The sequence below is a fragment of the Rhinatrema bivittatum genome, chromosome 3 (genome assembly GCF_901001135.1).
Source record: "Rhinatrema bivittatum chromosome 3, aRhiBiv1.1, whole genome shotgun sequence".
Taxonomy (NCBI): domain Eukaryota; kingdom Metazoa; phylum Chordata; class Amphibia; order Gymnophiona; family Rhinatrematidae; genus Rhinatrema; species Rhinatrema bivittatum.
The window spans coordinates 510,581,804-510,653,892 of NC_042617.1; the positions used below are offsets into that span (position 1 = coordinate 510,581,804).

Here is a 72,089-nt window from a genome sequence, read left to right on the forward strand (position 1 = left end):
AGCTGTCCAAACCTTTTGTAAACCCGGCTACACTACAGCTTTCACTACATCCTCCAGCACTAATTCCAAAGTTTAATTATATGTTGAGTAAAAAAAAGTATTTTCTCCTATGTTTCTTAAATATATTACCTAGTAATTTGTGTGTCCTCTAGTTTTTGTACATTTTGAAAGAGTAAACAACCGATTCATGTTTACCCATTCCATTCATTATTTTATAGACATCTATCATATCTCCTCTCAGCTGTCTCTTCTTCAAGCTGAAGAGCCCTAACCTCTTTAGCCTTTCTTAATAAAGGAATCATTTCATACCCTTTATCATTTTGGTCACCCTTCTCTGTACCTTTTCTGGGCTTCCAGGATAGTATTTTTAAACAATGTCCATGCCTAATGGTAACTCATAACCTTTGCAGCTGCTCCTTTCATTTTTTTCCTAACCATTTTTCTCATTTTCTCATAGTCTCCCTTTTGAAAGTTAAAAGCTATTGCAGTGGATTTGCTTGGTGTTCTCCCTCTGGTTATTGAGTCAAATTTGATCATGTTATGATCATCCATGCCAAGTGGCCCCCACCACTGTTAACTCTCACATCAAATCATGCATGCCACTAAGGATTAGTTCCAAAATAGCATCCCCTCTTGTCAGTTCTTGTACCAGCTGCTCCATGAAATAGTCATTTATTTTATCAGGAAATTTTACCTCCTTAGCACGTCCTGATATGACATTTACGCAGTACCAGGGTAATTAAAATCACCCATTATTACTGTGTTGTTAATTTTTAGGTGGATTTACTAAGCCGCAATAAAGTGATATTGTGAGTTAAACAGCATGTAACGTGTTTAATGCAGTTCATTGTGTGATAGAACACAAGATTTCCTCCTCTAATGGAAATTAAACTGCTTTGCTTGCATTTTCAAAGCAGCTTATGCATAGGCAATCCTATGGTAATAAAAAAAAAGTCAGACCTATTATTTTAGAACATTTGAGGGAGGTGTAGTTCTTTTCCTAAGGGAGCATCAGCCTTTTAACACAGATGCCCAATAGTCCCACAGGAAAATTAAAGGGCCACAGTGCCTGCAAAACACCCCCCCCCCCCCAAAGCTGCAAAAATCACCCCAGGGATCTTCAAAGACCCCTGCCTGGCCCCCTGCCACCTTCCAAAGCTGCACTGCCCCCCCTAAAAAACAAAAAAAAATTTAGAATGTGTCCAACTGTGTGGCAATGGCCCCAGACATTGCCCCTGTCATGTGATATGTCAGGTCAGTGCTCCGGGTCCACAATGATCTTAAATGATTGCAATTTGAGGTATGGAGGGTTAGGTGTATGGGGGTCCAGAAGTCCCCTCTAGACCACCAAGCAACTATTTGTGGTTTGGGGGGTGGGGTAAACTCCAGACACCAGGGATTGTATTTTATTTGGATGGTGGAGGAAGAAGATCTTGAGACTAAGGGGAACTTTTTTCACTATTAAGGGAAAGGGCAGGGCTATCACCACGTGGTTGGACAAATTCTCATTTTTTTTTTTTTTTTATATTAGGGGCAGTACTGCCTCTTTTAGAATTTCATCATCTGTCTGTTCATTTTGAAATAGTGTATGGTAGTAAACCCCAATACTATTCTATTCCCCTTTTCACATGCAATTTCTATCGATAAAAGATTCTAGAGTGTATTTTGTTTCCTTCAGCAAGGTTCATATTCAAAAGCATTTAGTAGGCTAATGCACAAGTTAGCTAGCTCGTTGAATATTTGGGCACAGACCTGGCTAAATTCTAGCTGGCTAATAATTTAAGGGCATTGTGGGGGGTATAACTGGGAGGAGTTAAGTGAGCCAGCTAAGTTAACCGATATTCAGATTGAGCCAGATGACTTAGCCAGGCAAGTTTGGTCAGGCCAAAGAGCTATCCTAAAGTTAGCCAGCTATAGCTTTAAGATAGGCAGCTATATTCAATAGTCTGGCTGCACTACTGAATATACCTCCAAAGTTAGCTAGATAAGTTTATTCTACTAACTTTGCTCTCCGGACTGTATCTGAATATGGATCTCAGAACTTTTATCCTCTTTGACTCTAAGCCCTCTTTAACATATAGCACTACTTCTCCACCAATTTGATCCATTCTGTCACTACGATATAATTTGTACCATAGTATCACATTCTTCTACCAGGTCTCTGAGATGTCAATTATATCTACCTCTTCATTCATTGCTAAATTTTCTAACTCTCCCCTTTTATTTTTTAGACTTCTAGCATTTGTTTACAGACATTGCAAAGTATGTGTTTTGTTAGTATTAACAACCTGCTTTTCAGCTGACAGGAGTAATTTGGACTCTTTCTGCTCTTTACTTGAAGGCACCTAGTCTGTTTTAGCATTTATTGTAATTGCTCTACTGGGGATGCCATAACTTCCTTGTTTTGTTAGCATCCTTCAAAGATACAGTACATCATTCTGAACCATGTACTTCTAAGCAAATGTCGGCTTTCCCACCCATCATCTCGTTTAAAAACTGCTCTCCCCCCTTTTTAATAGGTTAGTGCCAACAGCCTGGTTCCACTCTGGTTAAAATGGAGCATGCCCTTCTGCAGAATATTTCCCAGCAAATCTTAAATCTTCCCTACATCATCATCTCATCCATGCATTGAGACTCTGGAGCTCAGCCTGCACAGGGAATTGGGAGCATTTCTGAGGATGAAACGCTGGAGGTTCTGGATTTTAGTTTTCTACCTAAGAGCCTAAATGTATCCTCCAGAATCTCCCTCCTGAATCTTCCTCTATCATTGGTACCCACATGTACCATGACAGCTGGTGCCTCCCAGTGCCCTCTAAAATTTTATTTAGGTGGCACATGAGGTCTTCTACCTTCACACCAGGCAGGCAAGTTACCAGGTGATCCTCATGATTGAATCACTCACTTTAAAATGGCCTTCCTAAACCTTCCCTCCTGGGCACATGGCCCTGGCTACACATCCTTGGAGCAAGAGGCTAAGGCATCACTTGGAGGACAAGTCATAGCTATAGGATCACTTCCTACCACACCAAGGTGATGGTCTCCTGCCAGGTGACCTTGCTACTCCAAGCACAAGGACTGCTAGACTGGAGTTAGGCCCGCTCTACTATGTCCCTGAAGGTCTCCTCCATATACCTCTCTGTCTGCCTCAGCTCCTCTAGGTCTGCCACTCTGGGATCCAGAGATTGAGCCAGGAGCTCTTTGCACCAGGTGCACATGCATAACACTTCACCAACAGGTAGATAATCCTAGATGTGGCACTCAGGGCCCCCAGCTCACTGCTGGACTTCTGTCTACATCTCCATTTTATAAAGTTGCAAATGTTTTAAAGCTGATTATGGAGTAGGTATGTCTCATAGTTTAAGGGACCCAGGAATCTGTTCTACCTTGCTTGTTTAAATAAACATTACTATTTGATTGTCTATTTGCATTAGAATATCCTTGCCCTACAGCAGGTGAGTAAATGCTCATAGTGTGAAATGAATTGCTGAGTTCCAAGAGTTTATCCGATAGTGGTGCTCCATCAAGATCATATCCCATGATTTGATGGAGCCCTGTGTGCACCCCTCAGCCCATGGTGGAGATGACCATTGCCAGTGTTACTTGATGGAGAAGAATTCTCAGAGGGAATCCTATGGTAAGGACTTCCAGCCCTAGCCACCATCAAAAGAATGACTTCAAACCTGTTGGTACCTCGCTGACAAGCATTGCTGTAGTTAGTTCCACAGTGACTGAAGTGGCCACTGGTGAACTCTCATGAAGATAAGCAAATTGTTCCACATGGACAGTAGCTGCCATGTGACCAAGGATGACTAGCATTGACCAAGCTGTTAATCAATTCTGGTGTATGAAGCTTTGCACCATCTTATATAGGCAGATTATCATGTCTTCCAGAAGTAGATTCGGTCAGGGAAAGGGAATTATCTAGTCCCTATGAACTGGATTCTCTGAGTTGGAACTAGTTTTGATTTGATGAAGTCTATGACAAACCCCAGAGACAATAGAAGCTCTATTGTATGACCTAGCAACATCAAGACTACTGTCCTTGAGGGACCTATCTCTAGCTAGTCAAGCAGGAAGAGGAAAACGAATATGCACTGATGTTGAAAATATGCTGCTATCACTGTCAGACATTTTGTGAACACTCTTGGAGCTGCTGATAGGCCAAAGGGCAGAACCTTATATTGATAGTCTACACAGAATCTGAGGTATCACCAGTAAAACAGGTGAATTTAACAGTATGGAGGGAATCCATCTTGAATTTTTCTTTCTTCAGGTACATGCTCCACTGTCAAATCCAGGTTGGGTTTCAACACCCCTCCCTTCCCCCAATCTCTGGGTGATAAGGAAGTATTGGGAACAAATTCCCTTGCTATGGTCCAAGGAGGAAACCATCCCTATTGCCTTTTGGCGAAATAGTATGTCCACCTCTGAACAAGGTTGAGTCTAGTAAGATGGATCTGGATTGAAGAAACAACAATGCTGTCCTGGAAGATGGGAGAAAAACAAGCGATACCCACGCTCCACAATCCTGAGCACTCAGCAGTCCCTGCTGATCTTTCATTCTTGGAGAAACAGTTGAATTCTCTCTCTTACTGGAGGAGACGGAGAGAAAGGCTTTAGCCCCCTCAAGAACTGGATCCTGCTTTCACTTGAGACTGCTGGGTCATCTACAGCTGGCATTGCTCCCGCAGTCATCCTCTGGGTGGAAGTTGTTGTACTTGAGGGGCCCTCTGGCACTGGAAGTATGCCCATTTATATGAGAAATACGAGTATCTGCATTGAGGACTGATCAGTGGCAGTCGCTAAAGACTGGAGGACCACATGCTCTCTATCGATTTGTGACATGGCCTCCCTGACCATTTTCACCAAAGACGTCATCTCCCAAGCCTCGAACATTCACCAGCTTATCATGGATGTCCTCTCATAACCCGCTAACTCACAGCCATGCCACAATTCAGGCTGCAATAGCAGCAGCTGAACACCTAGCTGCTGAAATCAAAAGACTCAGACAGAGCAAATGCAATGTTGACATACCTCTGCTTCCAGGAGCACCTGGTGACAGGTCCCATGTTCTTTGTCCAGGGAGTCCATGACTGGTCTTATTATGTTGATGCAATCAATCATATAAAGATGATAGTTGGCTGCCAAAGCATTGAACTTTGGAAAAATGTTTTCTCAAGCAAACCAAGTAGCCTTAAAGTCCTTTTGTGGAGGGACCTTCAAGTTATGAAAGAAGTCAGACTTTCCTACATTCTAGACTAGAGATCTTGGAAGAATTTTATGGCAAGACCACAGGCTCAGAAGGAATTTTCAGTACATATAGGATATCAAACATATCCTTGCAAGGATCTTTATCCTTCTGTACATGAACGCCGAGGGTTTTCCCTAATTGGTCCAGAATTTGTGAGTATTATGTATTTCTGGGAGGTAAGAAATGCTCTTGTAAAAGGTCCCAAGGTATGCCTGTTGAGCCTTCTGAGTCAGATAAGGGTGGGCTGTTCATCCATAATCCCAAGGACAACTAAGGAAAGAACCTTGATAGTGCTGGGGGTGAAAAGTCTTGTGGACCCTGGGAGCCAAGTCTTCTGTATTCTTCCTTCTCTGATTGGTAACCTCTGAGGCACTGCCTAAGGAGCTGATCCTCGAGCACTAATTCCCAGGATAGTTATTTGCTGCATTGGGGTGCATACAGCTGGGGCTCCCTCTTGAAGGAATGGACTGGTTATCTTTGATAATTCTGGACATAGAATCACCTGGATACCAATGGTAGCTAGCAATGTGAAGAAGGATCTAAACTCCATTATCTGGTTTGCTGGTTGGGTCACCTGAGCTTCATGGAAGGGCCCCTGACTGGAGCTCTTGAGCCTGCCCCTATACTACAACTACCAGCAAAACTGTGCAGATGGGATTCAGGGTTTCCAATCGTGTTCTGGTCTGCAAGTCCCTTCCTGATGTCACAAAAGTGGAATACACCATGTCAGATTGGGAAAGGAGGAGATAAGAAAGAACCATAGGAATTTTCCTGACCAAAAAGAAAGAGGGGACTTGCACAGTCAATCCTTGGATCTCACCAATACCACTGGTCTCAGCTCCAATAGGTCCTACGTTGACTGCATCGAGCTCTTCAATGCCTGGCACCTCAAGTGCTTTGCCAATGTTAAAATGCGTTGGTGGCAACACTTGCCCCTTCTGCAATGAATGCACCAATTGCACTGGGGCCTCATGCTTTAATGGCACCAGCTGTGCTGATCTCTGATGCTTTGACAGCACCAAAACTTCCTGTTCTGATTTCCTTGGCCTAGCAGCAGAAGATGCCTGTCCTTCATTAGGGTATCAGGCCCCTGAGTAGTGGCACTGAGCCCATTTCACATGCCCTGACGAGGGCAATATGGTACTTTTTGGAGCCCTTGCTTGACTCACCGTGCATGGAACTCACTGATAGGGAGGAGTTGCAATGGTCATAGAGTTTGGTCATTTTATAGCAGTTAGAATCATGATATGGCCCTGCGCAACAGTAATACAGATCATGTTCATTGGTAATGAAAATCTTTTGCCTCCAGAGTCCTTGAAACTGCTGATTGCAGGCTTCTTGAACATGGGCATTTTCCTCTTATGTTTCTTTCTGATAGTGCTGTTGTGGGAGCTGCTATGGCAGAGAGGCAGAAAAATTGAGAAAAACCCCCCAAAAAAACCCCATTAACAAGAGAGGTGAATGTCTGGCAATAGTACAGGCAAAAAAAAAAAAAAATTTGAGAGGTGCTCATGAGGCAGTGCTAATATGAGAAATTCGGCACATGCTCAGTAGAGCAAAGCTGTACTGAGTTCAAAGAGTTCTCTGCTCAGCACCAGCCAAAGATGTAACCCATGTATCGTGGCTAATGCAGCCTTGCATGTCAACAAAAAAAGAGAGATATGTAAATGTGTGAGAGGAAAAAATAAATGGGAACAAAGACTGGCAACATCACTCACTGCTGAGCAAAGTGAAAAGGCTTTATAAAGGAGGATATGTTGTCTGATGTGAGGTAGAGGTATTACAATCATTCCAAAATAAATACAAAACTGACAATCTGGCAAAAAAAAACCAAAAAAACAAAAAACAAACACTTCATTTATTTTTTATAAAATATATTTCATATTGCTGCTGTAAAAACATACAATTCACATTTTTGTACAATAAAAATAATACTTGGAAGACAGCTGAAAAAAAGCTCCAGCAAGACAGTAATGTATGGGTATGACATGCTTGTACAACAGAGTTTGCAATTCCATTATCATTTTTACATGTTTCCAATTTTAATTTTTTTTTTTTTTTACAAAAGCAAAAAAAAAAAATTAACAGAAATTCAGCTAGCAAAAAAAGATATTTACAATATTGTGGAGGTTTCTCATTACATAACTCCTCAAGGTCAAAGACTGCAACTTCCCAGTTTTAAGTGCAGATGCTACAATATGTTCAATCATTTCCAAAACTGCAGTCTGGATTCACCTGTGTAAAAGCTGAATCCTGAGATAAGTAAGGAGTTACTCTCTGGTGCTTGGGGAAAAAAAAAATAAAAATAAAAAATTGACATCATGCTTTACTGTAGGCCCATGTTTTTCTAAGCTACCTGCTGCCAGTTGAGCCTCAGAAATCTTCAGACTACCTTAGTGCAGGGTGGTTTCCAGCCCAAAACCCTGTAGCGCATTTGATGCACTTTTTCCTTCTTAGAGATGCAAGGAGTGAAACATTTAGCCTGGCCCACAACCTTTAACTGTAGCTAGGAAAACTTCTACATATGTAAAACATTTTTCTCAACCAGCTACAAGTGAATTGGTATTCACAGTGTAAGCCCAAGGTTACAAGGAACCTCCCGCATCATCCAACTAACCACACCACACTGAAGCAATGCAAGATTGTGTAGCAAGTCTCTGAAAAACACCTGGCTCAGAGAGGGCAAAAGCAACAATCATTCCTCTTCAATCTCATTACAAGGTGATGCAGTCATTAATGGTTTTTAAAAAAAAAAAAACAAAAACAAACCACCCAGCTTTTATACTGTGTCAATGTGTTAAAACTAGTGTGCCTCTAAGAGCCCATTAACTAAATCCCTGGATAAGGAACCTAGGATTCAGTATACTGAGAAGAAATATGCTACGAAGCCAGTGCTACTTCACCAAACTGCACAGGTACCAACTCTAAAGCTCGAGCAAACAGGACATCTTAGTCTCTTTCCCTCAGCACACACACTCAACGGGGAAACTCCACGCTATCTTCTTGCTTACACGAGCCAGTTTGGCATACACTGCAAGTCTTGAGATTTAAAAAATCATATATATATTTACAAAAAAAAAATGTTCAAAATCAAAAGCACCAATCCTGTATTCAGATATTGGTTTCTCCCAATTTCTCATTGAATTAAGTTTCATGTTCACTCACTAGAAGTTCAACTTGGGTGAAAGCATCCTTACACTGGGGAAACTGATGTGCAAATGACCAAGTTTCCCAGCTTGACCAGAACCTCCACTTAAATCTATAATTACAGAAGTCTGCAACTATCGAAGGGCATTTTTATTACTAAAAATTTCAAAACTGCTGTATTTGGCTCTGTTTGCTGGTCTTTAAAATAACCTCAGCTGCCTAGGCAAAATAAAGACAACAAAACATTGCTGGTGGCAATACCCGTCTCAAGACTACCACTCTGTACAATATCTACATGCAAGTACTTGGCATCTTTGAAGGTGGCTTTGAGAGATGTTTCAGGGTTGTGGGGCTGGGGGCAGGGGAGGGTGGACAGCAAGAGTCACAGGATAGCAAATGGTAAGTCTCCAAGAAGAGAGCAGCCACTGCCGATCAATTCAGAGTGAAAAGGTGGCCAACAAACGTCTATGGCTTCTCATGTACTAGGAGTGCATAGAGTAGTAAAATACCAATTGTCAGAAGCCAGCACTGCATGCCATGCTGCAAGAATGAAGTTGCATGCATTTATTATCCTCCACCGTATTTTAAATTTTAATGAGTCAACATGCTCACAGCAGCAACAGGCTCTCCCACCCAATGGGCATGTGAAGTAAAGAGAGCACCCTGCCCTCTCGCCACCAAAGAAGCCAAGCAGCCCCACACACACATCTCGATCGAAGTCCAAGGAGAACAACAGCGCTGGCGGATGCTCACACTGCACGGTCCGCCTTTAACTTCCCTCACAAGTACATTCAAACCCAGATCAGGATTTAAAATAACCTCTACAAAATCATAAAGGACTATATTCATTAGGTTTAAACCAGCTTTGGTGAAGGTGGTTAGAACGAGGACTGGAGCATAGCTGCCATGTGGAGTCTAAAAGGTCAGCAGCCCTTCAGCATGTCAGAGTGCGTACATGCTGAAAAAGGTGCAGAGGCTCCAGAAGTTACTCCCCTCCCCACCACTGCAGGGCTCAGTGTAGAAAGACTATTGGTGGGAATTCTTTTATGTTAAAAAAAAAAAAAAAAAAAGAATCTGCAAGCAATTTCTCATCTCCTTTATTAGGAGTAATGCTGCAAAGTCTGCAGCTACGTTTTGCTCACAATTTTTGCAGTCATTTTCAAAAAGGAAAGAAGGCATGTACACATTATCTGTGGACATACGCAGCCATTTTTTCTGCAGGTACTTGGTTCAATGAAAAAAAAAAAAAAAATGTGCATAGATTTGAAAATGCAATCTACATGCATTTTTTCTTCTAACTCCCTCCTGGGAACGCCTCTTCTTAAAGCAGCTAAAGTTACATGCATTGTGGAACCCTGCGCATACTCTCGACTGGGTCAAGAAAGGGCAATTTTAAGACCACCCCTTTTTCCTGGGTAAAATTCAGTACTGACCTGGGTAAATGATTTTTGAAAACTGCCCTCCCCTTGTACATATGCTTACGCAAACCCCCACACATATGGCTGCAAAATCATATCTGCCTTTCGGAATAACTAATAAAAGCTGCCTCGGCAAGCCCCAGTTACCCAAAAGAGAAATATGTGGCATATGAATGACTATTTGCAATCTAGGAAAACCAAACGGATGTTAGCACCAATTAAAATAGTCTGACCAGTTCTTGATGGTTTTCCAGGACATCCCAAAGAATTTGGTTCCTCCAGATGCTGGGTCACGCACACACACACACATTAAAGAAAAGCTCCCCCGTGAGCTTCTAAGACCCCCACATTTACAAAAAGGATCACCACAAGGCAATTTTTTCTTTGCAGCATAGTCTGCAAGCTACATTGGTGCAAATGAGCACAATACAGGCACTCAAATGAATAGGTACTGGATATTTCTTCAGGGGAAAGATACGTGGTGGGTCATGGTATATGTGTTTCTTCAGGGAATTTGGCTGGCTGGGGGGGTCCTGAATTACCGAAGAGGTTTTCACCGGTTGCAGTTTAGTATACCATGTTCTGGCATCTCACACTGCCATCAGAAATAAGTACTCATTGCATAAAAAGGGAGTGGTACCCACTGTACGGAAGCAGAGATGAACGCTGCAGATTGCCATCTTGTAAAAAGGAATTTTAGCACTTTGGGATCCAAACACTTCTGGATTTGTATTTTTAGCCTGCCTTTCCAAATTCAAGATGGCCGACAGCATTATTAGTATTCTGGAACAATAAGTCCCTTCTCCAATGAGCTTACAATCTAAGTGGGTACCTGAGGCAGCAGGAGATAAAGTGACTTGCCGAAAGTAACAAGGAGCGATAGTGGAGAAATGGGATACGAATCCTAAATTTCCCCCAAGTCTCAGCCCATTGCTCTGTCCACTAGTCCACTCCTTAACTACTTTTTTTTACCAGCAAGGACTGCATCACACTGTGCAAGTCTGACCTTCACCACCATCGAGACGCCCTGGGAATGACAGAGCAATGGCCTCTTCTCCTCCAGAGGTCTCTCTCTGTTTCTCCCACTGAATTTGCAGCTCAGTAATGAACCTCCTAATGGTCCATAAAACTGCAGTTACTGATAAAAATTCCAATTTACACTTTGGTCCCTGCACCTTCATGTAAATTCTTAAAAAAAAAAAAAAAGTTACCAAGTTATAAGCTTTTTCATCTCTTTTCAGACTATTAAAAAATGTTTCATTTGTTAAAAAAGGAAAGCTGAGCAACATATGACATATTATACATCTTGGAATTTACACTTGCACAAAGTCTTTAAACTCTCCAGTCATTTCTTGGAAGCCCAACCAATGAAGACCTGGAGCCTTGGACGTGGTAAGCGCTGTTTTGATGCCCTCCACGGGAGGAGGGAGGAACAAGAGAATTTGCACCGTGCTCCGACTCAGTCCAAGAACCTCTGGCAGGCCTTCTTCCACCGGCAGGCCGTACACCACTGGTCCCTGTGCTCGATACCATAAACCTTACGGCACTTTTTAGCCTCGCCGCGAACTTTCCTGCAAGAGAACAAGAGGGGTAGAGAGTCACCCGCTCTCCTGAAAAGGCAAAAACCATTTTAAACCTCCTATTCCGTCATTCCCATCTATGTGAATTTAAGCAAATTTGAGTGCTGCTGTGCTGGTCCTGATCCAGAAATCGGAAAGGGGCTCACACGGGTTTATATAAACAACGTAGAGATAAGAGGGGGCACAGGGAACACAGTAATTTTAAAAAGATGCACGCCTTTCATTTAAAAAAAAAAAAAAAAAAAGCACAATTTATAATGCACTGTAACAAAAAGGAAGTAAATGAAATAAGAGCCTCTTCCCTCTTCAAAAAACGAAAAATGTTCATTTTGCCATTAAGTAGCAATGTAAGAGCAACAAAGTACCACACTGCAAAGTTTCAAATCATGATGCAGCAGTGAAGACATGCAACAGATTCTGTAACTGCAGTTCATCAGGAAGTTGTGGAGCAGTAGTATGCAGTAGGGGTGTGCATTCGTTTGCAACGTATATGCCATATTTGTTGTATTCGGGGGGGGGGGGGGGGCGAAACATATGGTGAACCCCCACGAATACAACGTATCACTAACGAATAAACCCCCACCCTCCTGACCCCCCCAAGACTTGCCAAAAGTCCCTGGTGGTCCAGCGGGGGTCCTGGAGCGATCTCCTGCACTCGGGCTGTCGGCTGCCGGTATTCAAAATGGCGCCAATAGGCTTTGCCCTTACTATGTCACAGGGGCTACTGGTGCCATTGGTCGGCCCCTGTCATATGGTAGGAGCTGCTAATGAACGGATCTGGGTCCCCCTGAGAACGAATGCAACGGATTTGGGTTCCGATGAATACGAATACCGAATGGGACGAATCCGTCCCTGCTGCACATCCCTAGTATGCAGCGGCCCTGATGCTTCACGGCTCTGGTTTACAGCTCTGGTGCAGCAGCAATGTTCAAATTTACCAAGCCTGAGAAAGCATGCATTCTTTTATATAAGCACCGTGTAGCTATCAGACAATAACACAGGACAATAATGTGTCAGCCACCCCCCCCCTCCCACCCATGGAAGGGTATCACTAAATTAATCAGTATTTAGAGAACACTACCGGTATAATTAAACTAGGAAGAATGGGGGGAGGAGGGAAGACGAGGGAAATGATGCACCTAACTTTGTGGCGAACAGTAAAATTTTAGGACCTAAACTCATTGCTAGTGTTGGAATACATTACCATATTCTAAGAGAATGTTTTATGTGTTTCAAAATACTGAAAATCAAAGCAAATGTGGATAAGACAGTCCATCTGCCCACCAATTCACAGTCACACTAATGCTTTGGTTCACTGTGGAACTTCAGTAACTCAAGAACAAAAAAAAAAAAAAAGCTGTGGCTGGTCTGAGGATTTATACCTTACACGGGAATGAGCAGTCCAGTCATTATTTTGGTTTATCCTGTGGGACCACTGCCCATTTAGCATGATATATTTAAAAAAAAAAAAGAGGGGGAACCCAGCTAGCTTCTGATCACCATGCTACACAGTATGGATGTCTGCCTCACACCTAGCTGCCAGCAGATTTCCACATACACATCTGAAAAATCTTCTTGCTGTCCATGCCCGCTAAAGATTGGGATTTGTAAACAGAATTGGTATTTGTATACAGAATTTTTTTTTAACTCTCTCCCCCCCTCGTCCCAAATACACACACTTTTGCCCAGAGATGGATTCTCACCTGGTGCCGCTGTGTGCCCTGGGAGGAGAAGTCACAATCAGGTGTGATTTAACTGCTGATGGCTGCTGATCACTGAAACTGAGGGATCGGCTGCGAATCTGAGAGAAAGAACACACAACATTTAAAAGCTGTTCTGAATCTGACTCTGCACAGCAATATTCAGTTCAAATGCAGGTTTCAGTTCACACATACCCACACCTGCCCCCTCCCTAAAGTCCACTCTGTGACACTAAATCTTAGGATTTATTTTAAACTATATATCAAAAATAATGAGGCCTTATGGTAAGTTTGGGCAGAAATCAAATATCAAAAAGTATAAACTCAGCTGCAAAGTATCTAATTTAGCAAAATATATGGACCTTCTGTTAGTTTAGTGGAAAATAAGAAAACAATAATAGTCACAAGTAAACCTTAGGAAATATATACTCCAATAGAAAGTACAGAAATAATCATGAAATAATGAATGTGATGACAAAATGGAATAAAAAGAAAAAAAAGCTTCAAAAAGGAGAGAAAGCAGGAGAAAGGACATCAACAAATCTGCCAACATCTGGGAGTTAGAACGGAGGGAAGATCTGCATGGTCTCTGCTGCCATTTGAATTAAGGACTTGGTAAGAGGTGGTTAATTTTCCCTTTAATGGTTCTGAGGGCTACTTTGGTTTAAAGTTTATGAATATATGGACTAATTGTGCACACATTGGTTATTGTACTTATTGATTTATTGTCTGGAAGCAATCGGCTAGTGGGATATTTGTCAAGATCCTTAAGCTGCACCAGTAACAGAATTTGGAGGAGAATGCTGGGTACCTGCAAGCAGGATGCTACACTTAACAGTTTGTATTTTCTTAGGATGAAGAAAAAAACCCCCAAGTAGCTAAATCTGCGAAGGACCCAGTCAATACAATTCAATCAGGGTACAATCCCCTTTACCTCATGTGAAAGGCTGCACTCAGAAAGATTTTTTTTTTTTAAACCAGGATCCCTATGTGAAAGGTTTACATGCCTGATAACAGACTTTAAGAGATCTCTCTGTGCTTTTCTGTTAAAGAATACATGCTAAGCAAGGGGCCCCTATGTGAAAGGGTTGCATGCCTGGTAAAGTCTCACATGTCAAGAGGGACCCTCTAAGTTTGGATGGAATCCCTAGGAGACAGTCTCAAGACCTGGGCACAGGGACAGCATCACATTCTAAGTTTGTGTTATGATCAGTTCTAATTCAGGTACTTTCATCCCGAGCCCCACACCCTCCACAGACAGACTACCCTGAAAAAATAAAATAAAATAGTTAGCCCTATCCAGTATCTCCACTTTTAGGGATTCAGTGAAAAGAGAAAGACAGTAGGGGAGCCATGCAATGGAAATCCAAGAAAAGAGAAGGGGGAAAAAAAAAATTCACATGTAAAACTGATGAGGCCATGTATGTTATAAAGATGGTTGCAATGAATTAGAGCACCTACTGCTGATTCAGTAATTCTACATTTTTTTTAAAACTGAATTTTATAGATGTGTGTTTGGTTTTAGGTGGTTGATTTTAGCCTACTGTGACAGAGATTACAGTGGGATGGAGGCAGTCTAACTGAGATTATCCTCTGTTCATGTCATGCAGTGTAAGTGCAAAAATGAATTTACTTATTCAGTATGTTGAAAAGCAATGCAGAAAGGCGAGTTTTATTGTGCAGGACCATGTATCTTCTGTGTCACGAAATTCAAGACCCTAATGATGAGGAAAGCGCACACACTGAAAGCTATTCAGACATCTGTCCAAAGATAGATTAACAGATTTATGCTGAGTGGAGGCAGAGCACTGGGTTGCTAAACTGCAGGGCCAGATATCGGAAGGTAAAAGCTCCTTTCTCAGTTAGAATAAGGAGAAAGAAGCAAAAGGCAGGGAGTAAAAAGTATTAGCCAAATTCTTGGGCTCCAAGAGAAGAGAGATTGCTAAACCTGGATATGGGGGTGGGGGCAGAGGAGGAGAAGCCATAAAAAATAAAAAAGTGGCAGGGATATGAAAGATGAGAAGCTGAGACAGACTGCTTAAAGTTTAAAATGCGTAGCAGAGAGACTGTGGAAGAAGCATCACTAAGGAAGCAAAGTTTAGGGGAGCAGTTTTCAAAAGGATTAATGCTCTTACATTTTTATTTTATTTTTTAAACCACCCTCAGGGGCGGGGGAAAAGAGGGTTTGTCCACATAAATATGCATGAAAGCAAGTTTTACTTGTACTTTCACACACATTACAAAGAAGCGTTCTGTGGGGAAGACAGAACACACGCACATACTTTAAATATGATGGAATGTGGGTAAACACACAAGTTCCTACAGAGCATACAGGTAGTCACCGGTTCCACACACAGCCGCAAAATTTTCAGAAGCAAAATTTTTGCACATAAACCTGCTCTGAGCATTCTAGTTAAAGTCTGTGGATAAAAAATACCCGCCGACTTCAATCTCTGTGAGCTGTTTGAAGATTATCCTCCCTGTGAGGTGGTTGGAAATTGGTATTCTGGGTATTGTAACATAGCTGTATAACCTGTGAATTTACATTTCAAGAATTAATCTTAAGTTTTGTACTAAGCTTTGGTTTTCAGGTTTCAAGTTGCCGTGTCTATTCCCTTTGAGGAGATTGGCATGCTTTACAAAAAAAAAGAAAAAGATGCTTTCCATTCCATGTGAAAAATATTTTACAAATGCGCCCCAGGAGAATATTTAACTGAGGATAAATATTCTCAGATTTCTAAATGGAGCACTTTTGACTTTTTTTTTTTTTTTGAGCATGCAGTTACTTTTGTGGTTTTAAATTTGTCTGTTTAATTTGTGACAGTGAATTTTTGTATTTTTGGAAGTACATCTAGTAGTTATAGACAGTAAGTGTACTTACTGTTCTTGGTGGGGGTTTTTTTTTTGGTCTGGAAGCCATCTGCTAGCATTGGGATAAAATTTCCAGGGTCCCATTTCCCTAAGCTACACACTGAAAATAGACCAGTACCAGAAGATATATATTTTCTTTAAATATATGGTTCTTCTTCCCTTAGTTATTACCTCCTCCAACCACCCCCCCCCCCCAAATATCTTTCTTCTGAAGAATAGCGGTAGGGGGAAGACCCACTTACCGGAGACAGGGCAGGAGGGAGAGTGGTGGGCGCTGCGGCAGCCCAGCTGATACTTGTGAAGATGTGTGGAGAGACAGGAATCTGGATGGATGGCAGAGCCTGGGGGGGAAAAAAAAAAAAATTAAAAAAGCAAACAAACAAAAAAAAGCACACACAGGAGACGCTTTACTCTACGCATCGATAAAACCTTCCAGAAATGTCTCAGTGCCCCCGAGACTGACTAAATTCCTATTTAATCACTTTTGTCCATGAAAATCTAAGAGATTACTAACACTGGGTAAAAAAAAACCACAAACTGATCGTCCTTTCCTCATTTTCATACATTAATTAAAAAAAGAAAAAAAAAAAAACGTGGATTTTTTTTTCTTCGAGGGTCACGTGTTTCTGCAGGTATGTATCTTTTGCTGTGAGACTGGAATTAGAAAGCTTTTTTCCCCAGAGAATCTCAAGCCTGTGCATAGAACCCAGGAATAATTTACAGAAAACAGGTAGGGAAAAAAAAAAAAAAAAAAAAAAAGCTAGACCAATTTTTTTTATTTCCACAAGAGAACAAAAACCTGGTAATCTGGGGAAGGGGGGGAAGCCAGAAATTCAGAACCATGCAATAAAAGTGCATCAAAAGTACACTCTGTGTTGAGCACCCACTTTTTTTTTTTTTTTAAAGCGCACTCAGGCACGTCTCCTGGGTGCGCGAAGAAGTATTGAAATGGGGGGGGGGGGGGGGGGGTCGGGTTGCCAAGGAGGCCCTAAGGTCGACTGCGTGTCCCTAGCGTCTCCTTGGCAGCAGGCGCCCAGGAGAGGTCGGCTGTCTGTGGGTTAGGAAAGCGCACACTCAATTTTATGAACATCTGTTTTCCTAACCGGTGTACAGCCATGGGCTAGGAAAATGGATGCTTGTTAACTGAGCGTCTGTTTCCCTAACTTGACCACTGGCACTTTAAAAAAAAAATTTTTTGTTTTAAAACTTTTGGTTCCTCAGACTTAATATCGCCATGATATTAAGTCGGAAGATGTACAGAAAAGCAGTATTTTCTGCTTTTCTGTACAACTTTTTATGCTGCTCAGAAATTAACGCCTGCTCTGGGCAGGTGTTAATTTCGGAGTGTAAAAATGTTATGGGTCTGGTGCACATTTTTTTTTTTGCATGTGGGGTGAATAACTAATTGCCTCATCGACATGCATTTGCGTGTGATGAGCGCTATTAGTTTCCTGGTGGCTTGGACATGCATCGAGGACGCGTTAATCCCCTTATAGCATAAAGGGCTGTAGACATGCGTCCAAAACATGTGTCCAGCCACGGGTTAACCAGTGCGCTCGGCTGAGCGCACTGTTTGCATCGGCCCCCAGGGAGAATAAACTGGCAGTGTTGGTGGGCAGGCAGGGCTAGATGGAGATTAGCCTCCCAGTTTAAACTCAAACCCTGGAGTGCTGATTGGTACACAGGGAGACTCAGGCTGATTAGATGGGCCCTTATGGTCCTCATGTGCTGTCATATTTTACTTTTCTGTGAGCTGTTGATGCATTGACTGGTATCTATATCTTGAAGACCAGAGTTGTAGTGCAGAGGTAGACAAGTATTGCACACTAATCAGGTGTTCAGGATATCCGTATTGACCGTGTACATATGAAAACCCCATTTGGAGCACTTTCAGCAGCTCATGCACAGGAGCAATTCATCTTTGTAAGAAAAAAAATGGTTTCAAGTCAGCACCAAGAAGAGGAGTTTGCATTGATTCACGTGAGATACAAAAAACGAAAAAAAAAAAAAAAAAAAAGTTCAGGGTTTTACCTGATAGGCATGATCCGCCTGGATGTGCCAGAAGGAGCTGGGCGCAGAGTGGCTGAGGGTGCTGGGCAGTGGGAGCTCTGCTGGCAGCAGCTCCACTGGTGGCACCTTGGGTCTGGCTGGGGCCTGCTGAATGACAGAGGCTGGGGCAGCAGTCACCATGCCGGGGCTTCTGCAGGGCTCCGCCTCCTCTTTCACCTGGACCTCAGTGTAGTAGAAATCTTCCTCTCGCTTACGCTGGTCAGAATCTGCTCCATCTCTGAAAATGGCGAGAAAGAATCAGTACTGATGGAATGCACACACGGCACGACGCACTTTGGATTCAGGCCACTCATTCCTTGTGAACTTGAGGTGGAAAAATGAATGAGCCCCTTTCAGGCATGAACACACAAGAAAATTATTCCTTACCTGCTAATTTTCGTTCCTGTAGTACCATGGATCAGTCCAGACAGTGGGTTATATCCCCCGACCAGCAGATGGAGTCAGAACAGAGTTTGAGAGCGTCAGCATATAGAGTAGTGCACCCTCTGCTGGAGCTCAGTATTATGCATAGCAAAGCCCAAAAGCAAAAAACACAACATTTTGGATCCAGAACCGTTCCCAAAGAGGAACAGAGAAAGATATAAGTAAACAAACGGTCAACGGGACCAGCAACAGTCAACTTGTGAGGAGCTGTGAACAGTAACAATAATCAGAGACAAACAGAATGAAAGATACCTGTAAGAATCCGAGCAGGACCTAATGAAACCCCTAGTGGCGGGCGTCTGGACTGATCCATGGTACTACAGGAACGAAAATTAGCAGGTAAGGAATAATTTTCTTTTCCCTGTACGTACCTGGATCAGTCCAGACAGTGGGATGTACCCAAGCTTCCCTAAACCGGGTGGGGTCCTGAGAGACCTGCTCGGAGAACCTGATCGCCAAAAGAACCCGTGCACTGAGGCGCCAGGTGTAGTCTGTAATGTCTGGAAAAAGAGTGCAACGACTTCCATGTCACCGCACGGCAGATTTCCTGGGAGGAAACAGAGCGAGATTACGCCCAGGACGCCGCTTGGGATCGCGTGGAATGAGCCGTAACGCAGCGAGGCGGCACCCGCCCCGCCGCAATGTAAGCAGATGAGATGGCGTCCTTTATCCAGCGAGCAATAGTCGTCTTGGATGCCTGAGAACCTCTCCTCGGTCCTGACCAGAGGACAAACAAATGATCGGATACCCGGAAGTCATTGGTAACCTCCAGGTAGCGGAGCAGTACACGCTTGACGTCCAGGAGCTGGAGAGACCGGGGTTCCTCTGGAGCAAAACGCTGGAAGCTCCACCGTTTGACGTGGAAGGCCGAGACCACCTTTGGTAGGAAGGATGGCACCGTACGAAGGGAAACCCCGGAGTCGGAGAAACGCAGATAAGGGTCTCGGCAGGACAAGGCTTGAAGTTCTGAAATCCGGCGAGCAGAAGAGATGGCTACCAGGAAAACCGTCTTGAGGGTCAGGTCCTTGAGGGAGGACCCCCTCAGGGGTTCAAAAGGAGGGCCCGACAGCATTCGCAGCACCAAGTTGAGGCTCCAAGAAGGGAAAGGATCCCTGACCGGTGGCCGCAGGTGTTTGGCACCCTTCAGAAAACGTGCGATATCCGGCTGAAGGGGTAGAGAGCAGTCCTTCTGTACCAAGACATTCAAGGCCGCCACCTGAACCCGGAGCGAATTATAGGCGAGACCCTTATCCAGACCATCCTGTAGGAAATGAAGGATCAGCGGGACAGTCGCCTCCATGGTTTGGACCCCGCGGTTGGAACACCATGCTTCGAAGACCTTCCAAACTCGAACGTAAGCGACGGAGGTCGAAGGCTTGCGGGAACGAAGCATCGTTGAGATCACTGTCTCCGGGTAGCCTCTGTGGCGGAGACGGCGCCGTTCAAAAGCCAGGCTGCAAGACAGAAGAGTTCTGCCTGCTCGAAAAATACCGGACCCTGGCGCAGAAGATGAGGAAGATGGGACAGGCGAAGTGGGCCGTCCACCGTCATCTGAAGTAGATCTGCGAACCATGGCCGATGGGGCCATTCCGGGGCGACGAGAATTACAGTCCCTCGATAATGTTCTAACCTGCGGAGAACCTTGCCGACCAGAGGCCAAGGAGGAAACACATAGAGCAGTTGATCCGACGGCCACAGAAGGGCGAGGGCATCCACCCCCTCCGCGCCGCGCTCTCTTCTGCGGCTGAAGAAGTGTGGAGCCTTGGCGTTGAGAAAGGTCGCTATTAGATAGAGGCGTGGAGTCCCCCCAACGACGGATGATGAGATGCATTGCCTCGTCGGAGAGAGCCCACTCGCCGGGGTCTAGCTGTTGACGACTCAGGAAGTCTGCCTGAACGTTGTCCACCCCGGCGATGTGAGAGGCCGCTATCCGGACGAGATTGCTCTCTGCCCACTTCATCAGGGGAGTAGACTCGAGGGAGACATGCTTGCTTCTTGTCCCCCCTTGCCGATTGATGTAGGCCACGGTGGTGGCGTTGTCCGAGAGGATCCTCACCTCTCTGTGTCGCACCAGGGGAAAGAAAACGCTGGAGAGCAAAACGCACGGCTCTCGTTTCTAGGCGATTGATCGGCCACTTTGCCTCCTCTGGTGTCCAAGTCCCTTGAGTGGCGCTTCTTTCGCAGACGGCGCCCCATCCCGCGAGACTGGCATCGGTGGTCACCACCACCCAATTGGGAACCTCGAGCGAGACTCCCCGAGCCAGATGCGAGGGGACAAGCCACCAATCCAGGCTTTTCCTGGCTAATGGTGGGAGCGGCAGGATCACCTGATACTCCTGGGAGACTGGTTTCCAGCGGGATAGTAGGGACGCCTGCAGGGGATGCAGGTGTGCAAACGCCCAGGGTACCATGTTGATGGTGGAGGCCATTACTCCCAGGAGCTGCAGATAATTCCAGGCGGTTGGTTCTTCCAGAGCCGAAAACCGAGACACGTGCTCTCTCAGGGCTTGCGCCTTGTCCTGGCGCAGGAACACCATCCCCCGCCGGGTATCGAAGCTCGCCCCTAAGAAATCCAGGTGTTGCGAGGGCACAAGGGGAACTCTTTGGAAGGTTCACCACCCAGCCCAGAGAGCGTAGGAATTGTACTACTCTGGCCACTGAGGTCTGACCATGTGAGAAGGACCTCGCTCGAATCAGCCAGTCGTCTAGGTACAGATGTACTAGGATACCCTCCTTGCGGAGGGCCGCCGCAACCACTACCATGATCTTTGTGAAGGTCCGAGGTGCGGTCGCCAAACCGAAGGGAAGCGCCTTGAACTGAAAGTGTTGACCGAGAATCTTGAAGCGAAGATACTGCCAGTGAGCCGGCAGGATGGGAATGTGCAAGTACGCTTCCGAGAGGTCCAGTGAAGCGAGGAATTCTCCCTTGTGCACTGCGGCAATCACTGATCGGAGAGTCTCCATGCGGAACCGGGTGATCCTGAGGGCCTTGTTTACCTCCTTCAAGTCCAGGATGGGGCGAAAGGAACCGTCCTTTTTGGGAGCGATGAAGTAAATGGAATAGTGGCCCAAGCCCACGTCGAAGGGGACGGGAACGATGGCCCCTATTTCCTGCAGTCGGTCTAGTGTTTGTTGAACCGCTATCCTCTTGAGATCCGAACCGCAGGGGGAGAAGATGAACCGGTCCCTCGGGGGGCGGACAAATTCCAAGGCGTAACCGTCTCTTATGTTGTCCAGCACCCACTGGTCCGTGGAGATAACTGCCCACTCCTCGTAGAAGAGTGGGCTCCTTTGGCATCATTGGGATGACTTTGTGGGCGGAATTCCCTGCCCTGGACCCTCTCTCGCGGGCCTCCGCCCACGAAAGGAACGAGACCAAGGCTGGGGTCTTGTCTGCTGTGTCCGGGAAGCGGACTGTCGGTAAGACCTATAACGTCGCTGTGCCCTGGTTCTACCGGAAGAAAATGATCTGAAGGAACGCTGTCTATCCTCCGGCAGCCGATGCACCGAATTTTCCCCCAGGGACTTGATGATCTGATCCAGGTCCTCTCCAAATAAGAACTTCCCCCGAAAGGGGAGGGAGCCAAGGCTCGACTTGGAGGAAGCATCCGCTGCCCAGTTGAGAAGCCACAAGAGCCATCGAGCTGCTACAACCGAAACCATGGACCTCGCCATTACGCGAAAAAGATCATACAGGGCGTCCGCCCCGTATGCTATGGCAGATTCCAGCTGGTCCGCCTGGGCGGCCTCTTCGGGGGGCAATTCCTGAGAGGTGAGAAGCTGCTGTACCCAGAGTAAGCTGGCCCTTTGCGCGAGCGAACTGCACATCACGGCCCGCATACCCAGGGCGGAGACTTCGAAGACCCTCTTGAGGAAGGTCTCTAGTTTACGGTCCTGCGTATCCCGCAGGGCCGTTCCCCCCGTGACCGGGATGGTTGTCCTCTTGGTCACTGCCGACACCGTTGAGTCCACCTTGGGAACCTTGATAAGATCCAAAAAATCCTCAGGGAGCGGGTATAGCTTTTCCATGGCACGTGTGACTTTCAACGATGCCTCGGGAGTGTCCCACTCCCTGGTGAGAAGCTGTAGGAAGGACTCATGAATAGGGAAAGCCCTTGCTCTAGGACGGAGGGCGGCAAGTACTGGATCTCCTTTGCGAGACGAGGTGGCGACGGCAGGAGCCACAGGGATCGGCGGATCTGGAGGTGGGTCGAGGTCCAGCTCCTGAATAATTTGGTAGATGAGTTCATCCAGCTCTTCTTTTTGAAAAATCCGTAGGGCTCGAGGGTCGTCCCCCTCCGTATGTCCATCCGGATGCGCCTCCGGGGGTTCCGGGGAGTCGTCTCTCACCGGCGAAGCCGCCCCCGTGGTACGCCGGGGTGGCATGCGAGAGGGACCCGGCAGGGATCCAGGCGTAACGGACGAGGCGGTGAGACCAACAGCAAGTTTAGGAACCTTGGGGGGAGGGGCCCCCAGGGGATTAGGGGCCTGCGCTCCCATACCCTGCAAATAAGCCATGTGCATTGCCAGAATAAAGTCAGGTGAGAAAAACGGAGAGCTGATTGGAATCCCTGGGGGGGGACCGTCCTGGGAGCCCCGGTCGGGCAAACCTCCCGCCGGGGGCAAAGCCTGTTGAGAGCCAGTACAACCAATCCTGTCTGCATCTGGGAGCGAGTCCGTCTCACGCTGACCCCCTAAAATGGCCGCCGTTCCCGCCAAAGGCGGCGTCGTGGCCGGCCCGCGCCACCCGGGCTGAGGAGGAGGCAGGTCCGAAATCGCACCGGAGGACTGCAGGGTGCCTTCCCCGTCGGGGAAGCACCGCTCACAAAGCCCCTCCCTCGGAAATTGATTTCCCGGCTCGCCGCAGGCATCACACACCTCGAGGACCGCGGCATGTCAGCACCGGGAAAAAGAAAAGCCTCGGGGGGGGGGGCCCAAAGATGAGCTAGTGCCGCGGGGGGGGCCTGGAAATGGCCCTAACAACCCGCCGAGGGGTCCAGTAACTGCGGGGGAAACACCCGTTTTAGTTGAGCACACACCCACGGGCGGAGCTTGCGAACCGCGGGACCCCCAAAGATGCGTGGAGCGGCCGGAACCACCGGCATCCACGGGGCACCACCAAAAGAAGCAAACCTGTGGAGAAAGAAACTCTAAAAACTTCCACTTACCCCAACGGAAGAGGAAAGGAGTACAGAATAGAGAAGGCAAAGCCACAGACACACGCCTCCTCAAAAATTGAAAACTTTTTTTTTTTTTTTTAAACTTTAAGGATCCAAAATGAAGAGAACATAAGACAGGGAAATACTGTGGAGAAAAAGAAAGAAATAACTAAAAATGAAGAAACTCTGTCAATCTGGGGGAGCTAGTGGATCCCCCCACTCGCATCTGCTGGAGTCAGAAGAATACTGAGCTCCAGCAGAGGGTGCACTACTCTATATGCTGACGATCTCAAACTCTGTTCTGACTCCATCTGCTGGTCAGGGGATATAACCCACTGTCTGGACTGATCCAGGTATGTACAGGGAACAACCCATTACAGAGCTGCTGCTGCTGCCCCGACACAAACCAGGTGCAACATCAGCCTGTGGGAGGGAAGGGAAGTGTAAAGAGTATTTTAAGATGACGACAGGTAAATCCATATGGCAGACTACTTTCAGGTGGGTCCCACAGATACTCGGTGATAAAGGACTTGCCAAGAGTCGGAGGCATGAGGGGGTGGGGGGTAGATGGGGGCTGTTTCCACACGTATCCATGTTCTCTCTTGACTCACAATCCAGCACTTTAACCTAGGGATCCCCAAACTCCGTCCTGGAGGGATGCAACCCAGTCATGGTTTTCGGGATTTCCACGATGAATATGCATGAGATCTATTTGTATATGGGAGAGGTAGGGCAGGGCATGCAAATACAGCTCATGCATATTCATCGTGAAAATCCCGAAAACCGTGACTGGGTCGTAGCCCACAAGGGAGAGAGAGTGTGGGGACCCCAAGTTACCTATTCTAGTGCTTCTTCAAGGCAATGCAGTTCTTGTAAGTGCTGGAGCTCCAGAGCAGAGAACCTCGTAAGGTGGTCACAATGCAGGGATCATCACAGAAAGATGTACCATATGGTTATCGGCCAAATGTGCCCTTGCATTATGCTCAAGTGCAGTAAAACATAACTGGGCAGGGGCATTTGCTTTATTAAAAAAAATAAAAAAATTTGCCCTTTTCGGACACTGGCTCTCCAACCAAGTCAAAAGGAGGAGGAAACTGCCTTCAGACTGGGACACAATGCAACAAATCATCTGGAGGCCACATCACTGAAAGGACATAGAAAAGGTAGAGACAATCCATAAAAGAACTACCAAAATGGCCCAGAATCTGCACCATGAGCCCTATAAAATAATGCTGAAGGACCCATATATGTATTCTCTTAGGGGTAGATTTTTAAAAAAATATGCGCGCGCACACACATGGACGCGTGATTTTATAACATGCACGCGCCGGTGTGCGCATGTTACAAAATTGGAGGCAGCACGCGCAAGGGGGGCTACATTTTTGCGATTTTCACGAGGCGACGCATCGGGGCCTTCCCCAGTTCCCTCCCAGTCCTCTCCAATTTAGGAGCAGACTGGGAGGAATTTTCCTACCCCCTACCCTAACCTCCCTTTCCCCTCTCAAACCATTTTTTAAAAATTTTATTACCTTTTATTTTACAAGTTACTTCAGGGCCCGACCTGAAGTAACTTGCGTGCGCCGGCAGCCGACCGGCGTGAGAGGCTCCGGGACAGTGAACAATGGTGCTGTCCCGGTCCGCCCTGCCCCACCCCTTCCAAGAGGCCCGGCGCTTGAGCGAGTCCCCGGCCTCATGGAAGATTCGCCCGGCGCACATAAGGCCCGGCCACGCTCGAAAAGGCAGGGATTTACGCGCGCCGGACATTTAAAATCTGCCCTTTAGAAAGGAGAGATGGGGGAGGGGGTGGAGATATAAAAGACATTCATAGCCTTGAAAGAGGTATAAACAGTACACAAGAAATGAGCATTTTCCAGTGGTGGACCTAGGAAGAAGCTATGGGCTCCAGGCATGCAGGTGCCACGATGTAACATAAGCCTCACCACCTTCAGCTTGTCTCCCACTGATACAGGCTCATCCATCTCCATCCAATCCACGCACTCGCTCTCAGATATCTCCTCCCCCTCCCCCGCCGCCCCAGTTTTGCGTACGAGTCTCTAGGGTGCTGGGTCCTTACCCGAGGTGCTGGGTTTTTACGTGCCGCTTAATGCCCACAATGGAACGAAGGAGTTTGCCGCAGTTTGGCCACAAGCACTTGTACATGATCTTCACAGAGTTCTGCAAGAACAGAAAATAAAAAAAAAAAAAAGAAAAATTGCACACAAGTTAAGTTTTGGCTGGGACTGGAGAGCCCACACATGTTCCCATTTATGGACATTCCCCAAGCCGATCCGTAGCCTCTTGCTGTACCTTTCTCTTGCGTGGGGCCGGCTCGTCCAAGAGGAATGGGTCTGGATCAGTCTCAAAGCCTTCGTCGGCTGGTGGAGAGCCAAAGGCCTCCCCTGAGTACTTGGGGCTGGCCTGGTTGTAAGGAGGCGAGGGTGTGGAGATGCCACTGCCGCCGCTCCAGTGCCCACTGGTGGTGCTGCTGCCGCTATCCGACACATCCCCACTTTCTTTCCACAAGTCGCAGGCTGCCTGGGATGCTGGGGGGAGGGAGAGGAAAAAGAAGGAGCAAAGTTATAAGACACACATATACACCTAAAACAGCGTGAGCATGGCAAGCACAATCGGGCTGATACAGTAAAATGCGCTCAGGCCGAGCGCACAGTTAGCCCCCATTTGGATGCGTGTTTTCAACGCACTATTTTTACCCCCCCCCGAAACTAATAGCGCCCACAACATGCAAATGCATGTTGCGGGCGCTATTAGTTATTCCCGTGCGATTCAGAAAGTAAAATGTGCAGCAAAGCTGCAGGAGTTAATTTCAGCCGGCACCAGGAAATTGTACAGAAAAGCAGTAAAAACTGCTTTTCTGTACACCCTCCAACTTAATATTATAGCAATATTAAGTTGGAGGCCCCAAAAATAAAAAGAAATCTGCCCGCGGCCGCAGGTTGGAAGATCAACGCTCAATTTTGCTGGCATCCATTTTCCGAACCTGTGGCCGTCAGCGGGTTCCACAACCGACGCCGGTAAAATTAAGTGTTGGCTGTCAAACCTGCTGACAGCCGCCGCTTCTGTCAATGAGGAGGCGCTAGTGTCCCTAGCACCTCCTTTTTACCGCGGGCCCTCATTTGCATGCTCTTGCTTACTGAATTGCGCGCCCAGGAGAGTGGCTTGGGTGCGCATCTGGAGAGCGGGTGCTCGCCGGCTCTCCCGCGCATTTTACTGTATCGGCCCGAATGATAGCAGAGGATACTTTGCAGAGAAAGGCCCAGAGAATACATCAATGGATACGTTTCTGGAGGAAGCAAGAACCCCAGGGTACAAGGACAGGTAGACAAAAGGAAAAAGTGCTAAGTCAGGGACTTTACTCCATCTTCACACTTGAGCCAGAAAAAAATCTTTTCACTACTAAAAAAGCCAGCTTCAGGTATGCAAATTGTGTGGGGGAGGGAGGAGGGGTGAATTTGCCTTCATCTGCATTACCCCATGCCCCACTGGAAGAAGGCTGGACTCTAGCCATCTATGGTCTTCTTTCAACCTGCAGCTGGAACTATAACACTAATACTGGACAAGATTTGCTTAGGTTCTTATAAACAAAAGCTTGGTATAAGAGAAGTGTCCTCTCAATGAAGGACCTATGTGGGAAAAAAAATAAAATAAAATCAGCCTCACTCCTTGGAGCACCTATAAATGTTTTTCTTTGCAATTTTTTTCAATAAGGAAGGCTGATAACGTCTTCCCTCCTCCTGTGAAATCGATTCTCACCGTGTCCCTTTCCATCAAGATAGCGCTCCTGCCAGCACTGTCCTTGCCTGACAGGCATCAAAACGCAAAGAACACCTGCCAAAAACTTGTTTGCAAAAGGGTTTCAGATGGCCTCCTGCCTTTAGAGCATGAACCCCAGAGAGAAGGAAGGTCTGCCTCCACAGAACCTCACGATTCGTCTGCAGAGCTGGGGTGCTATATTTTTACGCAGCAAATACAAGCACCTTCAAGGTGAACCAGTTGGGATGTTGGTTTTTTTTTTTGGGGGGGGGGGGGGGGGGGGGGGCGGGTGTTGGCAGAAGGGAAAGAAGCAAGGAGGAGGAGAGAGCTGTCATTTTCAACCACAATATTTTAGGAGGAAACTCCTAGCCTGGGTGCTATGAACAGGACGGTTTCTGTACCTGGCTGCACGGTGTCTCCTCAAGAACAACCTCTGCCTCCTTCCATACACACAGGGAGCATTACCCATGCAACACTCCCAGCTCAAGGAAGGTCAAACTAAAAAAAAAAAAAAGTGTTCCCCCTTTGGTAAAAAACAAAACAAAAAAACCCCCAGTAAACACCCTTTCAGTCCACTGACCTTGGATACTTTCATTGCAGGGTGGGCTCTGTATGAGAGGGCTACAGGACAAGGTGGTCAGCACCATCGCTGCCATCATCTCATCCATTTCCACAGCATCTGACCTCCTGCAGGAGGCAAACATAGGGAAAAGCATACGTTAGGAGGGGCTGGGGGAAGTTGACAACTGAGAAGCAGGATGAAATATTTCAAAAAGACAGACAATCTAGCAAAGGCACTAGGCAATCAGAATCATTCAGTTCATCCAGCATGGAAAAAAAAAACCAACAACCCACAACACCTCTGCAAAAAGGTCTTGCACAACTTTCTAATGTCATCACACACATATGTTAATAATGCTCAATACAACCATCTTACAAAGAGAGTAGCTTTAATGGTCATGTTTTGAGATCAGAATCTCTCCACAATTTGCTCGTGATTCATCCTGAATCAGAACAGACTAGCAAATAGAGGCCAATTTTATGGATATTCAGATGAAAATAAACATTTCACAAATGTATACATATCTGTATTCACTGGGTCGATGAACCAGGTTTTAATTTGCATGTTCTGGCTAAAATCCAGATTTGTACACAAGCCTCCAAGAGTCAGAATTCAACTTTCTGTACTAAGGCAGTTAGAAAATGGTTACAGAATGTATTATCCAGTAGGTGGCAGTGTTGCCTCAGTGAGAAAATTCTCAGGGGAGAAAAAGAAAAAAAAAAAAAAGAATTCTTGTATTAAAATCCTGTTCATTTTGATACTAATGGAGCACTCAACCCTTTTACACAGCCACTGCTTTTCTCACAGCAGGTATTATGATTCAGCAGTCCCTCCGAAAACAGACATAAAAACAGGCAGCATTTTGCTCCAAAAGAGCCTTCAAGCAAATACTTCTGTGCCAAAATAAGTACTCGCTTCCCAGCTGGTTGTAATGAAGACAAGTGTCTCACATTTCAGTACACGGGGAGAGGTCATCAGAGCATCACTTAATATAATAAACTTTAATGCCAAGTTTTAAAAGACTTGTGTGATATTAACAACATTGATACTTAGGGGGGGGGGGGAAACAGAATCACTGAAGTGCTTAGGATTAACTGGTTTGAAGTTTCTGAAGCATGTACACTGTTAAAATATAAAAAAGTTTCCAAAGAGCGGTGCCCGTGGCATTCTCTAAACTGGACAAGACAGACTATGCACTAGGAGTGGCAACAGTTCCTCATTATATAAAATGGGATGCATAAGCATTCGTTCCAATCACACCGCATGGCTAGGCAGCTCAGGAACTTCTACCAGCTCAAGATAAAAAACACGTTTCTTCTGATCCCATCCCTCAGTGACCCTGCACAACCAGCAGGGGCCACCAGAGTAGCAGTGGCCATCTTCCCCTCCCTCGGCAACCTGCTTCCCTCCCTCAAAAGAACAGACTCCAGGCCCACTAAGGTGAATTTTATGTTCTTATGAGGCAATGCGCCAGTGTGTTGGAAATTCTAGGAAGGTAGGTTGCTTGTAGGAAATCTTTGTGGCTCAAGCCCACTTCCAAATTCTTAGAGATCATTGGTAAAGGAACCTTGTGCCTGTTTATGTAGAACATTGCTTCTTGGTTGACAGTTTGGATCAGAATTACTTTTCCTGAAGAAGGATGTGAAAAAAAACCACAACCCAAAAAACCTTTCAAAGCTTAGCTCCAGGAGATATATCTGAAACAGATGTTCTGTTGTCAACCAGATCCCTTGGGTTTAGAAGGAGCACATTTGTGCACACCAACCGTAAGTGCACACATCCATTGACTTATGAAATAGAAGCCAAAGAGGAGCACTTTCTCTCCAGTACATCTGGGTCCAGCCACCACTGGAAAGACCTCTTCATATCTGTGGCGACGCTCACAGGGTGCGACAAGGGCATATGCAACTGATTCTACCGAGCACAGAGGCTTCCACTGGAGTATCCTCATGTCGAGGCAGATCATAGGAACCTCAGGCACTGCTGCCACCAAATGCCTCAGTATAATCAGGACTTCATCTCACTGTAGTAGGATACATAATCCAGTGGGAGGAATGCTGCTTCCTCCTCCAAGGAATCCAACCATGCCCTGATGAATTTTCTCCAAAGACTCAAGTTTTTTTTCGTTCAATGCCCAATTAAGCTCTGGAATTTTCCGCCAGAGGATGTGGTTAGTGCAGTTAGTGTAGCTGGGTTTAAAAAAAGGTTTGGATAAGTTCTTGGAGGAGAAGTCCATTAATTGCTATTAATCAAGTTGACTTAAAGAATAGCCATTGCTATAACTGGCATTAGTAGCATGGGATCTACTTAGTGTTTGGATACTTGCCAGGTACTTGTAGCCTGGATTGGCCACTGTTGGAAACAGAATGCTGGGCTCAATGGATCCTTGGTCTGACCCAGTATGGCAATTTCCTATGTTCTTACAAGGCCCCAGTAAATTTCTCAAACACAGATATTCTATGTTGCCTTACTTGGAAACACTGGCATTTTGACATCAAACTTTCATATGAATGTGTATGTAAAAAAAACCAAACAAAACCCCCCCCCCCCCCCACATTTTTTTTTAAAGTTCTTCTTTGAATATTGTATTAAATAGTTTCCTAACATTTTCTGCACGAGTCAGAATATTAATTACTGGGAAAGGAATGGAAAATTAAAAGAAAAAAAAAAAAAAAGATAGATGTCATGCTGCCTCCATCTCAAGTACTGTATGCAGTTCTGGTCGCTCCATCTCAAAACATATAGTGGAATTAGAAAAGGTACAATAAAGGGCGACCAAAATGATAAAGGGGATGGAACAGCTCTCCTATGAAGAAAGGCTAAACTGGTTAGGGCTCTTCAGCCTGGAGAAAAAACGGCCGACCGAGAGGGGATTATAAGGTCTATAAAATCATGACAGGGGTGAAAAGTAAATGGAATGGTTATTCACCCTCTCAAATAGTACTAGGAGACACGCCATGAAACTAATAGGTAACATATTTCAAACAAATCAGAAAAAAGTATTTTTTCACTCCGAGCACAATTTTACTGTGGAATTTGTTGCCAGAGGATGTGGTGAAGCAGTTAACATAGCTGGGTTTAAAAAAGATTTAGACAGTTTCTCGGAGGAAAAGTCCATAAACCATTATTAAGTATGCAGAGTTAGGAAAGCCACTGCTTATCCCTGGCTATGAGCAAGAAGGATTGCCGATGTTTTAGGTTCTCCTTGGTACTTGTGACCTGGATTGGCCGCTGTTGGGAGACAGGATGCTGGGCTTGATGAACTTTTGGTCTGACCCAGCATGGCATTTCTATGTTCCTTCACTTTCATTTTCTTTGTTTTCCCTTAATTTCCTTTCTCCTCGCCTCCTACTCCATGCTTCTCCCCCCTTCCATAGGTTCCTCATTTTAGACCACCTGCACTACTCCCTCATTCTCTTTTCTCCATCCCTTCACTCCTATTTCTCGTACTGATCCTCATCCCCCATAAGATATTACTGGCTCCCTTCATCTTCCCTTCACCCAGGTGCTGGCCTCCTTCTCTATCACCAATCAAAACACTAGCCTCTTCTCTTCACCCCTACCAATCCACTCTCCTCCCCTTACCCCACTCCCTCCACCGCCGCTGCAGGCTTCCTCGCCGTTAGCCGCTGCTACTCCCAAACTCCACCAGCAGCACTGTGTGTTTATTTACTGTGAGGTTTACGGTGCAAACTTTGACGAGATTGCAGAGTCTGCACTGGCATCATGTGCTTCAAAGGCGGGTGAGCCACACAGTGCTGAAGGACGACATCAGAGTGGTGGTGGTGGTAGTATAGTGAGAAACTCAAGAGAGAGTGTGTGTGTGGGGGGCAGGCAGAAGATAAGGGGCATTTCCCATCATACTGTGGTAGAAGGCAAATTATGTGGCAGCTGCTCTGGCCTCACAGGAAAAAACTGGGGGGGGGGGGGGGGGGCGGCCGAGACTAAAGTCTCAGGATAAGTCATACTTCAACTTTAGAAATTGTCTTTGTGGGTTAAAACTGAGGTCACTGTATTGATCCTTGTTGTCGTCTTTCTGCCATGACCAATATAGAAAATTTAAAAAAAAAAAAAAAGGGAGTTTCATACACCAGCAATCAGTATAGAAACTATTCCCTGCTTTTCAACACAAATGTTGATAACCTTAACTGTAGCATAATCTAGCAAGAGCCATTACCCCCACAAAAAAAAAATCAAACAGGCACAGGACCTAAGAGTGCACCAAAATAAAAAAAAAAAAAAAAAGTGCCACATAAAAGGCTTTCATTTGCAAAAAGATGAAATTGTTACACAGAGAAGGCTGAGGAATGTCTTTCATTGTATTAAAGGATGCAAAGAATGGCTATTATTTTGGAACCAGACTTACCTCTTCTGGTGTTTTAACACTGGAGAAAACGTCACCACTTTACAGCGAAGGAAGGAAGGAAGGAAGGACAGACAGACAGAGCCCCTCTCCTCCTACTACAGGAGTATTTTCCATTCTCTGCTGAAACCTTGAGCAATGCATCCCTTGCTTTCCCAAGCCATTACATGCACATAAAACACACACCTTTTCGGGACATCGATACTGCAGGAGACCGATCTGGGCGTTGCCTGTGGATGGACCGCTGTGCAGTGCTCGGGGGCAGCAGGCAGCGGCATCTCAGCAAGTCGCACATCCTCCATCTTTCTGCAGGCCCGCAGTCCCTGCACCGGGAGAAACACCGTCACCTCGTCGTCCACGTGGTTGTGCTGCTCCACCAGACCGAGGCACGGGTGGCCATTATGTGTGATGCACACCTGCAAGGAGACACCGTCGTTAGCACACCTTGGGCTGCTCTCGGCACGCCGTGGAAATGTCCACCGAGTACATCCATGGCCATACTGTCAAATCAGCGCGGTCTCAGCTCTCAGTGAGACAAAACAGTCAAACCCCGCTCCCCCCCACCCAGATCAAGCCCCAGACAGGCTTCATTCACATAGGGGTAGATTTTAAGAAAGTGCGCCTTCGCGTACTTTTGTTGGCGCACCAGGCGCCAACAAAAGTACGCTTGATTTTAGCAGATACGCGCGTAGCCGCGCGTATCAGCTAAAATCCAGGATCGGCGTGCGCAAGGCTGCCGATGTCATGTAGCCGGCGCGCGCCGAGCCGCGCAGCCTGCCACCATTCCCTCCAAGGCCGCTCCGAAATCGGAGCGGCCTCGGAGGGAACTCGCTTTCGCCCTCCCCTCACCTTCCCCTCCCTTCCTCTATCTAACCCACCCCCCCCGGCCCTATCTAGACCCCCCCCCACCTTTGTCGGGGGATTTACGCCTCCCGGAGGGAGAAGTAAATCCCCGCGCGCCGAGACGCAACCTGGGGGCGGTTCCGGAGGGCGCGGCCACGCCCCCGGACCGCCCCGGGCCAAAACCACGCCCCCGGGCCCGCCCCCGAAACGCCACGTCTCGCCCCCAAAACGCCGCGCTGATCCGACACGCCCCCCTCGAAAAACCCCGGGACTTACGCGAGTCCCGGGGCTCTGCGCGCACGCCGGTAGGCCTATGGAACATAGGCGCTCAAGGCCCTGCTCGCGTAAATCCGGGCGGATTTACGCGAGCAGGGCTTTTAAAATCCGCCTCATAGTGCAAGACCCCTATTGTGCAATGTGACCTGCCCTGATAGGAGTGTATAAACCACAGACATGATTCCCACACCACTGGCACCTGTTTCTGAAATCACCCTGCGTACCACACACACACAGGTTGCATCCCTCCCTCCCAATACTCAGGGTATGCAAAAAACGAAAGACTCATTCAACCTCAAGTTACACATGCGAAACATAGGCAGATCAGACACAAAATAAAGTGACCACAAACTAGAAAGAGAAACTAGCTAACAAGTCAAACCGGAACGCCAGAAAGACAAACTCTGCATACAGTATAACTCAGGCACACGAGAATTGCATTTCTCCTAATATTGTGCACAATCTCAAGCTGAAAGAAAAAAAATTAAGATAAGTTGAAGCCTTTCCAAGAACAACTATGGATAATTATTGGTAAACTGAAGCAACTTTTTAAGTTAGTACAACAAAACAAACTACATCCTGCCAGCAGTCAAGACCATATAACTATAGGCCCATATCCAGTGTCTCAGACAGCACAAGCCGCACAAACACCTGCTGCTGTCCACTTGCTTTTGCTTCTCCTGGCATGCACAATCTATCAGGAGGCAGTGATGACATCTCACTTTTGAAAAAAAATCTTGCGGCCATGAATCAGATTCTGCTTTATTAGAGGCCTTTCCAATTAATACGTGCAACATGTATAAGCCTATGGAGGGAGGAGGAGAGAAAGCTGAAGCAATTCCAAAACAGCTGGCCAATACACAATACAGATCTACAGCAAAGGCAAAGAAGAATATTCTGAGCCTTACCTTCTGTCCCGGGTATAGTTTGAAGCGACTCAGACCTGACAAGCACATGGTCCCGGCACCCTCTTCCTGAAGCTCCTTGTAGCGGCCGTCCTCAACGGACAGGGGGCAAACCGCTCCGGCCACCTCCGGCTGCCAAGCTGCCACCTGTCCTGCAGACAGTGCCCCCTCTGCCACAGAGCTGGGCGTGCAGACACGGGCGCCCAGCAGGGAGCGCTTCCCCAGTCGCTTCGACAGCATGCTCGTCATGGTGACCTGTGTGCCAGCAGGGAACAAGACAGGAAGGAGGTGCTCACACCGGTCATCAGAGAGACACAACAGCAAGCCGCCAGAACCAGCTGCAGAGCTACCAGTCAGAAACTGGCTTCCTCCAGCGGACTCTGGAGCTGGGGAAAGAATGCCATCAGGAGACCTGGACAGATCTTCCCGGCCAGAATACAGCGGAGGCAGAACTCTTTTGTAACAAGGGGGAGCCCACTGAGACACCCACTTACCTCCAATACAAGACAAGGACCGGCAGCTCAGAGCCGTAATCTGGAGATCCTAGATTAGCTCCATTAGCCATTTACTTACTGCATGCCCCTAAGCAAGCGACTTAAACTGCCCCCTTCCCCTCCAAGCTCACCATATGTTATCTGAAGCAGGGGCACTAATCATGTGACTCATCCTGTACAGCATCATGTATTTCTATATAAAAAACGTATACGGCCCTTTATTTCCTCCTCTCTCCCAACAAGTCTAACTTGCCCAGTTAAAAGGATGAAGAAACATTTTAATTGAGAACACCAAACCATGGCCGGTGACCAGGCAGGCCAGACAAAGAATGCAGAAGGAGCTCCACACTGTGATCAAGAACCTGCAGTAAGGGAGATGCTGCAGCTGCCGTCTTAAGATTTATTGGTCTGCAGGGGCCAGTATGGATTTTTGCGCTTTCCATCCCATCTCCCCTATAAGCCTGCTCTAGCAAACCTGCACCCCAAACACACAGAAGATAAATCTTCTTAAGTCAGTGGTTCCCAACCCTGTCCTGGGGACCCCCCCCCCAGCCAGTCAGATTTTCAGGATATCCACAATGAATATGCATGAGAGAAAATGTGCATGTTATGTGCATGCACATTTTCTCTCATGCATATTCATTGTGGATATCCTGAAAACCAGGGCAAACATATCGGACTAAACAATCTAGACATGGGGTACTCAAGCCAGTCCTAGGGACCCCCTCCCCAGTCTGGTTTTCAGGATATCCCTAATAAATATGCATGTGAAATATTTGCATGCACGGGAGTCATGCATATTCATTAGGGATATCCTGAAAACCCGACTGGCTGGCAGACACACAGGACCCCTGCTCTAGACGGCGGGTATGCTGCAAGGTGGAGTCAGAGAATATTGGGTGGTATTTTCCTTTAAGGAGATTAAGAAAGATCAGGTAAAAATTCAGTGAGTGACTGCTTTGGAAATGAAGAAACTTTTACAAGATGCCCTTACCATCACGGTATCTGAAATTTGTAGGCCAGGGACGGGTCCCTTGGTCCCTCCCCTCACATTAAGTGATCTCTCATCACAGCAAGGTATAGTCCTAAAGTGCTCCAAGAAGCAGTAATAAAGTCCTAACTAAGAAAAAAGGAATGAATTCTGGGGTTCTGGCCAATTATCTGCCCATTTCACATTTGCCCTTCGTAAGAGAGGTTAGAGTACCAGCAACTGAGGAAATACATTGGCGAGAGAGAGAGGTAGTCTACCCTTGCCAGTCCAATTTTAGAGCCGGGAATGGTAGGGAAGCAGTTAACATGCAGATGATCCTGATATGGGGGAGGGGGTGCTGGACCTATCCGTTACATGTGAAACCATACATCATGCTATCATGATACAACAGCTGCAGAAAATTGGAACCAGTGGAACTGCCCTACAATGCCCAACTTTTTGTTTGGCCAAGAGGACAGAGGATTTTCTGGAGTGGTATTCAGTCTACTCCATATCCCATTCAGTTTGGAGTAACCCAGGGGGTTACTCCAAACTGTTTAACATCTATATGGCATCAACTGTGAAACGGACTCAGGAATACGGCGTGGACTTTCAGCTGTTTGCGGATAACATTTGTTTCATCTATGGGAAATGACCAGTTGCCTGCGATTATCAGCTGAATGCAAGGTTGCAAGAAATTGTGCTATTGTTAGCCTAGCAGACGTTTTAAGTTGAATCCATCTAAAAATGGAAGCATTATGGGTTAGTATGTGGAGTAGGAGTGTGCACAAAAGAGAGGAGGGGGGGGGGGGGGGGAAGAGAATTTGTGTGTTTGCTATCTATCATGGGTTGTGTGTTACAGCCAAGAGAAGCCTTATGTAGTTTGTGAGTACATCTGGACTCACAGGTTCCCATATACACTCAAATATCACAGGTTGCACAATATGCCTTTGTTTCACTGAGATCTATTCACCAGGTGTGAGCCTTGTTCGATAGGAAAGGTTTACTTATAATAGTGTGTGTGTTAATTATGGGGGAACTTGACTACTGTAGCACTCTTTATCAAAAATGTCTAGCAAAAAAAAAATCTGTTAGATACAGCAATTCATTTGGTTGAGAATTAAAAAAAAAAGACCTCAGACCATATTATTCCTAGACTTTAACAACTGTACTGGCTGCTCCACTAGGAGAGTGCAGTTTAAAATAAGTACATATGGTGATTTTCAAAATATCTTCATAGAGGGACTCCAGGCTATTTAGCAAAGTTGCTGCATCAATATGTACCTCAAAGTCATCACAGCAAGCTGTATTAAGAGTTCCTGGATATCCTTTGATTAGACTTTCAACGATTAGGCAGTTTTGCAAGCTTTGGCCCCAAGTTGTGGAATGTGACTGTGCTGGAGGTAAAAGGAGGAGCTTAATTATTTACAGTTCTGCAAACAGGTGAAAACCTGGTTATTTTCACAAGTATTCAGAGAAGGCTGAGGAACAAGGCTCCTGGAAAGGCTTGTAATGGGGTAAGCTCTATTAGTAGGCGATAGGGTGGGGATTTATGCAATTATTGGGAGATATGTGGGTGGGCTGGACACTATGGGCTGTGATAGGGATTTGTATGTGGGGGGAGGAAGAGAGTGTCAGGATAAGCAGATGTATTGGGGGGGGAAGCATTTTAGTGGCGAGCTGGTTGTTAATTTGTTTTATCTGCTATGTTTATTGCAATTTGCTCTGAGATATGATTATGCATGGGTAATCAAACAGAATAAAATAAATAAACAGAAGTAACAAAAGAAAAATGCAAGAAGAGATTAGATTTCACTGGCTCGACTCCAGAGATGAGACGGTACATTAATTTCTGTTCGCCAGTCATGACTGTACTTTAACTGAACTAATAGTAAATTATTTGCTATATAAAAACAAATTTTTACCAAGACAAGGTCATGAATGAAAAACTACTAACTAAACATTTCCATAATTAGAAGCAGCAGCCCTAAGGGCTGTGGATGCCCATTGCCTTTGAGACCCACTGCCTAGAGTCCATAAAATCAAATATCAGAAGAGCTTCACAGCCACCACCAGTATGCTGCATTCCACCAGCACAAGTTCCCTGCTCCAGACTGAACCCAGACACACATGAGTTAAAACCCACTACGCTCACAAAAGTAGTGACAAGTTGCAAAAAGCGGAATATAAAAACCTATTATAATAGCCAAAGACCTCACATTCTAAGCGATTAAGTGGATATAGAATCTCTGTGTCTCTCCTCAATGGTTTCACAAACTACTCATGTTCTACATTAATAATGGTGCAAAAAGGAAAGACATGACCAACAATGTTTTTGAACCACTAGGTGGTGTTCCAGATCAACATTAAGACAAAGGCTCCTTTGTGACAGACAGCAGAGCAAAAGCCACTGGGGTAAGAAGAGTTGACAGTAAACTTAGAAGTCAAGACATAGGAAAAAACAAAACAAAACACCAAAAGAGCTAAATAAGAGGCCACAGCAGCCAGAATGATAAAAAGACATGACTGGAAGGCACAAAGGTGACCAAGACTTCTAGGAGAACACTGTAGCTGGGAGCATTTTCTGACTTGCATCCAAGTCAGCAAATATGTGAGAGGCCGTCAGGAGGGACCAGGAAACAAGTATAATTCAATGCAACACAAGACCCTACAAAAAGTTATTTTTAAGAGCATAATTATACTGGTTGCAGCACATGTAATCTGAAAACTATATTAAAACAGTTATTGTCTAACAATGGGCATAATTACAATGAGCAGGTGGACCAATTAGGACCTTATCAATGATATAAAATTTATTTTGTATTCTAAGAAAGAACTAAATCAGGGGTGGCCAACTCCGGTCCTCAAGAGCCACAAACAGGCCGGGTTTTCAGGAAACCCACAATGAATATGCACAAAATACATTTGCATACAGTGTATGCAGTGCATAAAATCTCATGCATATTCATTGCAGATACCCTAAAACCAGTTTGTGGCTTTTTGAAGACCGGAGTTGGCCACTCCTGAACTAGATCGAGAACATTAACATCCTGAAGTGCCTGAAAAGAGGTAGATGAAGGAGAAAATAGAATCTAAAGACTGGCAGTGATTAATATGTGTATTTAGCATGACAACCTTTAATTTTGGATGAATGTGGACAGGCGCACTGTCTTATCTTCCTGGGGCTTCACATTTAAATAGGATATTGAGCATTCTTCTTCAACTTCAAGGGGGTAACCTTTAAAGGATGTTCAATACTAGATATGATTATATCAAATATTCATGTAACTATAATAAAAATAACTTATATGTGCAATTCATTTTTGCTACTTAGAATGGCACTATTTAGAGATTTTACATACTGCAGGAATCCCTCAGAACAGTAAAAAAAAAAAAAAAAAAAAAATCCTAGCTACAGAACTGAAGAATGGATCACAGTGGTATCTAACCTCAGGCTGCCGAAAAAACCAGGGGCTTGCATGTAACTGTTCTGTAGGTTACACACACACACACACACACACACACACACACACACACACACACAGGACAGTGGAAATCCTGCTCACATGACCTGAGACTGTATTCTGTGCTAAAAGCCAAAAAGGAATGCCCCTCCCACTTTCAAGGCATAGCACTGACATTGCTGTGCCTCTGAAGTAAACAGAGTGCTGATAAAACTGCTGAAAGCCAAAGGCTCTACCTTCTGGCACAAGAGGAGCAGAGAGATCTATTAACCTGCGTTAATGTTTAATTACAAAAAGCAGGCCCTGAGCCAGAAAACTGCTTGCAGCCTTGACAAGAGCAAGAGAAAGTAAGATGAAGTTCTTGTCTACTAGGAGTACAAAAAAAAAAAAAAAGCAGCTTTAGAGAGAGACTTCTGCCGACACTTGAAGAAACAGACTCATTAAGACCCTGCTTTTTTCATGAGGGTTTTTATTTCCTTTCTGAGAAGTGTGTGTGTTTAAAGAATAAGAGTGTCTTATGCTCAGCAACTCCCACCATCAAGACATGCATGCAGGCAGCGCACATGTAAACCAGGGCATTCTCTATTCTTACCCCTCACCACCCACAAACAGGTCTGATTTTCAGAGCCACCAACATAAGCAAAATGAAGTTGCTTCTTAGACCAGCTACATGCAAATATACTTCATAATCCATCACTGAAGGACGTCCTCAGCCCTGCCCGGTTTGCCCTGTTTCTGCAAATCCCCAAATGCTGCAGCTCAGCAGCAGCATTTGGGGCAGAAGCAGTAGAGTAAATAAAAGGCTTGAGCAGCTGACCAGTGAACTCCAAAAAGGAAACAAAAAACACCCCCAAACAAACATGTGAGCAGGGCTGTGTGGCCTTAACCGGAACACACCTTCTATTCCAATACATTTTACACTGTAAGAAATTAAACAGGTCCAAGCAAGCTTTCCATTCAACTTCAGTCAATCCCCCCCCCCCCAAAATAAAAAAGATAGCTGCTGTTTTGGCATCATGTTTATGCAGCCCTGGCTTGTGCTTCGCAGTTTATTTGCTAGATTGTCACATTCATGAATCAAATTTGGGGGAAAAGCGTGGTATCTTAAGCTATATTTCTCGAAGCTGCTGGGCTGAGCCCAACAGCAGTCATGTACTTGGTGCACAGCCATGATACCTCCATGGGACGGATTTAAAAAACACTAAAACAGCAACAGGAGAAAAGGAAGCAAAGCAGCTTATTCAATCAAGCTGCAGCTAAAAAAAACTTGCCACACAATGAATGAAAGATTTTGAAGGTTATCACTGTTAAAAAGTAAATAAATAAATGAAAAAGGAGAGAAAAAAGTCACACGACAAAACCTTCCCATGGGGGTACATTTGGCCAAAGTCCACAATTTCCCTGGTCAAGTTACTTAGGACCTAGTTCACTTGGGGTTGGGTCAAATTTCTTTGGGTCAAAATTATTTGCCTTGGCCAAACCTGCTTCCATAAAAAAAAAAAAAGGGACACATATGGTAGCGTCCAATCACAGGGATTATTCAAATCTGGGGGGGGGGGGGCTTAATGTATATATTTGTGTTAAAATGGGCTCAAACTTTTTATAAAAGCAGGCACAAGGCAGTCATGCAGAAAGATAAGAAGGCTTGTGAATAGGGCTCCTGGTCACCCGAGTCAGGGCCTAGGGCCCAATATCTAACGGCTCTGCCCTTGGGTCTGCTGTAGCGAGGGGATGCTGCACACTGGAAATTCCTTGTATTCTGTAGACTTAAAATATTTCTAGAGGACAAAATTCTCTCTAATGACAACAGCCAGCTTACAGCCCAAAAGAAAAACAGAAAAGGTTTACTACATGTACAGAGCAGATGTAAGACATAGGCAGGGGCATCTTTCCTGTGTTTGCAAAAGCTAGTTTTAATCTATTTTATGATTCTAAAAAATATTTTTGTACTTTTCAGTCAATGTAGATTTTATTTTGCCCATAATAAAAATTATTTATGAAACAGCAATTTAATCTAGCAGAAACTTAATTCACAATAGACTTTCTGGGACAGAACAGGAGATTGCCACCGGAACAGCTGTCACACATTATGGAGACCTCCGCCCAAAGGAAATAGTCACCAACTCCTACAATTTAATCCTGTGAACTGAGTTTTTCATAGGATACCACAGTAACATGGATGAACCCGCTGCTGCAAGCAGAGATTGTGCTGAAGTTTGGGGAAAACCACCAAGCTATGGAGATTCCAATTCGCACTATAGAGTTTGTCCACAGGAAAAAAAGAAACAAAAAAAACACTGCATTGTGCCTGACTGGATTACATCAAAGCCATCACTTGGACAACTGCACAAAAGTTAAAAGGCATGCTATGGGGTACAAAAAGAGTTTTACAGTTCTGGGCCTGGCAAGTAATGCAAACATGTGGCACTGCATGTGTGTGTACTGGGCTAGCACACAAACCCAGCAGCCACTAGCATGTATATCTGTACAACCTATGAATACTTACTGTGCAATGCCCCTCTTTTGCAGAATTACTAAACCATGCCCTGCACAACAAGCAGGGAGGCATGGCCTCACCCAAGAAGGAACTACCATAAGAACTCTAACTGTGCTGCTACAACTACTGAACCTATGCTCCAGTAAAGTTTTTTTTTTTTTAATAAGTCAGTCATTCTTAAAAATCAGAGTGCCAAATTAAAGTAGCTCAAAAACTGTCACATTCAAAAGTAGGATACACAAATTTTTCATCTTCCAAACTTAAAGTATTCGGGCCACATTTTAAACAACCGCTACCAAAGATTAATTAGTCACATCATCCCACATTTTAAATTCTAATGTTAAAATTTTAAGACAAGAAAAGACATTTCCTAAGTCTGTATTTGTGGGGGGGGGGGGGGGGGGGGGGGGGGGGGGGGGGGGAAGCAGCGTTCTTAATTGCTGTATTGGTCCTGGAGAAAGCAGCTTCTTTGCAGGCCACAGTAGTCTCTCTCTGGACCAATCCAAGAATTACCCAAAAAAGAGGGTGTTAAACCCAAGACTACTTGGGTTCACTCTTTTGGTCATATTTGAAAAAGGAACCCATATGGTCTTGAATGCTTCTAATGACATCTTTCTATAACTTTATGCTGGTCCCATATAAATATATCCAGAATAGCAGAGAACAGCAGTTATAATGGGAAAACAAAATTTTGCAAAGAAAAACCCTAGGACCCTAAGCAGATTGGGGGGGGTGTTATTTTTAGTGGTACTTCATGTTTCATTGTAAATTTTTGCTCTCTTTAATGCAGATGAAGTTATTCATCATGGTGCAAAACTCTGCAGGTTCAAGTCAACTCTGTAAATGTGCATATATTTACAGTTGCAAGAAAGAAAAAGGACTGACATACAGAGCCTTCTAGATCTAGTCACTGTAAAAGTCCGGAATGAAGCCTTTTTTTTTTAATTTCACCACATTTTCAGAGTGCAAAATAAGCTTACCATTGTATTCTCTCTGCCTGAATATTTTTTTTAACTCATTTTCCTCTGTGCTGCAGCAGCAAAGAGATGCAATAGCATTAGCCTATCCCCCTTGTCAATTCCTGAGGAAATGCCCCTGATAGAAATTGCTTTCCTTTGCAGGCGCATCATTTTATCAGGCTTCATGGTGTCCTTTTAAAAACTGTCACTTTTTAGTCTCAAGCGGAGCAGGACTGGAGAGGTTTCACCGAGTGAGCTACTGTCCCCGTTTTCTACCCAGGGCTGGAATCTTAAAATTCAGTTTATCAGTTTATCACCTGGTTAGATGCCAATCCAGTCTGTCCATCCTAAATATCCGAAGCGAGCCCGATGTACTATGCATTTTTTCCGGCAGAAACAAAATGAGAAAACCTCTTTAGTGCATCAGGTCTGCAAGAGTTTGCACTAAAACTGGGAGACCGGCGAAATTCTCTCCGCTCATACGGATTCTGATAACTTTACTCTTGTGCACGTAGAAAGCGCGCCGATTCCAGCTCTGCGACCTAAACATGCACAAGCAAGCCCGGCGGCACAGCGAGGCTCCACCTATGCCCCACAACCAGAAGTCCGATACAGCAGGAACAACTGCCGGAGAGGCGGGGGTATGAGCCGGCTCCCAGGCCGCGGGAGGAGGAGCTTCACCGAGAGGAGGGAATTTCTAACCAGGCTGCCAAAACCATCCACGCCCCCCTTCAAAGGCAGCAGCAGCACCTTATCCAGAAAAGAGCTGCACCCAAGCACAAACAGAGGCAAGGAATGCCGGCCGGGCGAGGGGCAAAGTTTGTAAGGGGACGAGGAGGAATCTCCTGGCGCTGCCCGCCAACCTCTCCCGCCCGAGCCACCAATGCAACTGCAATCGGTACCGGGACAGCACCCAGAAACACGTTAACCCCCCCGATCCTAAACTGCCCCAAAAAAAAAAAAAGGGGGGGGGGGGAGGGAATAAAGAAACAGCTCTTATGCACAGATCCCGGGAGCCTGTGCACGGAGTTCCTCCTAGATCCCCACGCGCCCTGCCAGTCCTGGCACTACCCAGCCGGGTATCAGGCGCCCAGAGCACCGCCGTCACGCCCACCCGTGCCCAGCACCCAAATCCAGCCACAACCGCAGATTCCCGGACCCTCCAGCGCGCTGCGACCCGCTCAAAAGGAAAAGAAAAGAAAGCCTTCCCCTCCCGTGCCAGTAGCCACATGCCTAGCCCCGCACTCACCTGCACGTTTGTCCGGCCGCTGCAAACACTCGCAGGCTCCTTTCTGAATTGAGCTCTCCTCGTCTAGGTTTTTTTTTTTTTTTTTTTTAAACCCTCCCCGCCTCTCTCTCTCTCTCGCTCGCTCTCTCTCTCTCCCTTTGCCAGCGCGCCGAGCCTCCCGTGAAAAGTACACAAGCGCCTCACGTACGGCAGCCGCCCAAACCCGGCCTGGAGCACGCGCCGGCGCTGTGGCCTCTCAGCACCCGCACGGCTGCCTCCGTATGCCGCCCCCCCCCCCCCCAAAAAAAACAGGCGCTTCAGTCTTCCCGCCCCCAGACTCCTTATCCAGCCTGGGACTCAGGGGAACGACGTTGAGCGACAGTGCTCGGGGCAAGGAGCCGGCTCCCGCAGAAACTCCATGCCAGGGTTTAGCTTTCTCTTGTAATATATGTGTCGATAGACTTTTTTTTTTCTCTCTCTCTTTTTCCCTCCTCCTCCTGCCGGCCGGGTTAAAGCTCCTCTGGAAGCTCTAGTTGTAAACAAGTTCCCCACATGCTCAACCCTCGACCAGTGATTGGCTGCCCGGCTGCCATTTACGCACACGCCCACCCTAGAAAGGAGAAAATAAACACCGGGTGCGATTTTATTCCCTGCACTCCCAGGGAGCCGCGAGAAACGCCCCCGGCCCCAGCAGGAGGGGTCGTCTGCAAGCTGCTTCCATTAGCAAATGCAAAAGCCCGCGTCTGCCTTTACTCTTGCGGCCTTCGTGCATAAAAATTATGTTTCGGTGTAACGATTGCACATAGAATAAATCATGCATTGCAAATATTCACTGCATGGTATTAATAAAAAAAAAAAAGTGCCTTAAAACTGATTGGTCTTTTTTTTTTTCTGGAGGAGGAAAGGGAGGGAGTGGCTTTTGGCAAAGAAAAATGATTTATTTTTCTGTTTGGCTCCACAAGATGTTTGTCCCGCTTTTTTTGGGTTGATTTTTTTTATGTGTGTGCGTAGCAGAAAGCGAACGGGGAGCGATCATTTTGAGACTGCGTCCTTCGTTAGGAAAGAGTCCTATTCAAAATCTTTATATAAATTCATTTTTAGTAAAAATTCAAATTCTACGCCTTTTTTTAAAACCAGAATTTTGTAAAAAAGAAAGCAAGAAAAGAAAGGCGGACAACGGAATATAGACGCAGGGGTACAAGAAGGGATAGGGTTGGCTCATTTATGTTAGAGACTAACACATGCCTTTGAACCGAGAAAAACTGCTAGTTTTCCAGCGCTATTGATAAATGACCAGAGCCATTCGCTGGACTCACGTTATTGTAATACAATAATAGTTTTGCACCAAGCACAGGGTGTTCACGTCTAGTCATATAGAAGACATGTACTAAAGTTTATGCCCTATGATTAATTTTATTCCATTGGCTGTGAATGTATTTTGCGGCATTCACCCCCGACCCCATTAGACTGGGGAGAAAAATTTAGCTGTTGAAATCGGTACGCGATTACCGTCCTCGTTTCACAGTATTGTTTCCGCTTCAAGTTAAAAGTTAGCTCCTGACTACTGCTTTAAAGTGGCCCACTGCCACAAGCGAAGGGCATTAGAACATATGATTTGGTGGGAATGAGGGGCAAGTCTTAAGATAGTGAACTGCATGTCTGAATAATATTTTGTTTTCTTGTAAACAAGATCAAAGTAGCGGGGGCATTTTAAAATAAATTGCATGTAGTCCATCAATTGGAAGCCAGTTGGCCACCCTACTGTGCTTTGGGACACTGTTGGATGAACACTAAAGGTTCCCAGCACCCGAACATGCTTCCTAAAGTCGTGGTCGCCTTACAACACCTATAAGCATTATAACTCAACAAAGGTTTTGCTTTTTGAGTAGCTGAACCCCCCAACACAAAACAAAATATATTCCAAAGGAACCGCTTTATGAACAGCAAATCTTGCTGCGCGGAGAAGCAAGCTTGGGGAGAGTGGGAGAGGCTGGAAGGGGTGGAGACTGCAGCGTGCCATTTAAAGGGCCGGCGGAAAAAGCCCCTGCTCGCTGTGTACGTGCAGAGCACCACGTGGAAAGGGAACGGGGTGTTCTCCGCGAAGGGAGTGCAGCCCCCCTGTTCCACGTCCAAGGGGAGGGGGTGCGGGACACTAAAGCAGCAACCGCCCCGAAGACCACCGTATTATTATTAGATATTAGTGGCAGTTTCAAGAGTGCCTATAGCAAAAGAGCTCAATATATTTAAAAACACACACACACATACATAATATTCTTTGCTGACATAAATGCATGCATTGAATTGCATGCACATATGTATTTGCATACAGATATGGACATATAGGCACGGTACTTATGCCTGTTATTCTCCGTTAAGAAAAAAATATCAAAGGACAGCGGAAGTCAGAAAGCAGGTCAGGATTCAGGTCGAGTCCGGCAGTGGCAGCAGCTTCTCCCCGTAGAAGGAGCGGGACGGGAGCTGCAGCAACGAATGTAAACATCGCCGGCTAGTTATACTTCACGTACAAGGCAGCCTGTAAATGGGCGGGAGGAAACTGCGCAGATCCAATGTGTCCCTTGCATTCAGAATGGAATAGTCCTAGCAGGCACGATATGTTACCAGAGGGGAGTATTTTTATGTTGCGCTTATGAACCGATGTACGCCATTTACTTATCACTCCGTGTGGCCCCTGTTTCCTTGCTATTGACTCGCAAGGGCAGACTTCCGCAAAATGAACAAGATTTTATGAGCCACTTGGGAGGGGCTTATGCGCTCGTTTCTCTTCTCTGAGTTTTCTGCGTTTATGAATTTTCTGGTGGGAGGAGGGGTGGTATTGCATGGCTCAATGCAAGTAATAAAGCTCTTCCTGAGAGGGGACGCCAGTTTTTGCCAAATCTTTAGTACGTGCAATGCGGATCTAGTTCAGCTTTTTCTCTGTCAGGAAGGAAGCTGCAGTTGACGATACCGTATTATCGCCCGGGGCAGAATTCTCTTCCATGGGCATCGTGAAGAAGCTCTTGCAGGGGCGTGTCCTTCCTTAAATGTTTGACGATCATCTGCTCAGGGCATTCCATTTAACCTAGGATGTTTATGGTATGCGTGCATTGCGGAAAAAAAAAAAAGAAAAAAACTTGAGAGAAGAGTAGAAAATATTATCCCCTCCACAACCCTTAAAATATGTATTTGTTGGAGGCGGGACGAGGTATAGTTTGCATTAAATAACATGTTTCTGGGCCTTTTTGTGTTTGTTTTAAGCCGGGCGGCACTATTACGTGCCTCAGAAGGTTACGGCTTGCTCTTTTTTTTTCTTTTTCTTTTAATGTTAAACAGGGATGGCAGAGGATCGGCTTTCAGTGAGCGGGAAGCCAGGCTGCCCTCCCTCAGCGGCGCAGCGCGCGTCGGGAGATGGGGGGGGGGGGAGCACAATAAGCAAACAGTCGCGTCCCCTTTCAGGAAGCGCCCGCCGCCCAGCACGGCTGAGCCTGAGAGATCTAGTCTTAACCGGTCAGCTATATACAGCCAAGGGGAGGGGAAAGGGGGGGGGGGGGATGTTTGTCTTGGCTCTTTTCGGCACATGCCTAAAGGATAGGGGCCTACAAAAGGAAATAGAAATGCAACTTCATTTTAATTATATATTTGTTTATTACCCCGGAGGTCAGATTGTAAATGCCCCCGCCGCCCTCTTTTCACCGTAGTTCCAAAATGCACGACGTGCGCGTTTCCACAAACATAACGCAATAAGCATTGGGTCAGAGCATTCAGCTGTGCTGTACGTGCAATTTGTGACAGCTTCTTACCAAATGACGTGCCCCTTTCATTGGCACGCTTCACTTCTCCGGCCTTTAGCTACTAGTGCAAGGTCTGAGTCATGCTTCAGGGATGGCCCCTTTGCTCTGTGGCTGAGATTAAGGTGTTGCATCACATGGTGGGGGAGAGGAGGGTCAACACCCGACCGGGGGCATGAAACTATTTAAAAACCATGATGATCAAACCCTGTGAATCACAATACCGCCCCCTCCCCCACATACATTTAAAATGATAAGATGATCAATAATTGCCTTCTGATTTCCTCTATATCCTTTTTCTTAAATTCGGGTTAGAAAATTTACGGCTCGATCCAGTAAGGCCGCGGTAAAAACAGTGCGGTAGTGTCAGGCGCACCCTTCCTCCCCGCACGCACAGTTCTCTTCACTAACTCCCCGATACTCTCCTCTAATCGCATGCAAATGCATGCCGCGGCTTTAAAGCGGTAGGGAAGGGTTATGGCCGCCTAACCCATTTTACTGTATAGGCGCTTAATACAGCGCCTATACAGTAACCTGGGTGCGCTGGTACCTGTCATTTCAAATGACATTTGAAATGACAGGCGCCAGGAAGTGTAAAAATCAAAATTTGTAAATACCTGTCGGAGGGCCGCGTGGGTCCAGGCGGCCGGCGGGATCCGGGGGGCCGGTGGTCGCGTGTTAAATCTAGGCTGCGGGCGGGTGGGCGCAGCGACACGCGTTAGTTCGTGACGGCCGGCGGGCGGCGGGTGGTCGCGTGTTAAATCTAGGCCGGGTCCGCACAGGCGCACATTCATTCATTCACTGCCGGTGGGGGCTGCCGGAGAGGCAACCCCCACCGGCAGTGAATGAATTCATTCATCCAGGCGGAGGAGCCGGCTGCTTTTGCCGCCGGCTCCTCCGCCTGGATGAATGAATGCGCGCCTGTGCGACCCCAGCGTTTCGGCGCTCAAGGCAGTCACATGCCGTGACGTCACGCCTTGAGCGCCGAAACGCAGGGGTCGCACAGGCGCGCATTCATTCACTGCCGGTGGGGGCTGCCGGAGAGGCAACCCCCACCGGCAGTGAATGAATTCATTCATCCAGGCGGAGGAGCCGGCTGCTTTCGCCACCGGCTCCTCCGCCTGGATGAATGAATGCGCGCCTGTGCGACCCCAGCGTTTCGGCGCTCAAGGCGTGACGTCACATGCCGTGACGCCAAACGTCGTGACGTCACGTCTTCAGCGGCCAATTGCACGATTTTCCCGTGCAGGCGGCCATCTTTACTTTGCCACCTACCTGCCTGCGCGATCGAACATGCTGCCGCTGCTGGCTCCCCGGATCTCGCTGCCACCCCCGGACCCCGCTGCCGACCCGCCCGTGCGATTTTGGCGCTCATCCAGGCAGGGGAGGGAGGGAGGAAGGGAGAAGGGACTACCGGATGCCGCTGATGGCTGCCCGCCGCCCACCGGCCGCCTGGACCCACGGCCCTCCGACAGGTATTTAAAATTGTTTTATTTTTTATATAACACACAGGTTTTTTGTTTTTTACACTTTTTACACTTACCATAGCAGGCCCGAGCCTTGCTACTTTTTCGTTTGTTTTTTTTTGCCCTGGTCCCGTCCGGTCTCCTGCAGCCCCGTCCGGTCCGGACGGGGCTGCAGGAGACCGGACGGGACCAGGGCGGGTAAGCAATGTTTTTACCCTACACTACACTACACTAACTCCTACTAGGGGGAGGCGGTAAACTAGCAGGTTAAGGCCGCGGCAGAACAGCGGGTTACGGAGGAGATAATATCAGCGCCCGTTACAGTATCGCAGGGGAATAGCTAATTCCTTCATTATACAGCTTTTTCATTCATTTACATGCCGGGTGCGGAAAGGGTTATGCGTCTGTTTTCAGAAGCGATACGGACGCATGAAACTGGACACTGTATCGCCGAACTGCCTTGCGCGCCCGAATTGTGCGCTACGAGCACGTTACAGACGGGCAATCCTCGAGCGGACGATACTGGATCGAGCTGACAATGAGCAAATTTGGGCATTTTCCAGTAAACATTTTGCAAAATTATGTTTCTAAACAGAAAACCTCTGATTGAATTGGGTGGCTTATGACTGGTGAGCTATTATTTTATATAGTATGTGATGGAGAGTGAAAAATAAATACACTTTTCTATAAAATCCTACAGTTTAATGGGGTCCTGAAGAACATTAGAAAGGTAAACACTCAGTAGAATAGCCCTAAGCACTGCCAGTCAAATATTTCCTCTAAAGGTGTTCATGGGAAGAAAATGTTGGTTTGGATTTTTAGTTTGGTTCAGATCATAAGCTCATTTGTTTCATTTAGTTCATTTGTTTCCATTAAGTGAATGAATGAGGGAAGCAATACATCCTATTTTTGACTCTAACTCTGGGGGGTTTCATCCAGATTTTATGAAACTTGCTGGTAGGCATTAGCAGTAGAGGTAACAGCACCCCAAGACACAAAAAGTGGCATGAAAACCTCACAGCACCAAAAAAAGAAGCAAGAGACCCCAACAGTGACATAAATGCACCAAGGCATCAAAAGGGGAAGGGAAAAAAGCACCAACCATGGAGTCACCCCAAGGGATAGAGTGAGGAGTATAGCAGCAAGCACAATAGCATCAGCACCCCAAGGCATAGACAGGCCGATGCAATACCATGCGCTCAGGCTAGCGCACAGGTTAACCCGCAATTGGATATGCGTTTTGGATGCACATCCATAACCCCTGATGCAATAAGGGGATCAGCGCATCCAAAACGCACATCCAAACCAGAGCGTAGCTAATAGTGCTCATCCCCCATAACCTCTGATGCAGTAAGGGGATCAGTGCATCCAAAATGTGCGTCCAAACCAGGGTGTAGCTAAAAACGTCATCCCATGTAAATGACAGGTGATTAGGCTATTAGCTATTACCCCTCAATGTAAAAAATAACCATGCACACAACGTGCACATTTTAACCCTCAACAATTAATGCCAGCCCTGGAGCTGGCATTAAGTTTTGAGGAGCCCCAAAAGTTGAACAGAAAAGCAGAAAATACTGCTTTTCTGTGGTTCCTCCAACTTAATAGAAAGCAGCAACGTGAAAAAAAAATTTAAAAAAAATGTCTTGATGGTGGTCAGCTTAGGAAAACGGATGCTCAGATTTATGAGTATCCATTTTCCTAACCCACTCACAACCACGAGTTAGGAAAACAGACGCTCAATTAATGGGCGTCTGTTTCCCTAACCTAACTGCCGGCAACATTTTTTTTTTCATGCTGCTTCCTGTGGCTCCTCCTACTTAGAATGAGGAAGAGAAACCACAGAAAAGCAATAGTTTGGACTTTTTTGTGGCTTCGTGGGGTTTTGTTTTAGATGGCTTGAAGTGTGTAATAGCTAACAGCCTCATCTACATTCATTTACATGTGATGAGAGCTATTAGCTGTGTGCTGGTTTGGATGCATGTTTTGGTTGTGCTAATCCCCTTATTGCATCGGGTGTTAGCCTAGCGAGTCCAAAATGCGCATCCAAGAGCTCATTAGCCTGTGCGCTAGCTCATCGCACAATATAGCATCAGACAGAGAGTGAGGGAATGAAGGATCCCAGGAAAAGAGTGGAGTATGGCAGCAAGCACAGTGGCATGGAGACCTCAAAGCATAGAGTGCACACACTAGAATTAGTACACTATGCTGCCACTTTGATTCTTTTACAGAGAGAAAACATAAGAACATGCCATACTGGGTCAGACCAAGGGTCCATCAAGCCCAGCATCCTGTTTCCAACAGTGGCAAATCCAGGCCATAAGAACCTGGCAAGTACCCAAAACCTAAGTCTATTCCATGTTACTATTGCTAGTAATAGCTGTGGCTATTTTCTAAGTCAACTTAATTAATAGCAGGTAATGGACTTCTCCAAGAACTTATCCAATCCTTTTTTAAACACAGCTTTACTAACTGCACTAAACACATCCTCTGGCAACAAATTCCAGAGTTTAATTGTGCGTTGATTAAAAAAAGAACTTTCTCCGATTAGTTTTAAATGTGCCACAGGCTAACTTCATGGAGTGCCCCCTAATCTTTCTATTATCTGAAAGAGTAAATAACCGATTCACATCTACCCATTCTAGACCTCTCATGATTTTAAAGACCTCTATCCTATAGGGGTGTGAATCGTGTAATCGATCGTCTTAACGATCGATTTTGGCTGGGGGGGGGAGGGAAATCTGATCGTCGTATTTTTTATTTTTAAAAAATCTTTAAAAATCGTAAATCGGGGGAGGGCGGGAAAACCGGCACACCAAAAAAACACTAAAACCCACCCCGAACCTTTAAAACAAATCCCCCACCCTCCCGAACCCCCCCAAAATGTTTTAAATTACCTGGGGTCCAGTGGGGGGCTCCCGGCACAATCTCCCTCTCTCTCTGGCCACAGCTGCGTTGAGAAATGGCGCCGGTGGCCCTTTGCCCTTATCATGTGACAGGGCAAAGGTAGCGCCGGCGCCATTTTGGTTCCTGGCTCCCGAAGTCACGCGTGCAGGAGATCGCCCCCGGACCCCCGCTGGACTCCCAGGGACTTTTGGCCAGCTTGGCAGGGGCCTCCTGACCCCCACAAGACTTGCCAAAAGTCCAGCGGGGTCCGGGAGCGACCTCCTGCACGCGGGCCGTATTGCCAATCTTCAAAATGGCGCCGGCGCTACCTTTGCCCTCACTATGTCATACGGGCGACCTACTATCCTATCCCCCCTCAGCTGTCTCTTCTCCAAGCTGAAAAGTCCTAACCTCTTTAGTCTTTCCTCATAGGGGAGCTGTTCCATTCCATTTATCATTTTGGTCGCCCTTCTCTGTACCTTCTCCATCGCAATTATATCTTTTTTGAGATGCGGCGACCAGAATTGTACAGTATTCAAGGTGTGGTCTCACCATGAAGCAATACAGAGGCATTAGACATTTTCCGTTTTATTCACCATTCCCTTTCTGATAATTCACAATATTCTGTTTGTTTTTTGACTGTCGCAGCACACTGAACCGACGATTTCAATGTGTTATCCACTATGACGCCTAGATCTCTTTCTTGAGTGGTAGCACCTAATATGGAACCTAACATTCGGGCTGATGCAGTAAAGTGCACTCAGGCCGAGCGCACTGTTAGCCCCCGGTTGGACGCGGGTTTTCCACGCGCTATTTTTACCCCTTATACAATAAGGGGTAATAGCGCGTGGAAACCGCTTGGCCAACCCCCCCGAAACTAATAGCGCCCGCAACATGCAAATGCATGTTGATGGGCCTATTAGTCATTCCCGTGCGTGGCAGGCATTAATTTCGGCCGGTACCGGGAAAGTGTACAGAAAAACAGAAAAAAACTGCTTTTCTGTACACCCTCCGACTTAATATCATAGCGATATTAAGTCGGAGGCCCCAAAAATAAGAAAAAATTAAAAATTTGCCCACGGGTTGGAAGACAGACGCTCAATTTTGCCGGTGTCCGTTTTCCGAGCCCATGGCTGTCAGCGGGTTCGAGAACCGACGCCAGTAAAATTGAGCGGCGGCTGTCAAACCCGCTGACAGCCGCCGCTTCTGTCAAAAAGGAGGCGCTAGGGACACCCTAATGTCCCTAGCGCCTCCTTTTACCGCGGGCCCTCATTTGCATACGGGCCGATGCTGAATCGGTCGCCTAAGACACTGGCCTGTGTGCGCATCGGGAGAGTGGGTGCTCGCCGGCTCTCCTGCGACTTTTACTGTATCGGCCCAATAGTGTAACTATAGCAGGAAACTGCTTCCAAGTCATTGCAGTGTGCAAAAACTACACAGGTTACAGGAAACAGACAATCACTGTCTCTATCTTTCCTGACGCCACTGGCAGTGTCAGCTGCATTTATGATATATACTATATCCCTTTCATAAAGATTACAGACTTTCTCCTGCTACCAGGTAGCAAACACCTCAAATCAATGGTTCTAAAAGCACACTTACATTTTCCTTTAACTGAAATCTTTGTTTTCTAGTCTTTTCTTTTACTCTTAAGTTTTCACTTTACCCTCTATTGCCTCAGGTACAAACTTTGATTATAAGCCCTCTGGGGATAGGGAAATACCTACAGTACCTGAATGTAATCCATTTTGAAGTGCTATGAAAAGCAGAATAGAAAATAAATAAATCTTAATAACAAATGGATCATTGGTTGCTCAAACTGCTCTTAGTTTCACTCAGGCCGATACTGTAAAACCCGCAGGAGAGCAGGCTCTCTGAGGTGAGCGCCCGCTCTCCCGACGTGTGCACAGGCCACTCTCCTGTGCACGCGATTTAGTATGCAAATGAGAGCCCGTGGTAAAAAGAGGCGCTAGGGACTCTAGCGCGTCCCTAGCGTCTCTTTTTTGACAGGAGCGGCGGCTGTCAGCGAGTTTCACAGTCGACGCTCAATTTTGCCGGCGTCGGTTCTCAAACCCGCTGACAGCCATGGGTTCGGAAAACGGACGCCGGCAGAATTGAGTGTCCGTCTTCCGACCCCCGGGCCAATTTAAATTTTTTTTTTTTAAATTTTAAATTTTTTTTAAATTTTGGGGCCTCCGACTTAATATCGCTATGATATTAAGTTGGAGGGTGTACAGAAAAGCAGTTGTTTCTGCTTTTCTGTACACTTCCCTGGCGCCAGCAGAAATTAACGCCTGCCTTTGGGCAGGCGTTAATTTTTGAAAGTAAAATGTGCGGCTTCGCTGCACATTTTGCTTTCTGGATCACACGGGAATAGCTAATAGGGCCATCAACATGCATTTGCTATTAGTTTTGGGGGGGTTGGACGTGCATTTTCAACGCGCTATTGCCCCTTACTGGATAAGGAGTAAAGCTAGTGCGTCGAAAACACGCGTCCACACTCGGGCTAACAGTGCGCTCCACCGGAGCTCCACTGGAGCGCACTGTACTGTATCAGCCCGACTTTCAGCTAAAAAAATGAAGTCAGTGCATGCTGTTGCCAGCTGGGATAGGCTGGTTGAAAAAGTGCTGAAATTTGATTGGTCCTATACCTTCTTTGTCTAATCCTCAACTAGATGCTCTTTATCTGGCTTAAAGTAAAACAAAAAAATGCAATTCTTGCATCCTCCTTAGACTTTGATGGGAGCAGACATTTTGAAGGACTGCAACCATTCAGTTCAGATGAACTGAAAATCACCTCATTTGGATACATTTTTACATTGGAATGATACAAATGCACATTCCTAATCCTCTTTTCTCAAATACAGTAACCTGAAAAGAGGTGGTGGAACAAGGATAAAATATTTAAAAGCCAAATAAGTGAGATATGGGATAATGCTTTTAATTCATTTATTTTTTTACGCTTGATAAATCGCCTAACACTGGTTCTGGATCTTTGGAAGTTCACACTCCTCTCTCTGGCTCTTTGTCTTATCTGGCAGGGATCTCAGAAGAACTCGATTGTTCTTGGTCTGCTTTTGAGAGGCAGTAGATGTCACACACACATGGGTAGGTGTTTGTACACTAAAAGACTATTTTATCTAAGAAATGCACCTGTACAGCTCTTAGGAGAAGCTGTGCATATGAGAAACAATGAAAGGTGGATCAGCAGAAAAAGGGGAAATGGGTGTTTGTTTTGACTTGAGGGCTAATCAAGTCTTAACTTGAAAGCTAATCAAGAAATGTGATAAGTTAATCCAATAAAATAGTATCACCTTAACCTTTATTTTTGTATATTCAAGTGGACTAACATGGCAACCACACTTCTTTATCCAAATATGTTCTCAAAGCATAGTATTGATGGGTGAGCCACCCTGTATCAGTATTGCATCAGTAAAGATCAGGATCATAAGAATTGTCAAATTGGGTCAGACCAAAGGTCCACCATGTGCAGCATCATGTCTCCAACAGCAGCAAGCAATGCATGCCTAAAGGATATGTATAAAAATGACAACATATGCAGAGTTATCCTTCTTCTGTCTTACATTTCTGTTTTCAACAGTCATGGCTGACTTCCGTTACTGTATTGTTAAACAACCTAATGAGGTGATTTTCAGTGCTCTATAAATTTATCTAATCCCTTTTGAAACCCATATTGTTTCCACAATGTCTTGTAGCAGTGAGTTCCACAAGTTAACTATGCTTTGTGTGAATAGTAATTTTTGTTTGTTATAACCCTGTGTTCTGATAATTATTTTATTATTTTTTTAAAATTAAAGTGAATTTCAGTACAATATCAAACACAGCAGTATCTAGAAATAGATTAGCATAAGAAATGTAATCAAGGTTACCCATATTTTAAACATATGAAAAAATAATACATCCTATGCCTGTGAAGTAAGGGAGTATTTTACTAAAGTTTTAATTTTTTTTATTTAAATGTAAATTTGTTTTATTTTTATTTATTGTTGTATTATTACTAAATGTATTTTTATTTTTGCTTTATTGTAAAACACTTGGAGATTTTTAATATCAGGCAGTATATCAAATAGAATGAATAAATAAATTAACTAATTATATCCCTCAGTCAGGGAGACCCAAATTAGAAACAACAAAGAGAGGGGGAAAAGAGAGAAAAATTCACCAAATGGCTAAAATTTAGTTCTGTATACCCTTGTAGAAAAAATATTAATCAATCAGTCAAATTATAGTCAATTACTACTGACCACCCTCCGATACTGACAAGGACGTCAGGAAGTAGGTAGGAGTGCTACCACTGTCCTCAATCTATTAGATCAACATGTTAGTTAAATACTGGGGTTCAAATTAAAAACATTGATTTCACTGATATCCCACTAGGCATTTACAGTGGAATTTTAAGAAATGTTCCTTTCCTATTGAGGATACTTCTTGGCTCAATACCAAGAACTTTTTGCCTTCTAGTCTGGGAGGCTATAGAGAAATCTGACTCTAGTAGTGTTTCCAATACTTGAGTTATTTTCATAATTATCCTTTTCCAGCTGGTTCTTCCTCATTTCCTCTTCACTGTTTCTTCCTTGCAGTGTAAAATATCTTGGATGTAGATGGCAAGGCTTTGATCAGAATTGTTACTACTTTAGTAGACAGTTTTTCAACCTATCTCACAGTGTCACAAGTTTAGGTTTAGGAAAATGAATAAACCTTGAATGAAACCAACGAGCCACATTTACCACAGACTTCTTCAAAACCATATCTTTTATCACAGACATTTGTTATTTGGAGAGCTGAAACCTGCATTTCCACTTTCACCATACAAAAATGATAGTCATGTAATTGTCTGAGTCTGTTGCAGAGAATGGGATTTCAAATATGGAAGTAGCCCAGTGTTTATTTATCAAACCAGCCAGCTATGGACAAATCGAGGGTAATGATAGCAGTCCAGAGATCTTGCATGATAATATTCTAAGGTCTTTTCATGCTTCTAGGTCTTATAGGTGTAGCTGGAGCAAAAAGTGGGGAGGGGGCACAGAGGACATTTGCCTGGCTCACAGCAGTCGGCAAAGGTTTCTTTGCAACTCTCACGTCTTATAATATAAGGGGGCATCCTAAAGCACCATCGACTGAACCCCTCACTGCTCCAGCATCATCCTGAGCAGGAAGCTGCAGCTCTAGTTGATCTATTGTGTGGTCTTGCCTCCCCCTGCTTTCTGCTTCATCAGCTCAAGGGAGGGTTTCCCTTGCAGGGTCTGATGTAGCTTCACTCTCCTGCAGAGGCAGGTGGAACATTGCAAGGCTTAGACTAAAGACTGGAATTTAGCAATGTTGTGTATTTTTCCTGCATTGTCTCTTCCATTGCCTGCTTGAACAAGGAATCTCACTCGGTACAGTGCTGATGTAGTGAGCTTCAGACTGGTCCACGGAGCCAAGGGAGTTGGGGTTTTCAAGAGATATACCCAATTTTACCTCTTATCTTAACTATTACCAAAGGAAGCTAAAATAGCAGGAAATAAAATAAAGACAGTGGTTCCAGGTACTCAAGCTGACAGTGACTTCAGGGTTGGCACTATCTTGAATCAACACCGTTCTGATAGTTTTATTGAGGGCCTACTAGAATTAGGAAACCTATGTGTTTAAAAAAAAAGACACCGCTCAGGGATGGTCTGGCAGCTCTGTGTCACTGCTACGTGAACTCCCAAGACTAGATTTGCTTTCAAAACCTGCCTGGGTTAACTGAAACTGGGGTTACTGTAGACGCAGTGTTCACAGCTCCTGGAGGGAGGGAGTCTCAGTCGCTGTTCAGCATCAACACTTAATGGCTGGACTTAAGGTTCCGTGTCATCTGGGTTCCAGAGGGAGCTGTGGTTTTGTGGCTCCTGCTTGAGGACTGTAAGCATGACTGAGTTGAGTTGGGCGAGGGGATATAAAATGAGGGTATACATTTGAGAGAAAAATCCCTAGGAAGTTGTGAATTAAGGCTCATGGCACCAAAGCCCAGCAGAGGCTGGTTAAAATTGAGCTGGAAGCCCAAAAAAGAACAGGCAGAAACTGCCAGCCCAAAATAAATAAAGTTCAGAGACACCCTGTATCTCAAAAAAGCTGCTGGCTTTTTATCAGCTTTATTACAATTTGAATGATCCTTGTTATCATTTTTTAGAAATGCAGAGTAGCTCTCCTCACATCGTCAGTTTCTGGAACTGAGTGAAGGACACACATTGAGCTTGCTCAAAAAGCCCCAATCATAATTAGAAGGAATTTAGAGATAATATTATGTAGGAAATCGAGGAGGCTCATATATAGCAAGAACATAAGAGCATAAGAAATTGCCATGCTGGGTCAGAGCAAGGGTCCATCAAGCCCAGCATCCTGTTTCCAACAGAGGCCAAACCAGGACACAAGAACCTGGAAGTTACATTTGATTTAAATGTATATGAAAATCGGGGTTTGAAGAGAGGAGTGAGAATATATTCTGGGGTAGATTTTTAAAAAAAGCGCGATCGTGTACTTTTGTTTGCGCAGCAGGCGCAAACAAAAGTACGCTGGGTCCACGGGTCCAAGGGTCCAGGCCTGCAACAGATTGCTGAGGCCATGGACCTGGCAGATGTCATAGCCTTGCAGGCCATCCCAGGTCTGGTGCACAAGTTACAGGAACAACAGAAGTTTCTGGAGGTTCTAGCAGCATCTATGGAATGCCTCTTCACATGGTTGGATATGGCCACAGCTTCAGCAGTACCACTGCCTCCGCTGCCTACATCTTTGATGCCCAGGCATCTAATTGCCCATACCACAGCTGTTGTCTGCACCACAGTATGCTGGGGACCCCAAACAATGCCATGGACTCCTGAACCAGTGCTCAATGCACTTCACTTTATAGGCAGCACTATTCCTGGACAATCTGGTGAAGACAATTTTCATCCTCTCTCTCTTAGACAGCAAGGCCCTGGCTTGGGTGTAACTTGGGTGTCTTCCTTCTGGGAGCATTCAGATCCCCTGCTACGCAATCTGCAGCAATTCAGTCTTCAAAATGGTGTTCGAAGAACCCAGCCTGCTGGCCACCATGGGATCAGAGCTTTTCCACTTGCACTAGGGCACCCAGATCCTAGCAGAGACTGCCATTGATTTCTAGACCCTGGCAATGGAACTTAATTGGTGGGAGGATTAAAATAAATAAATAAAATTTCCTGGAGGGTGAATCCCTCAGGTTTAAGAATGTGCTAGCAGTAGGCAAGACCTCCCTACGACACTGGAACTAATGGTCATGATTGACTGCTACCTCCAGCAATGGGTGAGAGAGCTCTGACGAGCCATCATGTTGGCTCCCAGGTTCCAATGTCCACTGTCACTGCTGGCTCTTGCACCTCCCACCACTGCACCAACCAAAGAACCTATTCAGCTAGGTCACAGTCGCCTAAAGCCCGAGAAGAGACTCTGCTGCTAGCAATTAGGTTTGTGTCTGTATTGTGCAGGCAAAGGCCATCTATTGGTGCAATGCCTGGTGCAACCGGGAAATACTAGAGCCTAGAGTCTGGTGGGGAGATAATTCTAGGCTTTACCTTACCTGCTCCCCAACCTCTGCTCCTGGTGACCTTAAAAATAGCACCTTTCAACTTCCCTATCCAAGCTGTCGTGAAACTTCATTATGAAGGAACTTGTGGACTAACTCATGATTCTCACCATCCATAGAGCATCACCCTTAATAATCGTATCTATCTATGAAGATCCCTTCCTGGCTAGTTCACACTGGTAACCACACCTCTGACCCTACAGATTGGTCTCCTTCACCAGGAACAGATAAGTTTATATGTTATTGCAAGGGCCATCCATCCCATTGTCCTGGGTTTACCCTGGCTCCAGAAGCATTGTCCTCAAATTGATTGGGCCATCCTCCAGTTCACACAATGGGGTCAAAAGTGCCAGGACACATGTCTGGAACATGTGGAACCTCTGCTCCACCTGAATCTCGCCACAACCCTTCCAGGTATTCCTTCTCAATATGTTGACTTTGAAAGGAGCAGGAGACTGCCTGCTGCCTTGAAGAATACCCAGAGGCTTAAAGACCAAAATCGCTGGGTTTTTTTTCTGTGTCTTTTTTCTTCTCTCTCTCTCTCTCTCTCAAACAGTCACGGCTCCTGAGACCCCTGGACCCGGAACAACGAGGGAGACCCCCCCCCCTTGGCTGACGCTCTCGACATGCTGACGTCGAAGAGCACGCCAGGAGGGGGTTAAAGGAAGCCCGAGACTGGAGGAGTCATGCGCCCCTTTGTACGCCCCTTCTTACGCCAGAAGTACACCCAATAAAAAAAAAGGACCATAGAAGCTCACACCAAATCAAAGCATGATGGAACCGGTAAGAAAAGGGGATGGACCAGCAATACAACCCATTGAGATCTGTATCCACAAAGGTAAATACAGTAACAATTACAATTACTTAAGAAAAACAAATAACAAGAACAATTCAGTAGCGAATAGGAACCTAAAACCTAGTAACCTCGTCCAAGTAAAAAAGACAAAAAATCCAAACGCATTGAATCTGAATAAACTGTTAACATTAACATTCCTTCTAGTTAATGCTCAATCAATAACAAAAAAGTTCCCAATAGTAACTGACCTATTGTATGACATCAAACCAAATTTCATAGCTATCACCGAATCTTGGTTAAAAAAACCGGACATTATCCTAAAAAATCAAATTGCACACCGAAATTATGACATATTCTCAATCCCCAGAATAAATAAACGTGGAGGCGGCTTAGTACTAATTATTGAAAGAAAATTCAAATGTAAACTAATACCAACAACACCCCCTCGTAACCATGAAATCTCAATATTTGACACCGAACATACTCAAATATGCCTTATCTATTGCCCCCCAGCTTACTTGAGCTAAATATTTCACCACTAATTGAATATTTAACAGTAAATCTAAATCCCTCCAAACCAACCATTGTGCTTGGAGATTTCAACCTTCACATGGACACAAATCCATTATCTAATACATGCCAAACACTAAATGATTTGATGACAGCACTAGGATTCACATTAATCACAGATCGACCTACTCATAAAGCAGGACACTCACTGGACCTCACATACATCAACCATTGCTTCTTTGAACACATGATCACTAAATATAATCAAATTCCATGGTCAGACCATTTCCTAATTCAGTCCACTATTACGTGCATAAACCCAAACGAAATACAGAAAAATGAAACATTAGAGTTGAAATATCGTCCACCTTTTAACATTGAAACATTAAAAAATAAACTAGAAGAGACACTAATACACTTTGACCACAAAGACCGTGTAACCGCAACTACAGATTGGTTGACTAGCACGAGTAAATTGGCTGATGACATTAACCCCACAAAAACAATGCAAATATACGAGCCTAAGACAAAAAACCCATGGTTTAACGAGAGGATAAAGGAAGTCAAACAAAATCTGAGAAAAAAAGAAAAAAAGTGGAAAAAAGACAAATCTGCAGAAAATTTAACCAAATTTAGGAAACAACTAGCTTATTATAAAAAAGTAATTCTCGACGCAAAAAAACAATGTTTTTTCTAAAAGGAAAGCTGAAACTCTACTCCCTCACCGATCATATAACTGTAGAATCGAGCTCTTTCCGGACACCAAACACCCTCAAGGAAGGGTCTATCCCTTATCTCTCCCTGAGATCGAAGCGATGTCAGATTACAACTGTGAGAATCTGTAGCAGGGCTTTACCCGGCCTTCCCCTTCTCTCGCGGGAGCTGGGTTCTTCTTCATGGCTAGGAATGACGGCACACTCCAGCCATGTATTGATTACTGTGGGTTAAAGCCATCACCAAGAAAGATGGCAACCCTTTACCATTGTTCTCAGAACTTTTTGACCACCTCCAAGGCTCAAGGATCTTCACCAAATTGAACTTTCAGCTTGGTCCGAATTAAAGTCAGTGACGAGTCAAAAACTGCTTTTAATTTCCATGACAGGTAGTATGAGTTTTTAGTTATGCCCTTTGGCCTATGTAATGCACCCACATTCTTCCAAAAAATGGTCAATGAAATTTTTCGAGATTTACTTTATGTGTACCTAGACAACATACTAATCTTCTCTCGGGATCTCAGCATCATTCGTCAACACATACATACAGCTCTACAATGCCGGCGAGAAAATAACTTGTTCACCAAGCTGGATAAATGCTTGTTTTAAAAGGAGAAACTCCCCTTCCTGAGATACATTTTCTCATGGGATGGATGCCATATGGATCCCAAGAAGGTAAAGGCCATTCAAGACTGGCCTCACCCAGTAGGGCTCCGAGCGCTTCAGAGATTCTTGGGATTCACCCACTATTATCACCAATTTATTCAAAATTTCTCTGCTGTTCCAGCACCCCTTACAGCCCTTACCCAAAAGGGTGCCAATACTAAAGACTGGCCTCCCAAAGCCATAGGAGCCTTCCAGGAAAAAACCTTGCCTCCATCACCTGGACCCCACACATCCATTCATCCTTGAAGTGGACGCCTCCATGTTGGGGGTAGGCGCAATTCTAAGTCAACACTCACCCAAGGGAGTCCTTCACCCCTGTTCATTCTTCCCCCCAAAATTTTCTCCTGCAGAGCACAATTACAGCATTGGCAACAGGGAACTCCTATCTGCAAACTGGCTCTTGAAGAGTGGCGTCATCTAGTCGAGGGCACCCAGCATCACATCACAATTTATACAGATCACAAAAATCTTGAACACCTTCACTATACTCAGTAGTTGAAATGCATGGCAGGCTCGTTGGTCCCTATTCTTTACCCACTTTGACTTTTAATTATGGTATCGCCTAGCTCTCAAGAATATATGGGCGGATGCGCTCTCTCACTCCTTTCAAACCGAGGATATCACAGAGTTTCCCAGGCATATTATTGACCCTGCCACAATTCTACTGGCCACCTCTACGATTGTCCCTTCAAGGAAGATGGTTGTTTATTCCTGTCTACATGAAAAGGTATTAAAATGGGCCCATGACTCCCGTGTCATAGGTCAACATGGACAGACTTAAACCCTTGCATTGCTTCAGCAATATTACTGCTGACCTCAAATAAAGCAAGATGTCAAGGCCTACGTTGACTCATGCCCTACCTGTGCACAGCAGAAAAACCTGCATGGCCAACCCTGGGTACTGTTACAGCCATTGCAACCCCCAAGGAACCCTGTTCCCACTTATCCATGGATTTCATCGTGGACCTTCCCCTCTCAAATGGCGCCACAATGATCTGGGTGTTCATCGATCGCATCTCAAAAATGCCTCACTTTTTGCCAGTTCTGCACCTTGCTTCTGCCCCAGAATTAGCTTGGCTTTTCATATTCCATGTCCATCTAAATGGCTAGCCCAAGCCTATCCTTTCGGACCAAGGGGTGCAATTCACAGTGAAACACTGGCGCTTACTCTGTAAAATAAATTGGCATTTCACTGGTTTTCACTATGGCATATGTGATGAAGCGCCACCCTACAAAGGGCAGAAAAGACAGAATAAGTTGAAGGAAAACTCTACTAGTTCCCCAGGCTGGCCAAAGAGGGCCTATTTCAGTCCAAAAGCGAAATAGACCTGGGGGCTGGCCAAAGAGGGCCTATTTCAGACCGTACGAAAGTTGCCCGGGAGAGGGGCACCAACCCAGCTGGCCAAAGAGGGCACTAGCAAGGCTTATACGGACTACAACTCCCAAGCTCTTAGAGGCTCAGGTAGAGCCACAGATAGGGGAGGAAACAAACCTCCCAACTGAGCCTAATGAGGGGGAATTAGACTCAGAAGAACCAATGCTGATCGAGGAGGAGGGTGTGCCAGAGTGAAGGACCTGGCCAAAAAAACCGGGCTCTTCAGAGCAGGAAGAGAATGCAATGGAGGTAGACAGCCTAACAGAGGAGTCTTCTTTATCCAGTATGGAGACAGAGTAAGCGGGCTGTCTGGGGCTGGGGAATTTTCCTAATTGACAAAAGGAATGTTTTATTTAAGAGTTTATGAACTGTTTAGGTATAATTTGCTTTCCGGTGTGGGAACACTGATGACTGTTGCTCAACTTTAAGGTGAGCTGGGGGGAAGGCTGCAAACCTCTGGCTAGGCATTGGCAGCAGGCTAAGGGACAAGAAGCCTAGGCATTGTGGCTGTTTGGAGAAACAGAAGATAGGCTGGACAGCCCTAGCTGCTGGACTGGAGAGAAAGCCAGCACAGAAAAAAAAAAGGTTTTGTTTTTTTTTTCTTTTTTGGAGCCATATAAAATTGTTTATAAGACTTGTGTTGCACTAGCCCTGTGGGGGTGGAAGCTGGACTAACTGTGTTTGTTAGCCCCGGCTCTCAGAGAAGTCCTGGCTAGGCTGGGACGTTGGATGTTTCCTTGGAGGAGGGGCACTTTTGGGACAAGCAGCTAGAAAGTGGAAAGAAAAGAGACCAGAGAACCAGGACAGCAAGGACGGGCACTAGTGAGGAGCGGCCCAAAGGAGGCGGGGATCTTCGACACATACCACCCTCAAGGAAATGAACAGACCAAATGCATGACTCACCCACATAAAACCTTCCTTCATGTCTACTTCAATGAGCACTAGGATAATTGGGCTACTCTCTTGCCTTGGGCAGAGTTCTCTCACAATACCCATGTCAATGCCGCAGCCAGGGTTTCCCCTTTCTAACTAGTCTACGGGAAACAGCCATTACAGTATCTTCAACAGCAGCCCAATTATCTACCCAGGAACTACAAGAGCTTTGGATACAAACCAATGCCCTCATTCAAAAGGCCGCAGACAGGGCAAAGAAAGCTATTGATGCCCACAGAAGACCAGCCCCTCAGTTCCAAGTGGGCGAGAAAGTGTGATTGAGCACCTGACATATTCACTTGAGAGTACCTTCCATGTGCCTGGCTCCCTGATACATTGGCCCCTTTTCAATACTTCACCAAGTGGGACCTGTGACATACCATCTGAGGCTGCCACCAACACTGAAGATATACAACACCTTCTATGTGTCCTTACTTAAACCCTTGATACTTACCTGGCCCTCTAGGGCATGTCCAGAGCCACAAGAAATAACCAGCAATGCCAATACCATCTACAAAGTTAAAGAAGTCCTAGACTCATGCCAGAGAGGCAAAAATATTGAATATGTCTTTTCTTGGAAAGGATATGGCCTGGATGAAAAATCTTGGGAGCCAGTTTCCAAAAACGTAGATTGCAACTATTAAAGGACTTCCACTTACAACATCCCAAGAAACCACAAGCCTCAGGGAGGGGGTGTAAAGGAGGGGTACTAATACTCTTGCCAGCGACGCTGCACGAATCCATGCCACAATACTGCAGGATGCCACTGGCGATTCCCGTGGCAGGCTGCTGCAGATGCCACCTGCACCTGCTCCTTCTAGGGCGCACGCACATGACTTCCTCAGTTTTAAAGGGCTAGCAACAGGAAGAGTCTGGAGGCATCCCTTGATGACATCACTTTTCAGGCCTATAAAAGGCCTTTGAAGACACCCATCCACTGCCTTGGCAACAGGTCTCACTACAGCTTTGTAGAGTGAGTTGTCTCAGCATTTCCTGGTTTTCTCTGTATCTTCAGTTCCTGGTCTTCATTTGCCTTCAGTTCATCCTCTAGTCTTGTGGTCTTCATCTCAGCAGCTTTGTGGCAAGTCTTCAGTTCTTCTGTGTGCTTTGCCTCCTGTGTGCTCTTTGCCTTCCTGCCCTGCCTATCCATCAAGCCTTCCCTTGGACGGATACCTGATATTGACCTCAGCCTGCTTCTTGGATTTCTCTTGATTGCCACCTGTTATTGATCACTTCCTGATTACTGGACCTTCCTTGAATGCTGCCTGCCACTGACCTCTGCCTGTTTACTGGACATTTCTGATAGCTGCCTGCCCTGACCCAAACTTTCCTCAGACTGCTCCCGTTTGCCATGACCTCATCTACAGATCAGCAGAGACCCCCTACCTAAGACCTGCCGGCCCCGCCACCTGAGCACTCAACCTAAGGGCAGGGCCGGCGCGTCGATTAGGCAAACTTCGGCGGTCGCCTAGGGCGCCGAGCCATAGGGGGCGCTGAAGAGCAGCCACTTGGTGCCGCAAGCGGGGCCCAGAGAAGGACACAGTCTCTATTTCTCTTTGGCGCAAGCGGGATAGGCCCTGCTTGTGGCACCACGTGGCTGCTGTTCGGCGCCTCCTACGGCTCGGCGCCCTAAGAAGCACACAGTCGGCAACGAAACAGGTAGGGGGGGGGTCACAACCGGGGAGGGGGTGTGACTGGGGGGGAGCCGGCAGCGCAAGGGTCACCTAGAGCACCCAATACCCTTGCACCGGCCCTGCCTAAGGGGAACATGGACTGGTATAGATGAAGCTCATGTTGGACCTCCGCCTTTTCCCACTCCACCAGCCGACAGTGGGGACCTGCAGGACTCTTCCCTGCAGGTTGCGCTAACTCCACCTCGGTCCAAGGGTCCATGCCACAACACATCCCCCATGCATTTCAGCCTCCAGTATAATAATTCTGCCCATTCATATTACTCTAACAACGTCCTGTACAATTCATTCAACACCCCATCTTTAATACTCAGTTCTCTTCTCCACCCACCCTACCCCTAACCTCCACATCTATTCCAAACTTTAACCTTACCTTCTTCCACCCCACCCATGCTTCATAGCCATTCCATCCCATAACCTTACCTACTTGCACCCATCCCAGAAACTCATAATCTTACCAATATCCACACAATAACCACCATCAGTGATTGTAGTCAGAGCCACCAAATTTCTAAGCTTCCCATCCAAAACCCAAAAAGAAAGCAGAACTACATCACCACCATTTCCTTATGCAACCAGGGGCCTACCACCAAAGTTGAGAAAAAAAACAAGCTTTAAGTTTTTTTTACAGTAAGTACAATAATTCAACTACCATCTAATTCAGTGCTTTCCAAACTTTCCATGTTGGTGACACACTTTTTAGAGAACCATAATTTCACGACCCAGTAATTCAGTCTACTAGCAAAACACAGGTTAAAGGTTAAACGAGCAAAACATATTTCGACAATTTATGTATGTTTCCTTTAAATATATACATAAAGTTTTGTGGATTACATAATGTTACACCCACACTGACCCCCAGGCAGCTCCCATTCATTCTCACATCGCTCCCTCCCCAACTCCCAGGTATGCACACATTCATTTTCACACACACACAGAGACCCGCAGGCAGACACCAATTTATTCTCACACATAGATACACCACACACAGGTAGGCACTTATTCTCACACAGACAGACCCCAGGAAGACACCCATTCGTTCCCATACACAGATACAGCCTCAGGCAGGCACCCATACATTCACACATATACACCCCCAGGCAGACTCCTATTCATACACTTGCACACACTAAAGGCAAACCTCCTCTTTTTCTTTTGCCAGCAACCTCAGAGCCTCTCTCATTCCTCTGCTACTGCTGTCACTGCTACCATGTGGATATTTGGGGAGGTGCTGATTGCTGCTACTGACACTGAAGCCCGTTCTGATGCCTCCTCTGTGCAGGCCCCGCGGTATTAAATATTTGTGGGCTTCCACTTCCTCGATGCCGATCTCGTACATTGCGAGATCGGCATAGAGAAAGTGCTACTCTTGCACATTCTCAAAGATAACATATGCCAATCACTAAAAAATAATTTTTTTTATTTTTGCTGTCTGATCTTAGTTTTCTAATCGGTTGGTCACAGGCTTTTTTTTCCACCTTCATTTTCTTGGTTTTTTGCCAATTCCTTTTACAGGGTCTTTTTTTTTTTCTTTTCTCTCCATCTGTCTTCTTCCCTCAAACACACAATCAAGTTCTCATTCTCACAGTGGCCCTGCTATCAGGTTTCCTCCTTTTCTCGGGCCACCGCGACATGTGATATGCGGCGGCCCATTAACGCTGCTCTTCTTCTGTACATGGCAGATGCTCCTCCTCCTTCCTGCCCATGCGGCACCGGCAACGTTTTTCTTCCGGGGCTGCGCAGGCAGGCAGGAAGGAGGAGTGAACGTGACCCTTTTCTTCGGGCCGTGGTGAGGTAAGCTCCACCACGGCCCCGCCGATCTTCCTGCTGTAGTTCTCTGCTTCCGCCGGCCCTGCTGTTATGTGGACCGGGTGACACCTTCGCACTGCAGGTGACACACCAACAAGTCGTGACACACAGTTTGGAAAGCTCTGATCTAATATCTAAAGGCAATGAATTCCACAAAGATGGGGTCAAAAAAAATCCCTAAAAACCTATCTTTTTACCTTGGCTTACAAAATTAGTTAAATCTTAAAAGAAACGTTCCTGCTCCCTTAATGGACTTCTTTCAGCATTGTAAACGTAACACATGCTATATTTTATTTGTATTGTTTTAATTATGTATTTTTATTTGTAAACCGCTTAGACGGTCGGAGTTCTGCCCAATTCGCGGTATATTAAAACTTTTTTTTAATAAATTAAATAAATGATTGAAAATAACTCATTTTGTCTCCTTGAAAGATGGCACAACAAGGAGAGCACCCTGTCCAAACCTCAGCTGATGTCTGGGGGAATACCATAACAATTTGTTCTAAAGAGATTCAAGACTATTCCCTCTCAAAGCTCGAAAGGTCAACAACAGGATGTTAAACGTGAACACTCACAGGAAGCCAGTGCAGCCATCTAATGCAGCCTGACAAAATTCTAGTTGTTGCGTTCGGTAGTTTCTGTAGCCTCTTCATGAACTATCCAGAAAGGCTCTTGATTATAAATCAAGGAAAGGTTGAAGCTATCTGATCAGCCCCAGTTTCCATTATCTTGGGAACATGAGTTTCCAAGTCAAATTTAAAATCAAAGAGCACACACATAGTACGTGTTGTTTCTTTAATTTTGTAGCCTCAACAGGAGAAGCAAAGAAGAACTATCACCTACTCAGCAGCAGCAGTAACAGTAAGGATAGAGAGGGCCCCAACCACATATAATCCACACCATTATCCCCTCAGTCCTCTAATTTGATTGCACAGTTTGATGCCTTTACCTGCAAGAACAGGTAACCTTGTTGTGTTGTGCATGCACAAGATATATCAGTGTAGAAATGTTTATGGTAGTGGTTACTTTGCAGTATCTCCTAACCCTCTAAATCTGGGCATGCTCAAGGGGCAATTTATATCCCTGAGCCACATCCCACAGAAAAGTGGGGATAAATCAGGGGGAGGCCCCTAAAAATGCAAAACCCTTAGATGCTGAAACAGGGCAAAAATAGTAGCAGATGCTACAGTAGTTTAGCGTGTGCTCTGAAGGAGGACTGTTTTAGAAGTATGAGTACAGTACCATGCGTTTTGTAGATATGGATATATAGTGCATTCAGAAAGTATTCAGACCCCTTCACTTTTTCCACATTTTGTAATGTTATAGCCTTATTCTAAAATGGATATAATGCATTTTTTTCTCATGATGACAAAAGAGCTAGGTTTGTAGAAATATGTGCAGATTAATTTAAAAAGAAACTGAAATATCTCATTTATGTAATTACTCAGAACCTTTTACTCAGTACTTTATTGAGGCACCTTTTTCAGCGATTACAGCCTTACGTCTTCTTGGGTATGATACTACAATCTTAGCACACCTAGATTTGGGGATTTTTTTCCCTTTCTTTCCTGCAGATCCTCTCAAGTTCTGTCAGGTTGGATGGGGAGCATCGATGCACAACTATATTCAGGTCTCTCCAGAGATGTTCAGTCACGTTCAAGTCCAGGATGTGGCTGGGCAACTCAACGACATTCACAGAATTGTCCTGAAGCCACTCCTGTGTTGTTTTTAGCTGTGAGCTTAGGGTTGTTGTCCTGTTAGAAGGTGAATCATCACCCCAGTCTAAGGTCCAGAGCGCTCTGGACTTTGCTCCATTCATTTTTCCCTCAATCCTGACTAGTCTCCCCGTTCCTGCAGCTGAAAAACATCCCCATACTATGATGCTGCCACTACCATGCTTCACTGTAGGGAAGGTCTTTGCTAGGTGATGAGTGGTGCCTGGTTTCCTCCAGACATGCCACTTGGCATTCAGGCCAAAGAGTTCAATTTTTGTTTCATCAGACCAGAGAATCTTGTTTCCTCATGCTCTGAGAGTCCTTTAAGTGCCTTTTGGCAAACTCCAAGCAGGACGTCATGTGCCTTTTACTGAGGAGAGGCTTCCATCTGGCCACTCTACCATAAAGGCCTGATTGGTGAAGTGCTGCAGAGATAGTTGTCCATCTGTAAGGTTCTCCCAGCTCCTCAGCAGAACTTTGTCAGAGTGACCATCGGGTTCTTGGATACCTGTCTGACCAAGGCCCTTCTCCCCCGATTGCTCAGTTTGGATGGGCATCCAGTTCTAGGATGAGTCTTGGCAGTTCTGAACTTCTTCCATTTAAGAATAATGGAGGCCACTGTGTTCTCTGGGACCTTCAATGCTGCAGCAATTTTTTTCTATCCTTCCCCAGATTTGTGCCTTGACACAATCCTATGCCAGAGGTTTACAGACAATTCCTTCAACTTCATGGCTTTGATTTTGCTCTGATATGCACTATCAACTGTGGGATCTTATATAGATAGGTGTGTGCTTTTCCAAATCATGTCCAATCAATTGAATTTGCCACAGGTGGGCTTGGAAAAATATCTCAAGCATGATCAATGGAAACAGGACGCACCTAAGCTGAACTTTGAGTGTCATAACAAAGGGTCTTAATACTTATATAAATGTGATATTTCAGGTTTGTTTGGATTTTTTTTTTATTAATTTGCACAAATTTCTACAAACCTGATTTTGCTTTGTCATTATGGGGTATTGTGTGTAGAGTGAGGAGAGAAAAATGCATATTATTAATTTTAGAATAAGATTGTAACATAATAAAATGTAGAGAAAGTGAAGGAGTCTGAATACTTTCTGAATGCGCTGTATATAGCAGGGATGTGCAGAGCAAAATTTTATGTTCATATTTCTTATGTCCGAAAGGGGGTCCCACTTGCGGCCAATATGGACATAAAAAAAATCCAATGAGTTGGGTATATGTACATATGTGCAAAAAAAAAAATTTAAACCCCCTCACCCTCCTTAATCCCCCCCCCCCCAGACTTACCACAACTCCCTGGTGATCGAGCGAGGAGTGAGGACGTCATTTCTGCAATCCTTGGCGAGAAGCATGTGACGTCGGCGGCACGTCGAGTGACGCGGCGTCACGTGATTCCCGGCGAGTTCGCGCCGGACGGCTCGTTCGGCCCAAAAAGAACTTTTGGCCAGCTTGGGGGGGCCTCCTGACCCCCCCAAGCTGGCCAAAAGTTCTTTTTGGGCCGAACGAGCCATCCGGCGCGAACTCGCCGGGAATCACGTGGCGCCGCGTCACTCAGACGCGGCGTCACGTGATTCCCGGCGAGTTCGCGCCGGATGGCTCGTTCGGCCCAAAAAGAACTTTTGGCCAGCTTGGGGGGGCCTCCTGACCCCCCCAAGCTGGCCAAAAGTTCTTTTTGGGCCGAACGAGCCGTCCGGCGCAAACTTGCCGGGAATCACGTGACGTCGGCGTCACGTGATTCCCGGCGAGTTCGCGCCGGACGGCTCGTTCGGCCCAAAAAGAACTTTTGGCCAGCTTGGGGGGGCCTCCTGACCCCCCCAAGCTGGCCAAAAGTTCTTTTTGGGCCGAACGAGCCGTCCGGCGCGAACTCGCCGGGAATCACGTGACGCCGGCGTCACTCGACGTGCCGCCGACGTCACATGCTTCTCGCCAAGGATTGCAGAAATGGCGTCCTCACTCCTCGCTCCATCACCAGGGAGTTGTGGTAAGTCGGGGGGGGGGGATTAAGGAGGGTGAGGGGGTTTATATTTTTATTTTGGCTCAACAATCGCGATTTCCCACATGTCGAACATATCTATGTTCGATATGTGGGAAATCCGATCGTTTATGTCGAATCAATTTTTTAAGTTAAAAAAAAATATGAGTTGCGTTTTACTAATGCGGTCAATCCGAATGCACACCCCTAGTATATAGTAGTTA

At 45.7% G+C, this 72,089-nt stretch overlaps 1 protein-coding gene and 1 long non-coding RNA gene across 4 annotated transcripts; one reads left to right on the forward strand and one right to left on the reverse strand.

Moving 5' to 3' along the window:
- Window positions 1–7,094: 7,094 nt before the first annotated feature.
- Window positions 7,095–44,528, reverse strand: ZNF395 (zinc finger protein 395). 3 transcript variants are annotated; one of them, XM_029596188.1, is made up of 10 exons: window positions 43,973–44,528; window positions 34,343–34,594; window positions 32,502–32,731; window positions 27,971–28,077; window positions 25,927–26,162; window positions 25,694–25,794; window positions 17,999–18,254; window positions 16,210–16,308; window positions 13,100–13,197; window positions 7,095–11,387 (listed from the first exon to the last, which is right to left on the reverse strand). In XM_029596188.1, exons 2-10 carry the CDS (start codon window positions 34,586–34,588, stop codon window positions 11,276–11,278), a joined length of 1,485 nt encoding a protein of 494 aa, XP_029452048.1. In that variant the 5' UTR covers window positions 34,589–34,594; window positions 43,973–44,528; the 3' UTR covers window positions 7,095–11,275. The 3 variants fall into 3 exon arrangements, with proteins under 3 accessions (XP_029452048.1, XP_029452049.1, XP_029452047.1); XM_029596189.1 differs by lacking the exon at window positions 43,973–44,528 and adding an exon at window positions 43,041–43,583; XM_029596187.1 differs by lacking the exon at window positions 43,973–44,528 and adding an exon at window positions 42,745–43,583.
- LOC115088176 lies at window positions 37,271–44,245 on the forward strand. Its single transcript, XR_003855720.1, has 2 exons — window positions 37,271–37,320; window positions 42,555–44,245. It is a non-coding gene; the product is annotated as an uncharacterized LOC115088176 (long non-coding RNA).
- Window positions 44,529–72,089: the final 27,561 nt, after the last annotated feature.

Excerpts from the sequence above, each read along its gene's own strand:
- ZNF395 (XM_029596187.1), bottom strand. Across the intron at positions 32,732-34,342 it reads AACTATACCCGGGACAGAAG|GTGTGCATCACACATAATGG; the intron begins GTAAGGCTCAGA and ends GTCTCCTTGCAG. Across the intron at positions 13,198-16,209 it reads TCCCTCCTGCCCTGTCTCCG|ATTCGCAGCCGATCCCTCAG; the intron begins GTAAGTGGGTCT and ends TCTTTCTCTCAG.